We start from the raw sequence: 71,311 nt of genomic DNA, 5'->3' as shown, positions 1-71,311 counted from the left end.
CCTTCCAGTATTTCTCCGATTCCCTTTGGAAAGTCACTATTGAACCTGCTTCCACCGCCCTTTCAGGTAGCGCATTCCAGATCGCAACAACTCGCTGCGTAAAAGTGGTTAGAATGTGGAACTCGGGAGTGTTTGAGGCGACGAGAATAGATGCATTTATGGGGAAGCTGGACAAACACGTGAGGGAGAAAGGAATAGAAGGATAGGTTGATAGCGTGAGATGAAGGAGGGTGGGAGGAGGCTCGTGTGGAGCAGAAACACCGACATGGACCAGTTGAGCCGAATGGCCTGTTCTGTGCTGTAAATACTGATGTAAGAAAACTACTAGGCACTTGGTCTAAGCGTTAAACCAAGCTTTAATCAACTGTTTTACAACATGGAGGTCTAGTTGTGTCCTTCACTAGTTCCTGTTAAGAATGTCCTGTGCAAGCTGGGCCCGTGCCTGACTATTTATACTCTCCCTGGACAGCGCCACCCGCAGGCTGCTCAGTATTATTTCATAAATCTTTCTTTCATGAATGACTGATTCATATCAAATACTATGTAATCTCCCTCTCTACTTCCTTTACCAATTACCTTAAATCTGTGTCCTCTGGTTACCGACCCGGTGGCGTTCATTATGTTGATCTTCTGCCCCCGGTAGCTCCATCAAAGGCGAGGGACGTGGATGCTGAGAATCCAACCTTTGCAACTTCCAGACGTAGTACAGCGTGGATTGAATGCAAGGCAAAGCCTCTCTGCAGTGTCCCATTAAGAGCTGCCTAGATCAGACGGATAGTGTCAGACCGTTTCTCGCAAAGAGGAAGAGAAGGTCAATGCCGGACCGCGAGCGGGCACCTCCTCACAGCAGTTTACAAGGTGATGGTAGCAGAGGGCCGGTACAATAACCGGCCCCTCCTGCCACGCAACCCCCACCCCCTCCCCATAGTGTCAGCCGTGGCTCAGTGGGTAGCACTCTCTTTCTTGCCTCTGAGTCAGAAGCCCCACTCCAGGGACTCGAGCACAACTTTCTAGGCTGACACTCCCACTGCAGTACTGAGGGAGCGCCGCAATGTCAGAGGGGCAATACTGAGGGAGCGCCGCACTGTCGGAGGGGCAATACTGAGGGAGCGCCGCACTGTCGGAGGGGCAGTACTGAGGGAGCGCCGCACTGTCGGAGGGGCAGTACTGAGGGAGCGCCGCACTGTCGGAGGGGCAGTACTGAGGGAGCGCCGCAATGTCAGATAGGCAATACTGAGGGAGCGCCGCACTGTCGGAGGGGCAGTACTGAGGGAGCGCCGCACTGTCGGAGGGGCAGTACTGAGGGAGCGCCGCACTGTCGGAGGGGCAGTACTGAGGGAGCGCCGCACTGTCGGAGGGGCAGTACTGAGGGAGCGCCGCACTGTCGGAGGGGCAGTATTGAGGGAGCATTGCACTGTTGTAGGGGCAGTACTGATGGAGCGCCGCACTGTCGGAGGGGCAGTACAGAGGGAGCGCCGCACTGTCGGAGGGGCAGTATTGAGGGAGCATTGCACTGTTGTAGGGGCAGTACTGAGGGAGCGCCGCACTGTCGGAGGGGCAGTACTGAGGGAGCACCACACTGTCGGAGGGGCAGTACTGATGGAGCGCCGCACTGTCGGAGGGGCAGTACAGAGGGAGCGCTGCGCTGTCGGAGGGGCGGTACTGAGGGAGCGCAGCACTGTCGGAGGGGCAGTACTGAGGGAGAGCCGCAATGTCGGAGGGGCAGTACTGAGGCAGCGCCGCACTGTCGGAGGGGCAGTACTGAGGGAGCGCCGCACTGTCGGAGGGGCAGTACTGAGGGAGCACCGCACTGTCGGAGGGGCAGTACTGAGGGAGCGCCACACTGTCGGAGGGGCAGTACTGATGGAGCGCCGCACTGTTGGAGAGGCAGTACTGAGGGAGCACCGCGCTGTCGGAGGGGCGGTACTGAGGGAGCGCAGCACTGTCGGAGGGGCAGTACTGAGGGAGAGCCGCAATGTCAGAGGGGCAATACTGAGGGAGCACCGCACTGTCGGAGGGGCAGTACTGAGGGAGCGCCGCACTGTCGGAGGGGCAGTACTGAGGGAGCGCCACACTGTCGGAGGGGCAGTACTGAGGGAGCGCTGCACTGTCGGAAAGGCAGTACTGAGGGAGCGCCGCACTGTCGGAGGGGCAGTACTGAGGGACCGCCGCCCTGTCGGAGGGGCAGTACTGAGGGAGCGCCGCAATGTCAGAGTTGCCGTCTTTCGAATGAGATGTCAAACCGAGGCCCCATCTCAGCTCTCAGGTGGATGTAAAAGATCCCGCGACCGCTATTTCGAAGAAGAGCAGGGGCGTTCTCCCCGGTGTCCTGGGCCAATATTTATCCCTCAATCAACATCACTAAAATACAGATTATCTGGTCATTATCACATTACAGTTTGTGGGAGCTTGCTGCGCGCAAATTGGCTGCCGGGTTTCCTACATTACAACAGTGACTACACTTCAAAAAGTACTTAATTGGCTGTAAAGCGCTTTGGGACGTCCTGTGGTTGTGAAAGGTGCTAGAGAAATGCAAGTCTTTCTTTTCTTTCCCATCTGCTGTGCGATGGAGAGAGATAAATAGAGAGGACAAGGGCTCTTAAAGAGCTTAGGAAGATTTTATGAAGCTCAACGTAAGCTCGAGGAACAGCACCTCATCTTTCGATTAGGCACTTTACAGCCTTCCGGACTCAAGATCGAGTTCAACAATTTCAGACAATAACCCCATCCCCCATTTTTCATGCTGTTGTGGCGGAGCCACCAAAGGACTCAGAGCGGTTGTACATAATTCCTTTAACAGCAATGTAGTTACTGTTAAGTCTGTGAGTTGTTCAAGTAATTAATACTCAGACTTAATCAGTAACAATAAAACAGGTCTTTACTGGTTGGAGGTAGGGACTATTCTGAATACAAGATTACTGCACAGTGCTTATATACCGGTGTGTTCACCCCCGGTATTACGTCTACAGCAGCCTGAGAAAGTAGTACATCTCTTAAGGTGGAACAGGCTTAAGCTCTCTTAAGGTGGGACAGGTTACATACACAACACTCCTCCCTTCTTAGCTTTATAGTCATCCCCCCCATTTAACATAACGTAATAACATATATACATATATAACTTCATGTTTAACGTAACATATCACAGATTCAGTCTCTGCGGAAAACAGTTCACATATTCAATCTCTGTGGTGTAGTCGGTTCACGTTACTCATTCAATAGTCCTTTCATGGATTTAACAGCTTGAACTTCCGAACTGATTTGGCTCCGTTCGGAGGGACCACGTGTGTGATCTGGTAGAGGTGATAATGGTTCAGATGGGTCATCTTCTGTTTTTACTTTTCCTTTTCTGCTTCTTGGAGACTCTCTGGGCTCCATTGTCAGCTGCCACAGCTGCCAGCTGCATGCGCAGTTCCTCCTTCTCTTCCTCCTTTTTTTGTAGTAGAGCCACCTTCTCCTGATGTTCCGTAGACTTTCGGTGCTCCTCCATGATTTCTGTATGGTGGGAGTCGAAGTTACAAGTTGGGCAGGACAGGACATAGTAATATTCGGAGTCGTCCGACAGGTCAGCGAGAGGGTCGTCTATTTCCTCCATACCCAGCTGGACGTTAGCCAGCTCTTGTTCCAAATCCAGACATCTTTCCTGAAGAGACTTCTTCATGTGTACCTCTGCCTCCAGCTTTTTCTGGGCTTTCAGCAAGTCGTTTACTAGTGACCTCATTTGTGATTTTAATACTTCAACTTCCTTTGGAGATTGATTGATCGGACTATGCAATCCCTCTACCGGAGCAGCTGTTTCAGCGGTCTGTTGTTCTACATTGACGTGAGTCAGCGTACTTTTGGCATCCAATGGCTGCTCTGTTGCAGTCGTTTCAGTCTGTGTCGTCACATCAGCCATCTCAATGACTTTTGAGAGCTCCGAACCCTTTTCCTTTGAAGATCGCAGCTCGTGTTCAAGTTTTTCCCATTTCAGAGTCTTGTCCCTCAGCATATGAAGGAGTTTGCTGACCGTTAACTCTTCTGACACCAGATTATGGCACGCACCTTCAGAACCTGAATCAGCTTTGATTCGTTCGGCCTCCTCGCGCAGATGGTTGGTGTGCTCCTGCTCCATTTTCTCCATCAGTTGCTTCTGTTGCCTTTCTAGATTCTCCCACTCTGTAACAAAGAACTTTTTTATTTCATTCATCTCTTGCTCAAAACGGCGAATCATTTGTTCTAATTGCTGTTGTAGTTTGAAATGGAGTTGAGTTCGAGCCCAGTGTCCCTCAAAAATGTGCATATCAGTAGACTTGACAGACTCAGAATTCTCTGTTAAACTATGTTGTTGTTGCTCAGTGGAATTCTGTGCTGAAACTTTGTCTTTTGCACATGGGTTGGTCTTACCATCATCAGTTCTAGAGTCTGGGCTGATTATCTGCACTGAGTTCTCACTCTTTATGGCTTTTAGCGAATGCCAGTCCATATTTATGTTTCTAAACCACTCCCGGCCTAGTAGTGGTGGACCTCCCTCCGGTAGCACATATAAGTCCATTATTTGACTTCCTTCGCCCTTGTTGGCCACTGCAACCTTTATTGTCCCGATGGGGTACACTCTCTGCCCCGTGTAGGTTGTCAATATAATCTCCGTATCCTGTAGGGGAATATGTTGGAATAACCTGTAATCTTTCTTATTCATGACCGACAATGCCGATCCAGTGTCCAATTCCATTTTTACTTGGACTCCTTCTATCTGAAGAGTAACCCAAATTGTCTGGAGGTCTGCACCCTTACCATCGTTGAGTACCCTTAAGCTAGCCAGTTCAATACTGCTTAAGCCAGCCAGTTCATTACTGCTAGCGTCTGAATCGGACTCCTGTTCGGCCACCTTGTGTACTTTTGCGTATTTTCCTTGCGGTGACTTCTTGTTGCTGGTCTTCTTCCCTGACCTGCATACTCTAGCTATATGTCCAAGCCTACCACAAGTTCTACATTCTTGGTTTTTAAACCAACACTGGTTCTGATCATGCGTTGTCTTTCCACAACGATAACATTTGCCAGAACTCACACCCAATTTGTGTGCACTGAGCTCCAGTGACCGTAGCTGCATTACTGCCGTGCCTCTCGCTGCGGCTTCGTGTGCTGCTGCCATAGTGACCGCCTTCTCAAGCGTCAGCTCATTCTCCTCGAGCAGTCGCTTTTGTGTATCCTGTTTAAATAAACCACACACAAATTTGTCTCGTAGTGCATCTGTCAGTCCCGTTCCAAACTGGCAATATTTCGCTAATTTACGCAATTCCAGCAAATATTCAGCATTGCTTTCATGCTGTAGCTGCCTTCTGTCATAAAATTTAAATCGTTCCGCTAGCATCAGCGGCGTGGGGTTTAGATGATCTTTCAGGACAGTAACAATCTCATCGAACGTCTTATCCGCCGGTTCATCTGGTGATAACAGGTGTTTCAATTGCCCGTATGTCTTCGCACCCATTAAATTTAATAATGTTAGTGCTTTATCAGCCTCACGAATTTTATTTGCCTTACAATAATTTTTAACTCGTTCAACATATATGGCCCAATCTTCGATGTCACTATCAAAGTTGCTAATATTCCCGTGTTTAGGCATTGTAGTACTTTATCAGATTTGCAATTTCTCAGATTTTTTTTTTTTTACTGCTATCCAAGATGGCGGCTTCCCGCTCTTGCCGTCGTCCTCCGCCCACAAAATGGCGGTTTTCCCGCGCTTGGCGGTCTTCACCCGTCCCCCCCGACGCCGTCTCCCTTCAGCCCCCGAGTGCGGCCCTTATCTTCGCCGCGATCGCCCGAGTGCGGCCCTTATCAGCGGATGCGATCGCTCTCGCGGCTCTCGGCCCTTATCAGGAGATGCGATCGCTCTGTTGAAAAGCCTCCCGCTCGAAGCGGCTCTTGCGCCCTATTCCTCCTGCTCCCCCAGCCCCGTTCGTGCGGCCAACGCGGTCGACTGCCTGTCGCGTCGCTGCCCGGCTCAGACAACGGCTTACCCACCACCAAGCTGGAGAAGAAGCTGACGGTCGCCGATGGAGGCTCCGAGGTCAGGATGTCTTCCAGTGGGGTGGAGAGGGTGGAAACCTCTCTGTAACGTCCTGGCTGTGGACGAAACTGCCGTGGAGTGACTGCCGCAGGGTCCGAATCAGACTCGTCGCCAGTGTTAAGTCTGTGAGTTGTTCAAGTAATTAATACTCAGACTTAATCAGTAACAATAAAACAGGTCTTTACTGGTTGGAGGTAGGGACTATTCTGAATACAAGATTACTGCACAGTGCTTATATACCGGTGTGTTCACCCCCGGTATTACGTCTACAGCAGCCTGAGAAAGTCGTACATCTCTTAAGGTGGAACAGGCTTAAGCTCTCTTAAGGTGGAACAGGTTACATACACAACAGTTACTGTCTGTGCCTGTGCCTTTAATTACACTGTTTGACTGTACAATGTCCAGTTACCTTTACAGCGCGGTTTCAACGTGATGACGTCATGCCGTTAGTCACGTGATGCCCCAATGGCGGGAAGAACGTGATGACATCATGACGTCAGTCTTCTGACCAGGGGATCAGTCCTCGTGGAGCCCTCAAGGAGAGTAGACCTGTAGTTGATGTATTCCAGCAGTTTCTAGTTAAAACCTGTTTTGTTGCATTAAAGTTCATTGTTTTAATTGCCTGAGTTGAACTCAGTGTTTTCGATAGGAACCTCCGTTCCTACACTCTATTATTTTGCCATTCCCATTTGCAACATTTTATCTTCCTGCCTCTTACATAAGCACAGTATGTTCTTTCAATTCCTCCCTCCCCTCCTAACGCCCCCCCCCCCCCCCGTCTCTGCGCCTGCTTAATATCTGTTACATCTCCAGCTTTTTCCAGTTCTGATGAAGGGTCCCAGACCTGAAGCGTTAACTCTGTTTCTCTCTGCACGGATGCTGCCTGGCCTGCTGAGTATTTCCAGCATTTTAGAAACATAGGCCATTCGGCCCCGCGAGCCTGCTCCGCCATTCAATGAGATCATGGCTGATCATCCAAACTCAGTACCCTGTCCCTGCCTTCTCCCCATATCCCTTGATCCCTTTAGCCTTAAGAAATATATCTAACTCCTTCTTGAATATATTTAATGAATTGGCCTCCACTGCCTTCTGTGGTAGAGAATTCCACAGGTTCACCACTCTCTGGGTGAAGAAATTCCTCCTCATCTCAGTCCTAAATGGCTTACCCCTTATCCTTAGACTGTGACCCCTGGTTCTGGACTCCCCAACCATCGGGAACATCCTTCCTGCATCTAGTCTGTCTAGTCCTGTTAGAATTTTATAAGTTTCAATGTGATCCTCTCTCATTCTTCTAAACTCCAGCGAGTATAAACCCAATCGACCCAATCTCTCCTCATACGTCATTCCTGCCATCCCAGGTATCAGTCTGGTGAATCTTCGCTGCACTCCCTCCATGGCAAGAACATCCTGTTTTTCTGCTGTTATTTCTCGTAAAGAGCGTCTGTTGACTCCACTGTGTCAGCCAATGAGTTGAAGGCGGTGCGGGACTTACTGCAGGACCCGCAGCAAACAGTCTATCTTACAGCAAACAAAGTCTTATTTTGGCATAAGATGGAGTGCGTGGAGATATTACAAATTACGTGCATGAAATCAATCCCAGTCACTTACAGCCGTGCGGTCTCCAGGCGTGATTGACGGGGGAATTACCCAGTCATCTCCATCCTGGCCAGGATTTGTTGTATCACTCTATGCAGCTTTAAAGAGGGAGGATTGTTCGCCAAGGGCATTAAGGGCTATGGAGCCAAGGCAGGTAAATGGAGTTAGGATTCGGATCAGCCATGATCCCATTGGATGGTGGAACCGGCTCAAGCGGTTGAATGTCCGACACTTACCTTTCCCTAAAGGGTGTCACGAAGATAACCAGGAGAATTACAGGTGCCATGCATTTGGCGATACCTTAGAGTCCCCTTTTCTGTTGACTCCTCCCCACACCCCCCCCTCCACCCCGAGATCTCTCTGACCAGTTTTGATTTTTTTTTAATTCATTCACGAGATGTGGGCATCGCTGGCAAGGCCGGCATTTATTGCCCGTCCCGAATTGCCCTTGAGAAGGTGGTGGTGAGCCGCCGCCTTGAACCGCTGCAGTTTTTCCCAGCGGTTTGATACAACTGAGTGGCTCACTGGGCCGTTTCAGAGGGGCAGTTAAGTGTCAACCACATTGCTGTGAGCCTGGAGTCACATATAGGCCAGACCGGGTAAGGGCTGCAGATTTCCTTCCTTAAAGGACATTAGTGAACCAGTTGGGCTTTTCCGACAACCCGGTAGTTTCATGGTCACCATGACTGACACTATCCAGATTTATTTAATTAACTGAATTTAAATTCCCCAACTCACGGATCATTAGTCCAGGCCTCTTGGATCACTAGTCCAGTAACGTAACCACTATGCTACCACTCCCAATGTATGAATGATGTTATTAGCCAAGCACATCCGACAGTCTGCAGCATTGGCCTTACTCCGGGTGATGTGTACATTTAGAGGAGCGTTGGGTGGGCTCCCTCAGTGGTTGGAATTACACCACCCATTGTGGTGGTGAGCCACACAGAGTAGGTAGGCCACAAGTTCAATGGAGGGTTGCCAACTCGGCTCGGACATACTCCTGGATGTTTCATCACATGACCTCCCGCCCGTGCTGCCTTGCCATTGGCCGTCCAAATCGCCCCGGCTCGCCACAGCCAATCGGAAAGCGAGCAAACTCTTCATTGGGGGGTGACTAGGTGTGTGGATGAGGGTAGTGTAGTTGATGTAGTCTACGTGGTAGGGTAAGGCTTTTGACAAAGTCCCGCATGGGAGACTGGTCAAGAAGGTAAGAGCCCATGGGATCCAGGGCAATTTGGCACGTTGGATCCAAAATTGGCTTAGTGGCAGGAGGCAGAGGGTGATGGTCGAAGGTTGTTTTTGTGACTGGAAGCCTGTGTCCAGTGGTGTACCGCAGGGATCGGTGCTGGGTCCCTTGCTGTTTGTAGTGTACATTAATGATTTAGATATGAATGTAGGAGGCATGATCAGTAAGTTTGCAGATGACACGAAAATTGGTGGAGTGGTAAATAGCGAGGAGGGAAGCCTCAGGCTACAGGACAATATAGACGGGATGGCTAGATGGGCAGAACAGTAGCAAATGGAATTAAACCCTGAAAAGTGTGAGGTGATTCATTTTGGGAGGACTAACAAGGCAAGGGAATACACGATGAATGGTAGGACCCTAGGAAGGACAGAGGATCAGAGGGACCTTGGTGTGCATGTACATAGATCCCTGAAGGTAGCAGGACAGGTAGATAAGGTGGTTAAAAAGGCATATGGGATACTTGCCTTCATTAGCCGAGGCATAGAATATAAGAGCAGAGAGGTTATGATGGAGCTGTACAAAACGCGAGTTAGGCCACAGCTGGAATACTGTGTGCAGATCTGGTCGCCACACTATAGGAAGGATGTGATTGCATTGGAGAGGGTGCAGAGGAGATTCACCAGGATGTTACCTGGGCTGGAGCACTTCAGCTATGAAGAGAGACTGGACAGGCTGGGGTTGTTTTCCTTGGAGCAGAGAAGGCTGAGGGAGGACCTGATTGAGGTGTACAAAATTATGAGGGGCATAGATAGGGTAGATAGAAAGGAACTTTTCCCCTTAGTAGAGGGGTCAATAACCAGGGGGCATAGTTTCAAGGTAAGGGGCAGGAGGTTCAGAGGGGATTTGAGGAAGAACTTTTTGGTTGGAATCTGGAACTCACTGCCTGAAAGGGTGGTAGAGGCAGGAACCCTCACAACATTCAAGAAGCATTTAGATGAGCACTTGAAACGCCATAGCATACAAGGCTACGGACCAAGTGCTGGAAAATGGGATTAGAATAGACAGGGCTTGATGGCTGGCGCGGACACGATGGGCCGAAGGGCCTCTTTCTGTGCTGTATAACTCTATGACTCTATGACTGTCAGTGAAACAGCCTTTCCCCCTCATCTCCAATATTTTTATAAGTCCTAAACAAAAGTGTTCATAGACTGAGACGTGTAGAGGATCAGAGGGACCTTGGAGTGCATGTCCACAGATCACTGAAGGCAGCAGGACAGGTAGATAAGGTGGTTAAGAAGGCATACGGAATGCTTGCCTTTATTAGCCGAGGCATAGAATACAAGAGCAGGGGGGTTATGCTTGAACTGTATAAAACACTAGTTAGGCCTCAGCTAGAATACTGTGTGAAGTTCTGGTCACCACATTACAGGAAAGATGTGATTGCACTAGGGAGGGTGCAGAGGAGATTTACAAGGATGTTTCCTGGTCTGGGGAATTTTAGCTACGAGGAAAGATTGGATAGGCTGGGGTTGTTTGCTTTGGAACAGAGGAGGCTGAGGGGAGACTTAATGGAGATGTATAAGATTATGAGGGGCCTGGATAGAGTGGATAATCAACAACCAGGGGGGCACAGATTTAAAGTCATTGGTCGGAGGTTTAGAGGGGAGTTGAGGAGAACTTTCTTCACCCAGAGGGTGGTGGGGGTCTGGAACTCACTGCCTGAAAGGGTGGGAGAGGCAGAAACACTCACCACATTTAAAAAGTACTTGGATATGTTCTTGAAGTGCCGAAACCTGCAGGGCTACAGACCAAGAGCTGGAAAGTGGGATTAGGCTGGAGAGCTCTTTGTCGGCCGGCGTGGACACGATGGGCCGAATGGCCTCCTTCTGTGCCGTAAATATCCATGATCCTACGAAAGACCACCCCAATCATTTTTCTCCCGGGTTGTTTTGCTGGCAGCACTGTCCCAGAGATTAATCTTCAATTCCTGGGGATTCCGGGCCAATCCTGGAAGGTTGGCAACCCCTTGTCCAATCCCCGGTCGCGGCTGGGTTTTCCCAACCGCAGCCAAGGCAACAGTAAGGGGGCTTTGCAGTAGGCCTTGGTGTATCTTCGCCCATTACCCCCTGGGCTCGCTGACCTACATTGGCTCCCGGTTAAGCAGCGCCTCGATTTCAAAATTCTCATCCTTGTTTTCAAATCCCTCCATGGCCTCGCCCCTCCCTGTCTCTGTAATCTCCTCCAGCCCCACAACCCCCCGAGATATCTGCGCTGCTCTAATTCTGCCCTCTTGAGCATCCCTGATTATAATCGCTCCACCACTGGCGGCCGTGCCGTCTGTTGCCTGGGCCCTAAGCTCTGGAATTCCCTGCCTAAACCTCTCCGCCTCGCTACCTCTCTCTCCTCCTTTAAGACGCTCCTTAAAACCTACCTCTTTGACCAAGCTTTTGGCCACCTGCCCTAATTTATCCTTATGTGGATCGGTGTCAAATTTTTGTCTTAAAAAATACTCCTGTGCAGCGCCTCGGGACGTTTTACGACTTTAAAGGGCGCTGTATAAATACAAGTTGTTGTTGTTGGTGTATCTGGCGCGGAGAAAGTAAATATCAGCCAGCGTTCCCCGCCCTTGATTGTTATTTCTGCGGTGAGCTCGGGGTGGGGCTCAGCCGTGACGGTCCCTGCAGTCAAATAGCTCGCCAGCACCCACGACGAATGGCCACTTGGATGAGGGAGGTGGGCAACGCCCAGCAGGAAGCAGAGGGAAGAAAACAAAACTGCCAATAACTTGAGACAACCATTAACAGCACAGATCTCTCTTTATATAACATTTAGGATTATAAGGCAATCCACTATAATACACTTGTCCGTCAAACAGATAGTGACAGTCTGATCTCCACATAAGGACCTCAGGGTGGACATTTTAAAAATCAAAACGGGAGAGAGACTCCGCGAGAAAATGGCCAGCCAATCCGGCATTGGATGTGCAACATTTTAGTGGCCCAAGTAATATTTCGGACCAAACTGCCCTTTTTCTATTTCAGTAATAAGAGTGGAATTAATGGCAGTCCATATGCCAGAGGGGGGTTGGGGGGGGACAGCGTGAGTCCACCAACTCAACTTGGCGATAATCGGCAACTAGGAACTAAACATCCGAAAGAAAACATGTCGAATGCAAGACCCAAAAGTCAAACTTTTACTCAGTGAGTCTACAACAATCAAATGGCCAATCATCCAAGGCTGAAAAGTTAATTATGTTAACAGTGTCAGCCATGGCTCATTGGGCAGTGCTCTTGCTCTCGCCTCTGAGTCAGAAAGTCGTGGGTTCGAGCCCCACTCCCGAGACTTAGAGCACAGAAATCTAGGCTGACACTCCCAGTGCAGTGCTGCGGGAGCGCCGCACTGTCGGAGGTGCCATCTTCTGTTAAACCGAGGACCCGTCTGCCCTCTCGGGTGGACGTGAAAGATCCCACGGCCACTACTTTAAGGAGCAGGGGAGTTCTGGGGTCAATATCTATCCCTTAACCAACATCACTAAAAAAAAACCAGATGATCTGATCATTATCGCATTGTGGAATCTTGCTGTGCGCAAATTGGCTGCCGCGTTTTCTACATTACAACAGTGACTACACTTCAAAATAAAGTACTTCATTGGCTGTAAATCGCTTTGGGATGTCCTGAGGTGGTGAAAGGCGCTGGAGAAATGCGGGTTCTGTCTTTTTTTATATCTGGCGACACTGTAGAAAAGTCATTGGTTCGACCACAGTACGATTTGGGGAGCGGAGGTCACGAGCCATTTCTGCAGCTCAGCCCTTGACTTGCAGGGAGCTTCAACACGCCCTCCCACACAAGGCTCCCCCTGTTAGGCTGAGCCACTCTGATGTCCCACGACCCATCCATCAATGTCTCGTTAAGACTGCAGCAGCTACGACATCGGACCAAAATCGGTGGAGGGGTGGGCAATTCCATGAGGTCAATTTTGACACAATATATACACACACACACATATATATAAAAAAAATTTGACAGCATCGTGACGCGGGCAACGTCAGAACAAAAAGTCGACAAAAGGCGTGGTTGAACGCCACTAGTTGCTGCGGGCAGAGCTTAGGGGGGGCGCAAACATCTAGGGACAAGCGCGGCACAGGCGGCCTCTCTCTCTGTGCTTAAGCTCCGCCCACAGAACAACAGCTAGCGACCTCGCCATCTGGGGTCTCATGCTGGCCACGGCGCCAGTCCAGATTCCCTAACCGCTTCGTTGGCAGCGCCGGCGGCTCAGGTCGGCGACGTCAAGTGGTTGAACGGTTTGAAAATGTTCCACGAGGACTTTGAGTCGTCGGCGTTCTTCTTGGGCTTGAGGCAGTTCTGCGGCCACTTGTCCTTAGTGAGGAAGTACAGCAGGGCGTTGAGCCAAGCGTTGAAGCTGGCCAGGGGCCTGGTGACCTTGTAGCAGATGGTCACCACCCTCTTGGTTGCGCAGGCCACGTAGGGCATGGCCTTGTTGACCAAGAAGATGGTTTTGGTCACGTGGAATGGGAAGAAGCACAGGGCAAACAGAAGGGTGATGGTCAGAATGGTCTTGATGGACTTCCGCCGCTTCTCCAAGCCCGGCACGGCGGACTTGAACTCCTGGTTGTTGATGGTCTTGAAGATGGTCTTTATCACGCGGGAGTAGCACCAAGCGATGATGGAGAACGGCAGGAAGAAGCCCACCAAGTGCAGGATGATGCCGTAAGGCACATAGTGGGGGTACTCTATGTCGAGGGCGTCATCCCAGCAGTTGGTGACGTTGTTGGAATCGGCGGTCTTGGCGAAATGGAAAATGGGGCAGGTCAGGGCCAGGACCACCAGCCACACCAGCACGCAGACCACCCTGGCGGTCTTCTTGGTCTCCATGGTGATGGTCCTCATGGGGTGGCAGATGCCCAGGTAGCGGTGGAAGCTGATGCAGGTGAGGAAGAAGATGCTGCAGTAGAGGTTGAAGTAGAAGAGAAAGCGGACCAGGCGGCACGTAAAGTCCCCAAAGACCCAGACGTCGTGCATGATGTAGCTGGCGATGAGAAACGGCAGGGACAGGCCGTACATGAAGTCAGTCAGGGCGAGGTTGAACATGTAAATGAGGGAGCAGTTCCACTCTTTACGCCGCTTGAGAATGCTGCAGAGGATGACGGAGTTGAGTGCCAAACTGAGGATGCAAGTGTAGGTGTAGCACACGGGCAGGAAGACGTATTTGTATGATTCATCATTGTTACATGAGTTCGAGGCATCAGGAGAGATGTCTTGGCTCGAGCCATTGTCAACCATCGGGCTTGTGACATTTTCATTCATCTTCTAGTATCTTCTGCTTGTAGTAAGCATCGCTCTCCAGTAGATGGTAGTTAGGAATTCTCAGACACCTAGAAGTAGAGAAGGAAAGAAAAAGAGGTGAGAGATACGGAGACAATTCAGTGCTGGATCGAAGGGAGGGCGATACCGAGGAAAGGTCTCGGACCTGAACCGCTGGCCAATGCTGCCTTGACCTGCTGCCATATTTATCCCTCAACCAACATCACTAAACCAGTTGATCTCTCCATTTATCTCATTGCTGTTTGTGGGAGCTTGCTGTGCGCAAAAGGGCTGCCGCATTTCCCTGCATTACAGCAAGTGACTTCGCTTCAAAAGTTCTTAAATCTGGCCTCTTGCGCATCCCCGATTTCCATCGCTCCACCATACCCCTGTAGTCGCCTCCAGTCCTACGACCCCCCGAGATATCTGCGCTCCTCTGATTCTGCCCTCTTGAGCATCCCTGATTACAATCACTCCACCATTGGCAGCCGTGCCTTCAGCTGCCGAGCACCTAAGCTCAGGAATTCCCTGCCTAAACATCTCCGCCTCTCTCTCCTTTAAGACGCTCCTTAAAACCTACCTTTTTGACACAGCTTTTGGTCACCTGCCCTAATGTCTCATTAAGTGGCTCGGTGTCGAATTTTGTCTGATAATCGCTCCTGTGCAACGCCTTGGGATGTTTCACTACGTTAAAGGTGCTGTATAAATGCAAGTTGTTGTTGTTGTAAAGCGCTTTGGGACATCCCAAGGTCGTGAAAGGTGCTATCTAGATGCAAGGGGAGGGGGGAAATCGGCATCGCCCATTTTGGGGCGCTAATATCGGCCAGGCGCAAAGTTTAGCGCCTGGCGCTAATTATCGCCACCGACTGCAAAATTGGCCTCTATCGCCCCTGGAGGTGATTTGAGTGTTAAATCAGGCGCTACACACCTCTCTTAAGGCGCTAACATCAGGGAGCAAGGCGCTACCTCAGAACGCTACCGAAGTTCAGGCGATGTCCGTTACCATGGAAGCCAGACAGACTGGCGCCATCCAGTTCTTAAAGGGGAGGGGCCATCTTGCTGGCCAGTCACTCCCTGCTCATTGCAGCCTTGAATCTCGGCCTGGAGAGACCTCAAAAGCAATTGTGTTGGAAGCACTAATGGATAGGCCCAGGGGAACGAGCCCGGCGCTTAGGAACCTCAAAAGTGGTGCTGAGGGCCAAAACTCCTTAGGACAGCGTTAAAACCAAAACTTTTGCCGACAAGAAAAGGCAGGAAGCGGCCGCCTTTAAATAGCGCTCCCCCAGCCCCTTCCCGACATGAAAACGTTCCCCTCTACCTGTCGTTCCTAGCGGCAGGCGCTAAGGCAGGGGGCACGACTCAATATCCGGTCTGGGGCGTTGCACGCTCGACTGACGTCACGATCTGCGGGCGCAGGAGATCGTGGCGGTAGTGTTTAGCGCTGCCGCAAAACGATTGTTCGATTTCGCGAGCGGCGCTAAGTTGCGAGCGCCCCCCGGAGGCACTAACCAACCGAATTTTCCCCCCCCAAGATCTTTTCATTTCCAGCTTTTTCTGGTTTGGTTTCGATCTAACGTCTGCCTCGGACTGGGTGAAGTTGCAACGCAGTCAGTCACCTGTCAACCATGGGTAGTTACGATAGAAGAAGCTGCCTTGTCCCCGCAGGGTTACCCATTGGAGATTCAGGCACACGGGGGGCCCCTGACCTTCCGGCCACTGTGAGACTCTCAGTGAGGGAAGCCCCGGCGGCAGCATGAAACTGGAATTTGATCCCGACATGAGTCAGGTTTAACGCTAGCTGATTGAAATTTCACACTCTGTCCAACCGGAGCTCTGAAACACCCAGATACATGGTGGACGGAGAAGACCCCACGGCACTCTTTTGAAGAAGAGCAGGGGAGTTATAGGATCTTACAGCAGAGAAGGAGGCCATTCGTCCTGTCGTACCTGTGCCGGCTCTTTGAAAGAGCTCTCCAGTTTAGTCCCACACCCCAGCTTTCTCCCCAGAACCCTGCAAATTAGTCCTCTTCAAGAACATATCCAATTGCCTTTTGAAAGTTCCTATGCAATCTGAGTCCCACCACCCTTTCAGGTAGTGCGTTCTAGTGGGGTACCGCAGGGATCGGTGCTAGGACCCCAGCTATTCACAATATATATTAATGATCCAGACGAGGGAACTAGATGTAACATCTCCAAGTTTGCAGACAACACAAAGCTGGGTGGGCGTGTGTGCTGTGAGGAGGATGCAGAGAAACTCCAGTACGATTTGGACAGGTTGGGCGATTGGGCAGATGCATGGCAAATGCAGTATAATGTGGATAAATGCGAGGTTATCCACTTTGGTGGCAAAAACAGGAAGACAGATTATTATCTGAACGGCAATAGTTTGGGAAAAGGGGAAGTGCAATGAGACCTGGGTGTCCTTGTGCACCAGTCGCTGAAGGTAAGCATGCAGGTGCAGCAGGCGGTTAAGAAGGCAAATGGTATGTTGGCCTTCATAGCGAGAGGATTCGAGTACAGGAACAAGGATGTCTTGCTGAAGTTGTACAGGGCCTTGGTGAGACCACACCTTGAGTATTGTGTGCAGTTTTGGTCGCCTTATCTGAGGAAGGATGTTCTTGCCATGGAGAGAGTGCAGTGAAGATTCACCAGGCTGATACCTGGGATGGCAGGAATGACGTATGAAGAGAGATTGGGACGATTGGGCTTATACTCGCTGGAGTTTAGAAGAATGAGAGGGGATCTCATTGAAACTTATAAAATTCTAACAGGACTAGACAGACTAGATGCAGGAAGGATGTTCCCGATGGCGGGGGAGTCCAGAACCAGGGGTCACAGTCTAAGGATAAGGGGTAAGCCATTTAGGACAGTGATGAAGAGGAATTTCTTCACCCAGAGAGTGGAGAACCTGTGGAATTCTCTACCACAGAAGGCAGTGGAGGCCAATTCATTAAATATATTCAAGAAGGAGTTAGATATATTTCTTAAGGCTAAAGGGATCAAGGGATATGGGGAGAAGGCAGGGACAGGGTACTGAATTTGGATGATCAGCCATGATCTCATTGAATGGCGGAGCAGGCTCAAGGGGCCGAATGGCCTACTCCTGCTCCTATCTTCTATGTTCCAGATCACAACAACCCTCTGTGTGAAAAAAGTTCTCCTCATCTCCCCTCTAGTTCTTTTGCCAATTATTTTAAATCTATGACCTCTGCTAATCAATTCACTCCCCAGAGGAAACCGTTTCCCCCTACTTGCTCCATCAAAACCCTTCATCATTTTGAATACCTCCATTAGGTCTCATCAACATCACTAAAACAGATTGTCTGGTCATTTATCACATTGCTGCTTGCTGTGCGCAAATTGGCTGCCGCGTTTCTCACATTACATCGGGGACTACACTTCAAAACTACTTAATTGGCTGTGAAGTGCTTTGGGACATCCTGAGATCATGAAAGGTGCTGTAGCAATGCAAGTCCTTTATTTTGAGTGCTGCTTCTGCCTCGAAAAGGAGCATTCCTCCTCAGTGTGGGGAACGTTACAGCAAACTAAACCATCGCGTGCTTCACTTTCTATCTAGCACGGATTAGATACAGAGTAAAGCTCCCTCTACACTGTCCCATCAAACACTCCCAGGGCAGGTACAGCACGGGTTAGATACAGAGTAAAGCTCCCTCTACACTGTCCCATCAAACACTCCCAGGGCAGGTACAGCATGGGTTAGATACAGAGTAAAGCTCCCTTTACACTGTCCCATCAAACACTCCCAGGGCAGGTACAGCACGGGTTAGATTCAGAGTAAAGCTCCCTCTACACTGTCTCATCAAACACTCCCACGGCAGGTACAGCAGGAGTTAGATACAGAGTAAAGCTCCCTCTATACTGTCCCATCAAACACTCCCAGGGCAGGTACAGCACGGGTTAGATACAGAGTAAAGCTCCCTCTACACTGTCCATCAAACACTCCCAGGGAAGGTAGAGCACAGGTTAGATACAGAGTAAAGCTCCCTCTATACTGTCCCATCAAACACTCCCAGGGCAGGTACAGCACGGGTTAGATACAGAGTAAAGCTCCCTCTACACTGTCCCATCAAACACTCCCAGGGTAGGTACAGCACGGGTTAGATCCAGAGTAAAGCTCCCTCTACACTGTCCCGTCAATCACTCCCAGGGCAGGTATAGCACAGGTTAGATACAGAGTAAAGCTCCCTCTACACTGTCCCATCAATCACTCCCAGGGCAGGTACAACACGGGTTAGATACAGAGTAAAGCTCCCTCTACACTGTCCCATCAAACACTCCCAGGGCAGGTACAGCATGGGTTAGATACAGAGTAAAGCTCCCTCTACACTGTCCCATCAAACACTCCCAGGGCAGGTACAGCACAGGTTAGATACAGAGTAAAGCTCCCTCTACACTGTCCCATCAAACACTCCCAGGGTAAGGTCCAGCACGGGTCAGATACCGAGTAAAGCTCCCTCTACACTGTCCCATCAAACACTCCCGGGGCAGGTACAGCACGGGTTAGATACAGAGTAAAGCTCCCTCTACACTGTCCCCATCAAACACTCCCAGGGCAGGTACAGCACAGGTTAGATACAGGGTAAAGCTCCCTCTACACTGTCCCATCAAACACTCCCAGGCAGAGGCTGAATAATTCGGGTTGTATGGTACCAGCAACAACATCTTTGACTCCTTGGTATGAAATTCCCACTGACTGCTATCGTAATGAAGTTTATCAACACACTGAAAATGAATGGGTCCCCTCTGTCAGCAAGGTAATGAATCAAATGCATTCATTACTCGTCTCCCACAGCACACTTTCAGTTCCAGTGTACTTCAATCTCCAAGCTTGGCACTCGCCCCCATCCAGTATCAATATGACATTTCCATTTACCACACCAAACATCCTCATCGCTGTTTGTGGGAGCTTGCCGTGCACAAATTGACTGCCGCATTTCGTACATTACAACAGTGACTGCACTTCAGACAGTAATTCATTGGCTGTGAATGGCTTTGGGACGTGCTGAGGTGGTGTAAGGCACTGGAGAAATGCACATTCTTTCATTTACGGCTCTGTAAAAGCAGTTGCAGGTTTGTGCTCCCAAAACTACTCCAAACACATTTCACATCGACCTCTCACAGCCAGCAAGGCAGAGGAGATATATTTTGCATTTTATCAGACCCTCTTGGGCTCTGCTAATATTGAAACAGCGTTAAATTGGATTCAAATGAGATCTGAATTATCCATTTATAAGAAAGACAGACTTCCATTTCTCCAGCCCCTTTCACGACCTCAGGACGTCCCAAAGCGCTTTACAGCCAATGAAATACTTTTTGAAGTGTAGTCACCGTTGTAATGTAGGAAACGCAGCAGCCAATTTGCACACAGCAAGCTTCCACGAACAGCAATGTGATAATGACCTGATAATCTGTTTTTTAGTGATGTTGGTTGAGGGATAAATATTGGGCCCCGGACGCCGGGGGAGAACTCCCCCCTGCTCTTCTTCCAAATAGTGGCCGTGGGATCTTTATCGTCCACCTGAGAGAGCAGACGGGGGCCTCGGTTTAATGTCTCATCCGAAAGGCACGATAATTCAGCAACTTCTCCCTTCTCAGATCTCTGAGAAAACACCCCCAAAAATACTTAATTTGAAGCTCAGTGACTGAAGTTATGTGGGCAGTCATTTACGTGCACAGCAAGATCCCACGGGCAGCCATGAGGTGAACGAAGAGTTAAACTGATTTTTTTTTCTTCGGTGATGTTGATCAGCGATGAATGTTGACCAGGACACTGGGAGAACCTTCCTCTCTTCTTCCAACAGGGGCCGCTGGGATTGTTAACCTCCTCCTGAACAGGCAGACGGGACCTCAGTTTTACATCCCCTCCCCCGAAGTACGGCACCTCTGACAATGCAGCACTCTCTCGGTGTCGCATCGAGCCGAGATCAGCAGCACGAACAGAAAATGCTGCCACAACACTCAGCCAGGTTCTGACGAAAGGACATCTCCCCGAAAGCTTAACCCTACCTTCCTCGCTCCACACACGCTACCTGACCTACGGAATGTTTCCAGCATATTCTCGCTTTATTTCAGATATCCAGTATCTGCAGTATTCTGATTTTCCGTATCTGGTGTCGGCTGTGGTTCAGTGGGTAATGTGCTCCCCTCTGAGTCAGAAGGTTGTGGGTTCCATTCCCCACTCCAGAGACTTGAGCACAAAAATCCAGCCTGACACTCCCAGTGCAGTACTGAGGAAGCGCCGCACTGTCGGAGGGGCAGTACTGAGGGAGCGCCGCACTGTCGGAGGGGCGGTACTGAGGGAGCGCCGCACTGTCGGAGGGGCAGTACTGAGGGAGCGCTGCACTGTCGGACGGGCAGTACTGAGGGAGCGCCGCACTGTCGGAGGGGCAGTACTGAGGGAGTGCTCCACTGTCGGAGGGACAGTACTGAGGGAGCGCCGCACTGTCGGAGGGGCAGTACTGAGGGAGTGCTCCACTGTCGGAGAGGCAGTACTGAGGGAGCCTCCGCTGTACTGTAGGAGGGGCAGTACTGAGGGAGCGCTGCACTGTCGGAGGGGCAGTACTGAGAGAGCGCCGCACTGTTGGAGGATCAGTACTGAGGGAGCGCCGCACTGTCGGAGGGGCAGTACTGAGGGAGTGCCGCACTGTCGGAGGGGCAGTACTGAGGGAGCGCCGCAGTGTCGGAGGGGCAGTGCTGAGGGAGCGCCGCACTGTTGGAGGGGCAGTACCGAGGGAGTGCTGTACTGTCGGAGCTGCTGTCGGATGAGGTGTTAAACCGAGGCCCCCGTCTGCCATCTTAGGTGACGTAAAAGATCCTGTGGCACTATTCAAAGAAGAGCAGGGGAGTTCTCCCCGGTGTCATGACACCAATATTTATCACTCGATCAACATCACCAAAACAGATGATCTGGTCATTATCAGATTACTGTTTGTGGGAGCTTGCTATGCGCAAATTGGCTGCCGCGTTTCCTACATTGCAACAGTGACTACAAAAAGCAAAGAAGGTATGCTCAACTTTTATAAAACACTAATTGGGCCTCGGCTGGAGTATTGTGTCCAATTCTGGGCTCCGCACTTTAGGAAGGATGTCAAGGCCTTGGAGAGGGTGCGGAGGAGATTGACCAGAATGGTACCGGGGATGAGGGACTTCAGTTACGTGGAGAGACTAGAGAAGCTGGGGTTGTTCTCCTTAGAGCAGAGAAGGTTAAGGGGAGATTTAATAGAGGCGTTCAAAATTATAAGGGGTTTTGATAGAGTAAATAAGGAGAAACTGTTTGCAGTGGCAGGAGGGTCGGTAACCAGAGGACACAGATTGAAGATAATTGGCAAAAGAACCAGAGGGGAGATGAGGAGAATGTTTTTACACAGCGAGTTGTTGTGATCTGGAACGCGCTGCCTGAAAGGGCGGTGGAAGCAGATTCAATAGTAACTTTCAAAAAGGGAATTGGAGAAATACTTGAAAAGGAAAAACTTGCAGATCTGTGGGGAAAGAGCAGGGGGGAGTGGGACTAAACGGAGAGCTCTTTCAAAGAGCTGGCACAGGCACGATGGGCCGAATGGCCTCCTTCTGTGCAGTATGATTCACTGATTCCGTGATATGAATCTGCTAGAAATATAGAAAATATTGGCAAATGAACCGATGGACTGTCACAACCCAAAGGATTCTTATCTCCAGAGATTTCCTGGTAAGAGCATTGGCTAAGAACTGCGTATCTCTCCATCTCTCTCTCTCCTTCTCTCTCGCTCTCCTTCTCTCGCTCCCTCTCTCTCTCTCTCGTCCATTCCACCCCTTAGCTGTTGAAGAGACAGTATTTTGGAAATTCTCTGCATTACTGTTGCACAATGTTTGGTGATGAGTAACAGCTCAGGTTTGTAGCAGTGATTCCGACCTGTACTGATCCTTGCAAACTGTTAAAACATAACTTAGTAACTGAGTGGTAAGTAACCAACAAACCTGACCCCCCTCGCTTCTGAATCCGCTTTTTTTTTTACAAAAAAATCGATTTTGTTTTTTAACCTAAGGCCACATCCAACATTTAACAAGCAACCAAGGTTGCGAGGGGGGGTGGCGGGGGGGGGGGGGTCGAAGTTTGAAGGGTTAAGGTGTGCAAGAGAGAGGGGGAGGCAGGTAGGCAAGTTCTGTTTACAACCACTTTGCTCCAGTTCACAGGATGAGAATATGGTGTGATATTAATTGGAGGACATTATCAGTATCATGAGACACAATGGGCCATTGCTTTAGAAGTACAGACAGCCTCCTCATTAGGGGAGTACCGTGTCAGGAAGCACCTGTTGTTGAATATCTAGTTTTTTCTTTACCAAATTGGTCTCGAACTCCAGGGACTTGAGCACATACTTCAGGTTGACGCTCCCAGTGCAGTACTGAGGGAGCGCCGCACTGTCAGAGGGGCAGTACTGAGGGAGTGCCGCACTGTCAGAGGGGCAGTACTGAGGGAGCGCCGCACTGTCGGAGGGGCAGTACTGAGGGAGCGCCGCACTGTCGGAGGGGCAGTACTGAGGGAGCGCCGCACTGTCGGAGGGGCAGTACTGAGGGAGTGCCGCACTGTCGGAGGGGCAGTACTGAGGGAGCGCCGCACTGTCGGAGGGGCAGTACTGAGGGAGTGCCGCACTGTCAGAGGGGCAGTACTGAGGGAGTGCCGCACTGTCGGAGGGGCAGTACTGAGGGTGTGCTGCACTTTCGGAGTGGCGGTACTGAGGGAATGCCGCACTGTCGGAGGGGCGGTACTGAGGGAGTGCCACACTGTCGGAGGGGCAGCACTGAGGGAGCGCCGCAGTGTCGGAGGTGCAGTACTGAGGGAGCGCCGCACTGGTGTAGGGGCAGTACTGAGGGAGCGCCGCACTGTCGGAGTGGCGGTACTGAGGGAGTGCCACACTGTCGGAGGGGCAGCACTGAGGGAGCGCCGCAGTGTCGGAGGTGCAGTACTGAGGGAGCGCCGCACTGTCGGAGGGGCAGTACTGAGGGAGCGCCGCAGTGTCGGAGGTGCAGTACTGAGGGAGCGCCGCACTGTCGGAGGGGCAGTACTGAGGGAGTGCCACACTGTCGGAGGGGCAGTACTGAGGGAGCGCCGCAGTGTCGGAGGGGCAGTACTGAGGGAGTGCCACACTGTCGGAGGGGCAGCACTGAGGGAGCGCCACAGTGTCGGAGGGGCAGTACTGAGGGAGTGCTGCAGTGTCGGAGGGGCGGTACTGAGGGAGCGCCGCAGTGTCGGAGGGGCAGTACTGAGGGAGCGCCGCACTGCCGGAGGGGCAGTACTGAGGGAGCGCCGCACTGCCGGAGGGGCAGTACTGAGGGCGTGCCGCACTGCCGGAGGTGCCGTCTTTCAGATGAGACGTTAAACCGAGGCCCTGTCTGCCCCCTAAGGGTGAAAAAAATCCCATGGCACTATTTCGGAGAAGAGCAGGGGAGTTATCCTTCGGGTCAATATTTATCCCTCAATCAACATTACTAAAACAGATTATCCAGCCATTATCGCATTGCTGTTTGTGGGAGCTTGCTGTGCGCAATTGGCTTTTGCCTTCCCTACATTCTTCTTCGGCAGTCCCTCGGAACCGAGGATGACTTGCTTCCACATTAAATATGAGTTCTCAGGTGACGGATGAGTCCAATGCGGGACCTACAGTCTCTGTCACAGGTGGGGCACACGGTGGTTGAAGGGGTGGGTGGGTGGGGTGCTTGGGTTGACGTGCGCTCCTTGCGCTGCCTGCACTTGGCTTCCGCTTGCTCCCGGCGAAGAGACTCAAGGTGTTCGGCGCCTTCCCAGATGCTTCTCCTCCACTTTGTGCGGTCTTGAGCCAGGGATTCCCAGGTGTCGGTGGTGGGGGGTGTTACATTTTTTCAAGGGGCTTTGAGGGTGTCCTTGAAGCGTTTCCTCTGCCCACCTGGGGCTCTCTTGCCGTGCCGGAGCTCCGAGTAGAGCGCATGTTTTGGGAGTCCGCATGCGGACAATGTGACCCGTGGTTGATTGAGCGTGGTCAAAGCGTCGATGCTGGGGATGTTGGCCTGAGCAAGAACACTGACGTTGGTGCACCTATCCTGCCAATGGATTTGCAGGATCTTGCGGAGGCAGTGTTGGTGGTACCTCTCCAGTGCTTTGAGGTGCCTGTTGTACAAGGTCCATGTCTCTGAGGTATACAGCAGGGCGGGTATCACTGCTGCTCTGTAGACCATGAGCTTAGTGCCGGGTTTGCGGTCCTGGTTTTCAAACATTCTCTTCCTCAGGCGACCGAAGGCTGCACTGGCACACTGAAGGTGTTATTGGACTTCGTCGTCGACGTCTGCCCTTGTTGACAGTAGGCTCCCTACATTACAACAGTGACTACACTTCAAAAGTACTTCATTGGCTGTAAATCGCTTTGGGACATCCAGAGGTCATGAAAGGCGCTGGAGAAATGCAAATTTTTCTTTCTTATTTAACGTTTAGAGGATGTGGATACTCTTGCCCACACTCACACCCAGAGTTCTTTTCTGGATTAGAGAGCCAGGTCAGTAGCAGACAGTCTGAACAAGGTACTGCTGGCCGCAAATTAGACAGTGTATCTATCGGTCTGACATTGGTATGTCTGCATCCTTTCATCTCTTCAGTCCCGCCAACAAACCCTTTCCAGTCCCCCCTCTCGTCCCCCCCAGTCGTCCCTCGAGCACTCCAGCCTCCCCCCCCCCTCAGCACCTCTAACTCCAGTCCCTCTCATTAAAACCAGCCTTGCTCCCGGGGTTGCCAGCTCTGGTTGGACGTATTCCTGGAGCTTTTATCATACGACCTCCTGCCCCCCCCCCCCCCCCAACGATCGGTCGCACAACTTACCCATCCTCACCGTCCCCCGCCAATCGGAAGGTGAACAGACTCATCATTATCCAATGGGATCATTCTTGACTGTCAAAACAGCCCTCTTTCCCCATCTCTAATATTTTCAGAAATGTCCGAGCAACATGGAAACCCCCCCCCGCCCCTCCCACAATGTGATAGAGCACAGAAGGAGACCATTCGGCCCATCGTGCCTGTGCCAGCTCTTTGAACGAGCTCTCCGATTAGTCCCACTCCCCCCTGCTCTTTCCCCACAGCCCTGCAGATTATTTCTTTTCAAGTATTTATCCAATTCCCTTTTGAAAGTCACTATTGAATCTGCTTCCACCGCCCTTTCAGGCAGCGCGTTCCAGATCACAACAACTCGCTGCGTAAAAACATTCTCCTCATCTCCCCTCTGGTTCTTTTGACAATTACCTTCAATCTGTGTCCTCTGGTTACCGACCCTCCTGCCACTGGAAACAGTTTCTTATTTACTCCATCAAAACCCCTCATAATTTTGAACACCTCAATTAAGTCTCCTCTTAACCTTCTCTGCTCCAAGGAGAACAACCCCAGCTTCTCTAGTCTCTCCACGTAACTGAAGTCCCTCGTCCCTGGTACCTTCTCGTTAGAGCTCCCCATAACCTTCCCTGCTCTAATGAAGGTTAATGAATGAATGAATGAATTGATTGATTAATTCATTCATTCATTGATTGATGAAGGCGATGACTGTTACAGGTCTCCCAGGCATCAAGTGCTCTCCAGTAACTTACCTCAATGGTCATTCGCTAGGCGGTCTGGGGACAACTGTAGCATTCTACCACCGACCCAGATAACTCAGTCCCATCTGGGGATTAAACTGGGACCCCCGCCTGCCCTGTGTGACTCAACCCACATTGGCTGCTTCATCCATTCATTGAGTGTTGATTAGAGATGAATGTTGACCAGGACACGAAAATTGAGTTGTACAGCACAGAAAGAGGCCCTTCCGCCCATCGTGTCCGTGCCGGCCATCAAGCCGTGTCTATTCTAATCCCATTTTCCAGCACTTGGTCCGTAGCCTTGTATGCTATGGCGTTTCAAGTGCTCATCTAAATGCTTCTTGAATGTTGTGAGTGTTCCTGCCTCTACCACCCTTTCAGGCAGTGAGTTCCAGATTCCAACCACCCTCTGGGTGAAAAAGTTTTTCCTCAAATCCCCTCTAAACCTCCTGCCCCTTACCTTGAAACTATGCCCCCTGGTTACTGACCCCTCTACTAAGGGGAAAAGTTCCTTTCTATCTACCCTATCTATGCCCCTCATAATTTTGTACACCTCAATCAGGTCCCCCCTCAGCCTTCTCTGCTCCAAGGAAAACAACCCCAGCCTGTCCAGTCTCTCTTCATAGCTGAAGCACTCCAGCCCAGGTAACATCCTGGTGAATCTCCTCTGCACCCTCTCCAATGCAATCACATCCTTCCTATAGTGTGACGACCAGAACTGCACACAGTATTCCAGCTGTGGCCTAGCTAGCGTTTTGTACAGCTCCATCATAACCTCCCTGCTCTTATATTCTCTGCCTCGGCTAATGAAGACAAGTATCCCAGATGCCTTTTTAACCACCTTATCTACCTTTCCGGTTTGTGATTGGCCGTGGGAAGGTGGGATTGACGCGTTGGGCGGCCAATGGCGAGAGTGCGGGTTTTGGGGGGGGGGGGGGGGAGCGGGGCTGTTGGAGGCGGGAGATCATGTGATGAATCTTCCAGCAATACGTCGAACCGTCCAACGCACTGCGAGTCTCTAAACCGCCTTCTCGCCCTCACAAACACTACCTGGTGTTAAGTATGTGTATTGTATTGAACAATTAACACAAAGACTTAAACGTATAACTCAAACAGGTCTTTACTGGTTGGAGGTAGGGACTATACATAGGTCTTTACTTCATGCCCACAGGCGGGAACTGAGGGGAGATCAGTACCCACAGTACTATTTATACCCCTATGGCCAGGAGTGGTACTGCGTATCACTACGCCCAACAAGTAGTGCAGTCCTGTCCATAGGTTCAAAGTAGCACACATATTACATACACAACATTCCTCCCTTCCTAGCTTTACAGTCATCTCCCCATTTAACATAACGTAATAACATATATACATATATAACTTCAGGGTTACATAACAGAATAACATAGATACATAGATAACTTCATGTCAAAACAGATCACAGATTCAGTCTCTGCGGAAAACAGTTCACAGATTCAATCTCTGTGGTGGAGTCGGTTCACGTTGCTGGAGTGACTCATTCAATAGTCCTTCCATGGATTTAACAGTTTGAACTTCCGAACTGAATTGGCTCCGTTCGGAGGGACCACGTGTGTGATCTGGTAGAGGTAATAATGGTTCAGATGGGTCATCTTCTGTTTCGACTTTTCCTTTTCTGCTTCTTGGAGACTCTCTGGGCTCCACTGTCAGCTGCCAGCTGCATGCGCAGTTCCTCCTTCTCTTCCTCCTTTTTCCGTAGTAGAGCCACCTTCTCCCGATGTTCCGTAGACTTTCGGTGCTCCTCCATGATTTCTGTATGGTGGGAGTCGAAGTTACAAGTTGGGCAGGACAGGACATAGTAATATTCGGTGTCGTCCTGATCTAGGCCAGTGAGAGGGTCTTCTATTTCCTCCATACCCAGCTGGGCGTTAGCCAGCTTTTGTTCCAAGTCCAGACATCTTTCCTGAAGAGACTTCTTCATGCATACCTCTTCATCCAGCTTTTTCTGGGCTTTCAGCAAGTCGTTTACTAATGACCTCATTTGAGATTTTACTACTTCAACTTCTTTTGGAGATTGATTGATCGGACTATTCAATCCCTCTACCGGAGCAGCTGTTTCAGCGGTCTGTTGTTCTACGTTGACGTGAGTCAGCGTACTTTTGGCATCCAAGGGCTGCTCTGTTGCAGTCATCTCAGTCTGTGTTGCCACCTCAGCTCTTCCAATAACCTTTGAGAGCTCCGAACCCCTTTCGTTTGAATATTGAAGTTCGTGTTCAAGTTTTTCCCATTTCAGAGTCCTGTCCTTCAGCATATGCAGGAGTTGGCTGACCGTTAACTCCTCTGACATCAGACGTTTTGTGTGCTCCTGCTCCATTTTCTCCATCAGCTGCTTCTGTTGTCTTTCCAGATTCTCCAACTCTATATCAAAGAACTCTTTCGTTGCATTCAACTCTTGCTCACAACGGCGAAGCATTTGTTCTAATTGCTGTTGTAGTTTGAAATGGAGTTGAGTTCGAGCCCGGTGTCCCTCAGAAATGGGCACATCAGTAGACTTGCCAGACTCAGAATCCACAGTTAAACTATGTTGTTGTTGCTCAGTGGAATTCTGTGCTGAAACTTTGTCTTTTGCACCTGAGTTGGGCTTACCATCATCCGTTCCAGAGTCTGGGCCGACTATCTTCACCGAGTTCTCACTCGTTATTGTTTGTAGGAAATGCCAGTCCATATTCATTTTCCTAATCCACTCCCGTCCTAGTAGTGGAGAACCTCCTTCAGATATCACATATAAGTCCATTATTTGACTGTCTTCGCCCTTGTGGACCACTGCAACCTCTATTTTCCCGATGGGGTACACTCTTTGCCCCGTGTATGTTTTCAATATAATCCCCGTATCCTGTAGGGGAATATGTTGGAATAACTTTCCGTAATCTTTCTTATTTATGACCGTCAATGCCGATCCAGTGTCCAATTCCAGTTTTACTTGGACTCCTTCTATCTGAAGAGTGACCCAAATTGTCTGGAGGTCTGCACCCTTACCAGCGTTGAGTACTCTTAAGCTAGCCAGTTCATTACAGCTTAAGCTAGCCAGTTCATTACTGCTAGCGTCTGAATCGGACTCCTGTTCGGTCACCTTGTGTACCTTTGCGTATTTTCCTTGCGGTGACTTCTTGTTGCTGGTCTTCTTCCCTGACCTGCATACTCTAGCTATATGTCCAAGCCTACCACAAGTTCTACATTCTTGGTTTTTAAACCAACACTGGTTCTGATCATGCGTTGTCTTTCCACAACGATAACATTTGCCAGAACTCACACCCAATTTGTGTGCACTGAGCTCCGGTGACCGTAGCTGCATTACTGCCGTGCCTCTCGCTGCGGCTTCGTGTGCTGCTGCCATAGTGACCGCCTTCTCAAGCGTCAGCTCATTCTCCTCTAGCAGTCGCTTTTGTGTATCCTGTTTAAATAAACCACACACAAATTTGTCTCGAAGTGCCTCTGTCAGTCCCGTTCCAAACTGGCAATATTTCGCTAATTTACGCAATTCCAGCAAATAATCAGCATTGCTTTCATGCTGTAGCTGCCTTCTGTCATAAAATTTAAATCGTTCCGCTAGCATCAGCGGCGTGGGGTTTAGATGATCTTTCAGGACAGTAACAATCTCATCGAACGTCTTATCCGCCGGTTCATCTGGTGATAACAGGTGTTTCAATTGCCCGTATGTCTTCGCACCCATTAAATTTAATAATGTTAGAGCTTTATCTTGGTCATGAATTTTATTGGCCTTACAATAATTTTTTACTCTTTCAACATATATGGCCCAATCTTCGAGGTCACTATCAAAGGTGCTAATATTCCCGTGTTTAGGCATTGTAGATTTGCAATTTCTCAGATTTTATTTTGTTTACTTGTTATCAAAGATGGCGGCTTCCCGCTCTTGCCGTCATCCTCCGCCCACAAAATGGCGGTTTTCCCGCGCTTGGCGGTCTTCACCCGTCCCCCGACGCCGTCTCCCTTCAGCCCCCGAGTGCGGCCCTTATCTTTGGTTCCGATCGCTGGCCCGCGCTGCGCCTCGCACTTGAAGCGGCTCCCAGCCTCTGGCTCACCCGCTCGCGCGGCTCTTGCTCGCTCCCTCCCGGGCTCTGGCTTACCCGCTCGCGCGTTTCACCGCGGCTCTTATCAGGGATTGCGATCGCCCTTATCTTCTCCAACTTCCCCAGCCCTGTCTTTGCAGCCAACACTGCACGGCTTACCCCACCACCTAGGTTGAACAAGGAAACTGCAGAAAGACTTCTGTCAGTCGCTGGAAGCTGTCAGGATGTTTGCTGCACTCCAGTGCTCAGTCGCTGATGGAGGCTTCAGAGTCCTAAAGCCTGTCGCTTCTAGTGGGGTGGTGATGTTTGAAACCTCTCTTCAACTGCCGCAGGGTAAGAACCTGACTCGTCGCCAGTGTTAAGTATGTGTATTGTATTGAACAATTAACACAAAGACTTAAACGTATAACTCAAACAGGTCTTTACTGGTTGGAGGTAGGGACTATACATAGGTCTTTACTTCATGCCCACAGGCGGGAACTGAGGGGAGATCAGTACCCACAGTACTATTTATAGCCCTATGGCCAGGAGTGGTACTGCGTATCACTACGCCCAACAAGTAGTGCAGTCCTGTCCATAGGTTCAAAGTAGCACACATATTACATACACAACACCTGGCACCAAGACACAATGCACCGATCTAAACATTTGAAAGAAAGAAAGACTTGCACTTCTATAGCGCCTTTCCCCAGGACATCAGAACGTCCCAAAGCGCTTTACAGCCAATGAAGTACTTTTTGAAGTGTAGTTACTGTTGTAATGTAGGAAAACGCGGCAGCCAATTTACACACAGCAAGATCCCACAAACAGCAACGTGATAATGACCAGATCATCTGGGTTTTTTTTTTAGTGATGTTGGTTGAGGGATAAATATTGGCCCTAGGACACTGGGGGAGAACTCCCCTGCGCTTCTTCGAAATAGTGCCGCGGGATCTTTTACGTCCACCTAAGAGGGTCGACAATCTGCTGGGCGATGTTGATGCAACGAGGGAACAGAATTTGTCTCTTTCCTGTCAACACCATTAGCGCAGCATTCAATGCGGGATCAACAGCACGAACGGACGTTCGCGAGCGAACAGAAAATTCCAACCTTCATTCTGAGCAAAACAATTCAGCCAGAAATATATCCTGCCCTATTTGTTCGGTGGCTGCGGACTATTTTCCTCTGATTTACCCTCTTGCAGTCTTGTCAAAGTTACCAGGCCTGTTACCAAGGTTACCATAGTTACCCGCTAAGCAGCCATTTGAGATTTGATACATATTCTTTCAAGGTGCGACGACCTCTGTGTAAATTGCTCCTTTATCAACCTCTCCTTTCCCCTCTCCTATTTACCCAACAAACATTGTAATCATATGTTTGGACCGATAAATGCTACGAATAAATCGTTGTAAAATAAACAATCCTATGTGTTGTAGGAACAGGCGGAGGCCATTCAGCCCCTCGAGCCTGCTCCCACCATTCAATTAGATCAGGGCTGATCTGTATCTTAACTCCATCTACCCGCCCTGGTTCCGTAACCCTTAATACTCGTACCCAACAAAAACCTATCAATCTCAGTTTTTAGAATTTTCAATTGACCTCCAGCCTCGACAGCTTTTTGGGGGAGAGAGTTCCAGATTTCCACCACCCTTTGTGTGAAGAAGTGCTTCCTGACATCACCCCTGAACGGCCTGGCTCCAATCTTAAGGTTACGTCCTCTTGTTCTCCTGTGCACAGTTTTGGTCTCCTTATCTAAGGAAGGATATTCTTGCCTTGGAGACGGTGCAACGAAGGTTCACCAGATTGATTCCTGAGATGAGAGGGCTGTCCTATGAGGAGAGATTGTGTAGAATGGGCCGATACTCTCTGGAGTTTAGAAGAATGAGAGGTGATCTCACTGAAACATACAAGATTCTGAAGGGGATTGACAGGGTAGATGCTGAGAGGCTGTTTCCCCCTGGCTGGAGAGTCTAGAACCAGGGGTCACAGTCTCAGGATAAGGGGTCGGCCATTTAGGACTGAGATGAGGAGGAATTTCTTCACTCAGAGGGTGGTGAATCTTTGGAATTCTCTGCCCCAGAGGGCTGTGGAGGCTCAGTCGTTGAGTATATTCAAGACTGAGATCGATAGATTTTTGGACTCTCGGGGAATCGAGGGATATGGAGATCGGGCGGGAAAGTGGAGTTGAGGTCAATGATCAGCCATGATCTCATTGAATGGCGGAGCCGGCTCAAGGGGCCGAATGGCCGACTCCTGCTCCTAATTCTTATGTTCTTATGTCCTGGACTCCCCCCACCAGAGGAAATAGTTTCTCTCTATCCACCCTATCAACTCCTTTAATCATCTTAAACACCTCGATTAGATCACCCCTTAACCTTCGATACTCGAGGGAACTCAAGCCTCTGTATTCCTCTACCTCTGATGCTGCGTTCCCTCTGTATTAGAAGCCCAGTCAGGCATTGGGGAGGAGAGACCCGGCCTAGCAACGTAGGCTCAACCCATCTCTTTTTGACCTGAACGTGACCCCACCGCCACCTGATTAAAATGCTTCCCCCCCCCGCCACCCCTTCCCTCGACCCATCGGACTAGGCCCTCCATCAGCAAAGCCCATCGTAGCTCAGTCAGTAATAAGGCTTATCTCTGTAGGCCCGTTAGTGCACCTTGACAAGCCGGAATAGCCCCCGCCCTCTATAATAAACCCGACCAGGGCCCGCCTTCTCCCTGTGGGCAAATATGTGTGTCGCTCTCTCGTTCTCTCTCACACTCATTCTATCTATCATCTATATCTATAAAACTATCTATCTCGTTCTATCTATCAACAATCTATCTCTCACACTTGTTCTATCTATCATCTATCTCTCGCTCTCTATCTTTCGCTCACATTCATGTATCTATCTATTTCTCTCTCTATCACACTCATGATCTATCTATCTCTGTCTATCTATCAGTCTCTCTAGCTCTCTATCTGTCTATCTGTCTATCTCCCTATCTATTTGTCTGCCTCTCAGTCTCTCTATATCTCTATCTATCTCTCTATCTATCTACAGTATCTGCCTCTCGGTCTCTCTGTCTATCTATCTCTCTGTCTATCTCTGCCCAACTCTATCTGTCTCTCTCTCTATCTGTCTATGTCTCGCTATCGATCTCTGTTTCTCTCTCTCTCTGTCTCTCTGTCTCTCTCTCTCTGTCTCTCTCTCTCTGTCTCTATCTATCTATCTATCTATCTGTCTGTCTATCTGTCTGTCTATCTGTCTCACTTACTCTAAAGCTGGAACAGCCCCAACTCTTTGATGAAGCTGTGACTTTGGCCCACTATAAGTCGACTAACCCGAGTCCACACAGAAGCCTGTCTCTGCAGGCCTCATTAACATAGACTAAGCTGAGTCTGCAGTGAGGCCCATCTCTCTGGCCCCCCACTCTCTCTCTAATAAACGGGACCAGTACCACACTATAGTTGGGCCCATCGATGCAGGGCTTCTTTATTCTCTGTCTCTAATGAGCTGAAATTAGTGCCAATCTCACAGTGTGGCCTCTCTCCGTGGCTCCCACAGTTCGAACCCATCAACCAGAGGAAAATCTTTATGAAGGTAAATAGGCCTAAACTAAGTGACCAAGTTTCCCGGGAATTCTGGATTTGCTTTAGTTCTCAGAAGCTCTGGGTTGCCGCAAACTCTTCATTTATTCTCTTTGATCCACAATATATTGAGTAATGAGCGGAGTGACTGAATATTAAAAAAGGTGGGCAATCTTTCCTAGATACCTGTGAAATAAAGTGCGTTCGAAGGGTTACTGAGTGTCAGCCAATGGCTCAGTGAGTAGCACTCTCTCTCGCTCTCAGTCAGAAGGTTGTGGGTTCAAGTCCCAACCCAGGGACTCAAGCACAAAAATCTAGGCTGACACTCCAGTGCAGTACTGAGGGAGTGCCGCACTGTCGGAGGGGCAGTACTGAGGGAGTGCCGCACTGTCGGAGGGGCAGTACTGAGGGAGTGCCGCACTGTCGGAGGGGCAGTACTGAGGGAGCGCCGCACTGTCGGCGGGGCAGTACTGAGGGAGCGCCGCACTGTCGGAGGGGCAGTACTGAGGGAGTGCCGCACTGTCGGAGGGGCAATACTGAGGGAGCGCCGCACTGTCGGAGGGGCAGTACTGAGGGAGCATCGCACTGTCGGAGGGGCAGTACTGAGGGAGTGCCGCACTGTCGGAGGGGCAGTACTGAGGGAGCGCGCCGCACTGTCGGAGGGGCAGTACTGAGGGAGCATCGCACTGTCGGAGGGGCAGTACTGAGGGAGTGCCGCACTGTCGGAGGGGCAGTACTGAGGGAGCGCCGCACTGTCGGAGGGGCAGTACTGAGGGAGCGTCGCACTGTCGGAGGGGCAGTACTGAGGGAGCGCCGCACTGTCGGAGGGGCGGTACTGAGGGAGTGCCGCACTGTTGGAGGGGCAGTACTGAGGGAGTGCCGCACTGTCGGAGGGGCAGTACTGAGGGAGTGCCGCACTGTTAGAGGGGCAGCACTGAAGGAGTGCCGCACTGTCGGAGGGGCAGTACTGAGGGAGCGCCGCACTGTCGGAGGGGCAGTACTGAGGGAGTGCCGCACTGTCGGAGGGGCAGTACTGAGGGAGCGCCGCACTGTCGGAGGGGCAGTACTGATGGAGCGCTGCACTGTCGGAGGGGCAGTACTGAGGGATCGCCGCACTGTCGGAGGGGCAGTACTGAGGGAGCGCTGCACTGTCGGAGGGGCTGTACTGAGGGATCGCCGCACTGTCAGAGGGGCAGTACTGAGGGAGCGCCGCACTGTCGGAGGGGCGGTACTGAGGGAGCGCCGCACTGTCGGAAGTGCCGTCTTTCGAATGAGACGTTAAACCGAGGCCCCGTCTGCTCTCTCAGGTCGACGTAAAAGATCCTACGGCACTATTTCAAAGAAGAGCAGGAGAGTTCTCCCCGGTGTCCTGGGGCCAATATTTGTCCCTCAACCAACATCACTAAAACAGACTAACAACAGAAAATGCTGGAAAAACTCAGCAGGCCAGGCAACATCAGTGGAGAGAGAAATAGAGTCAATGTTTTGGGTTGAAACCCTTCTACAGAACTAAAACAGATTATCTGGTCATTATCTCATTGCTGTTTGTGGGAACTTGCTGTGCACAAATTGGCTGCTGCGTTCTTTCTTTCTAGGATTGCCAACTCTCCAGGAATTGAAGATTAATCTCCTGGTCACTGCTGCGAGCGAAAAATTATAGGGCGCATTAGAAAAATGTTTTTTGCATTTTCTTTGTACACTTGTAAAAATGTTGGAGATGGGGAAAGAAGGCTGTGTGGCTGAGAGTCAAGATGAATCCAATTGGGGAACAAAGGGCATAAGTTTAACTTGGAGGCTGGTAGGGAGTGAGGGGAAGGCCGGATTGCGGTCGGGAAACCCAGGAGAACGGGTTTCCCTCAGGCCCTGCTGAATTTAACGCCTGATTAACATTCTTTCTCTTTGTTTCCCCCCCTGGGAGAGATCGGAGGATGGAACCAGGGACGGGGGAGTCGGAGATTGGGCAGAGGTGGCGGGGGGTGGGGTGGTTTCTGGGATCAGTGGGCCGGAGGATGGATCGAGGGCCTAGGATTGGAGGCCATAGTGCGGTTTGGAGATCGGACTCCTCGCAGGGGGTGATCGGAAGGGTCGGGGGAGATCGGTAGGGTCGGAGGGAGATCGGAAGGGTCGGGGGAGATCGGTAGGGTCGGAGGGAGATCGGAAGGGTCGGGGGTGATCGGAAGGGTCGGGGGGAGATCGGAAGGGTCAGAGGGGAGATCGGAAGGGTCGGGGGTGATCGGAAGGGTCAGGGGGGAGATCGGAAGGGTCAGGGGGGAGATCGGAAGGGTCGGGGGGTGATCGGAAGGGTCAGGGGGAGATCGGAAGGGTCAGGGGGGAGATCGGAAGGGTCAGGGGGAGATCGGAAGGGTCAGGGGGAGATCAGAAGGGTCAGGGGGGAGATCGGAAGGGTCAGGGGGGTGATCGGAAGGGTCAGGGGGAGATCAGAAGGGTCGGGGGAGATCGGAAGGGTTAGGGGGGAGATCGGAAGGGTCAGGGGGGTGATCGGAAGGGTCAGGGGAGATCAGAAGGGTCGGGGGAGATCGGAAGGGTCAGGGGGAGATCGGAAGGGTCAGGGAGGAGATCGGAAGGGTCGGGGGGAGATCGGAAGGGTCGGGGGGAGATCGGAAGGGTCGGGGGGGAGATTGGACGCCTCGCGGGGGAGATCGGAAGGGTCAGGGGGAGATCGGAAGGTTCGGGGGGAGATCGGAAGGGTCGGGGGAAGATCGGAAGGTTCGGGGGAAGATCGGAAGGGTCAGGGGGAGATCGGAAGGGTCAGGGGGGAGATTGGACGCCTCGCGGGGGAGATCGGAAGGGTCGGGGGGAGATCGGAATGGTCAGGGGGCAGATTGGAAGGGTCGGGGGGAGATCGGAAGGGTCAGGGGGGGAGATTGGAAGGTTCGGGGGGAGATCGGAAGGGTCGGGGGGAGATCGGAAGGGTCAGGGGGGAGATTGGACGCCTCGCGGGGGAGATCGGTAGGGTCAGAGGGAGATCGGAACGGTCAGGGGGCAGATTGGAAGGGTCGGGGGGAGATCGGAAGGGTCCGGGGGAGATCAGAAGGGTCGGGGGGAGATCGGAAGGGTCGGGGGGAGATCAGAAGGGTCCGGGGGAGATCAGAAGGGTCAGGGGGCAGATTGGAAGGGTCGGGGGGAGATCAGAAGGGTCGGGGGGAGATCAGAAGGGTCAGGGGGGGAGATCGGAAGGGTCGGGGGGAGATCGGAAGGGTCGGGGGGAGATCGGAAGGGTCGGGGGGAGATCGGAAGGGTCAGGGGGGGAGATCGGAAGGGTCGGGGGGAGATCGGAAGGGTCAGGGGGGGAGATCGGAAGGGTCGGGGGGAGATCGGAAGGGTCGGGGGGAGATCGGAAGGGTCGGGGGGAAATCGGAAGGGTCGGGGGGAGATTGGAAGGGTCGGGGGGAGATCAGAAGGTTCGGGGGGAGATCGGAAGGGTCGGGGGTAGATCGGAAGGGTCAGGGGGAGATCGGAAGGGTCAGGGGGGGAGATTGGAAGGTTCGGGGGGAGATCGGAAGGGTCGGGGGAAGATCGGAAGGTTCGGGGGAAGATCGGAAGGGTCAGGGGGAGATCGGAAGGGTCAGGGGGGAGATTGGACGCCTCGCGGGGGAGATCGGAAGGGTCGGGGGGAGATCGGAACGGTCAGGGGGCAGATTGGAAGGGTCGGGGGGAGATCGGAAGGGTCAGGGGGGGAGATTGGAAGGTTCGGGGGGAGATCGGAAGGGTCGGGGGGAGATCGGAAGGGTCAGGGGGGGAGATCGGAAGGGTCAGGGGGGAGATTGGAAGGTTCGGGGGGAGATCGGAAGGGTCGGGGGGAGATCGGAAGGGTCAGGGGGGAGATTGGACGCCTCGCGGGGGAGATCGGTAGGGTCAGAGGGAGATCGGAACGGTCAGGGGGCAGATTGGAAGGGTCGGGGGGAGATCGGAAGGGTCAGGGGGGGAGATTGGAAGGGTCGGGGGGAGATCGGAAGGGTCGGGAAGATCGGAAGGGTGGGGGAGAGATCGGAAGGGTCGGGGGGTTTCCGATCGCGGCGGGGGAGATTTGAAGAGGCAGTGATGCTGGATCCAGCAGGTGAATGGAAAGGCTCTCATCTCCTGGATCCAGCAGGTGACTGGAAAGGCTCTCACCTCCTGGATCCAGCAGGTGAATGGAAAGGCTCTCACCTCCTGGATCCAGCAGGTGACTGGAAAGGCTCTCACCTCCTGGATCCAGTGGTCCTTGCCTTCCTTTAGCTGCCTGGGATCCCGACCAGATCAGAGTTAAATTCGTAATGGTGTTTCCAAATTAAAGTGCCAACCCGCCTCCTGGGAGCAGGTTGGCCGCCTGCCCCCCGTCTCCGCCCGCCCCCAACCATCCCACCTCTGTTCAAACCAGAAGTGGGCGGGTTAGAGAAGGGTTGGGGTAGGGATTCAGATTTCTAAACACTTTAACCTCCCACCCAACCCAAACCCGCTGCTTTTTTGGGGGGGGATTTCAAATTCGCCCCCCCCCCCCCCCCACTCCATAAGAGTCTGTTCATTTTCCGATTGGCCGTGGGAAGATTGTGCGCTGTGAGGATGGACCAATGGCGGCAGGGTGGGGGCGGGGCGGTCGGAGGCAGGAGGTCATGTGATGAAATCTCCAGGAATACGTCCAACCTGAGTTGGCAACCCTGTCCCCGCCTCCTTTTTAAACATGGCGGGAGCTTTTGCCGATCTGCTGCTATTTAGAACATAAGAACATCAGAAATAGGAGCAGGAGTCGGCCATTCGGCCCCTCGAGGCTGAGGCTGCTCCGCCATTCAATAAGATCACGGCTGATCTTCTACCTCATCTCCACTTTCCTGCACTATCCCCATATCCCTTGATTCCCTTAATATTCAAAAATCTATCGATCTCTGTTGAATATACTCAATGACTGAGCCTCCACAGCCGTCTGCGGTAGAGAATTCCAAAGATTCACCACCCTCCCAGTGAAGAAATTTCTCCTCATCTCAGTCCTAAATGGCCAACCCCTTATTCTGAGACTGTGACCCCTGGTTCTAGACTCCCCAGCCAGGGGAAACATCCTCCCTGCATCTACCCTGTCAAGCCCTGTAAGAATTTTGTATGTTTCAATGAGATCACCTCTCATTCTTCTAAACTCTAGAGAATATGGGCTAAAAGTTCAGTTGGGCGCCGTTTGGGGCGCCAAGCTCGCCTGGGCGCCGGAATTACCGCTGCGAGCGGAGCCACTTGCGCCATCCCGATATTCAGTTTCTGCGCCCCAAACGGAAGCGGGCCGCTACTCGAGGCTCCCCGCGCCCCGCTTGGGGCGCTCACCCTGAATATCGGCGCGCTAAGGGCCGCAGCGCCACCCGCTGCGGCACGGCACGCTGCGGTACTGCAGGCCTTCCTCCCACTGTTAAGGGGGAGGTGCCTGCAACAGCGCGATCCCCGCTCGCGAGTGCCGGCAAATGAGCCCGGCACCAAGGAGAAGTGCCGGGCCCTCAGGAAACAGCCGGCAATGCCGCGGGGGGGGGGGGTTAGGAGGCCGGGGACGGAGGTGCTGGCAGGCGGCCGCCGAAAAAGCGGCCGCCCCGCACCTCCACCTTAACTAGCGCCACTACCGCCACTGGTAGGCCCTGTGAACCGGTCGCGATTTGCGACCGGTGTTAAAGAGGCGGGCGCGACCAAATATGGTCATCGGGGCGGGAGCGGGGCGCTGCGCACATCGATGACGTCATCGGTGGCGGTGCAGCGCTACAGGCTAACACCGCCATTAGCGCCCCGCTAAATATCGCGGGAGGTGTGGCCGGTGGCGCTAAAGCCGCTGAGTGCCTTCTTTGGGCGCTAACTGGTGGCGCAGCCCACTGAATTTCTAGGCCTATAGGCCTAGTCTACTCAATCTCTCCTCATAGGACAATCCCCCCATCCCAGGAACCAGTCTGGTGAACCTTCAGTGCACTCCCTCTATGGCAAGTATATCCTTCCTTAGGTAAGGAGACCAAAACTGTCCACAATACTCCAGGTGTGGTCTCACCAGGGCCCTATATAATTGCAGTAAGACGTCTTTACTCTTATACTCAAATCCTCTTGTAATAAAAGCCAACATACCATTTGCTTTCCTAATTGCTTGCTGTACCTGCAGGTTAACTTTCAGTGATTGGTGTACAAGGACACCCAGGTCCCTCTGAACACCAACATTTCCCAATCTCTCACCGTTTAAAAAATACTCTGCTTTTCTATTTTTCCTACCAAAGTGGATAACTTCACATTTCTCCACATTATATTCCATTTGCCATGTTCTTGCCCTCTCACTTAGCCTGTCTATATCCCCTTGAAGCCTCTTTGTATCCTCCTCACAACTTACATTCCCGCCCAGCTTTGTATCATCAGCAAACTTGGATATATTACATTTGGTCCCCTCATCCAAATCATTGATGTAGATTGTGAATAGCTGAGGCCCGAGCACTGATCCTTGCGGTACCCCACTAGTTACAGCCCGCCAACCCAAAAATGATCCGTTTATTCCTACTCTCTGTTTTCTGTCCGTTAACCAATCTTCAATCCATGCTAGTATATTACCCCCAATCCCATGAGCCCTAATTTTGTTTAATAATCACTTGTGTGGCACCTTATCAAATGCCTTCTGAAAATCCAAATACACCACATCCACTGGTCCCCCCTTATCTATCCTGCTAGTTACAACCTCAAAAAACTGAGATTAGTCAACCATGATTTCCCTTTCATAAATCCGTGCTGACTCTGCCCAATCCTATTATTATTTTCTAAGTGCCCTGTTACCACGTCCTTAATAATAGATTCTAGCAATTCCCCATCTACTGATGTCAGGCTAACTGGTCTGTAGTTCCCCGTTTTCTCTCTCCCTCCTTTCTTAAATAGTGGGGTTACATTTTCTACCTTCCAATCCGCGGGAACCATTCCAGAATCTATGGAATTCTGGAAGATGACAACCAATGCATCCACTATCTCTATAGCCACCTCTTTCAAAACCCTAGGGTGTAGGCCATCAGGTCCAGGGGATTTATCGGTTTCAGTCCCATTAATTTCTCCAGCACTTTTTTTTACTAATACTAATTTCTTCCAGTTCCACATTCTCTCTAGACCCTTGATTCTCCACTATTTCCAGGAAGTTGTTTGCGTCTTCTTCCATGAAGACAGACATAAAATATTTGTTTAATTTCTCAGCCATTTCCTTATTCCCCATTATAATTTCTCCTGTCTCAGCCTGTAAGGGACCCACATTTACTTTAGCGAATCTTTTCCTTGTAACATACCTATAGAAGCTTTTACAGTCTGTTTTTATGTCTCTCGCTAGTTTACTCTCATATTCTATTTTCCCTTTCTTTATCAATTTCTTGGTCCTCCTTTGCTGAATTCTAAAATCCTCCCAATCCTCAGGGTTACTGCTCTTTTTGGCAACATTATAGAAACATAGAAGATAGGAGCAGGAGTAGGCCATTCGGCCCCTCGAGCCTGCTCCGCCATTCAATGAGATCATGGCTGATCATCCAAATTCAGTACCCTGTCCCTGCCTTCTCCCCATATCCCTTGATCCCTTTAGCCTTAAGAAATATATCCAACTCCTTCTTGAATATATTTCTTCTTCTTAAGCAGTCCCTCAGAACCGAGGATTACTTGCTTCCACATTAAAAATGAGTTCTGAGGTGACTGATGAGTCCAATGCGGGACCTACAGTCTCTGTCACAGGTGGGGCAGACGGTGGTTGAAGGGGCGGGTGGGTGGGGTGCTTGGGTTGACGTGCGCTCCTTGTGCTGCCTGCGCTTGGCTTCTGCTTGCTCCCGGCGAAGAGACTCGCGGTGTTCGGCGCCTTCCCGGATGCTTCTCCTCCACTTTGTGTGGTCTTGGGCCAGGGATTCCCAGGTGTCGGTGGGGATGTTACACTTTTTCAAGGAGGCTTTGAGGGTGTCCTTGAAGCGTTTCCTCTGCCCACCTGGGGCTCTCTTGCCGTGCCGGAGCTCCGAATAGAGCGCTTGTTTTGGGAGTCTCGTATCGGGCATGCATATATTTAATGAATTGGCCTCTACTGCCTTCTGTGGTAGAGAATTCCACAGGTTCACCACTCTCTGGGTGAAGAAATTCCTCCTCATCTCTGTCCTAAATGGCTTACCCCTTATCCTTTGACTTTGACCCCTGGTTCTGGACTCCCCAACCATTAGGAACATCCTTCCTGCATCTAGTCTGTCTAGTCCTGTTAGAATTTTATAAGTTTCAATGAGATCCCCTCTCATTCTTCTAAACTCCAGCGAGCCTCTTCCTTTGATCTAATACTATCTTTAATTTCTCTTGTTAGCCATGGTTGGACCACTTTTCCTGTGGGGTTTTTGTGCCTTAAAGGAATGTATATTTGATGTAAATTATGTATTAAATCTTTAAATGCTAGCCATTGCTTGTCTACCATCATACCTTTTAATGTAGTTTCCCAATCTACCTTAGCCAACTCGCCCCTCATACCTACGTAGTTTGCTTTGTTTAGATTTAAGACCCTAGTTTCGGATTTAACTAAATCACTTTCAAACTCAATATAAAATTCTATCATATTATGGTCACTCTTCCCTAAATGCCGTTTTACCACAAGGTTATTAATGAACCCTTTCTCGTTGCACAATACTAGATCTAAAATAGCCTGTTCCCTAGTTGGTTCCCCAACATACTAATCTAGAAAACTATCTTGTATACATTCCATGAATTCGTCCTCCGCACTATTACTGCAAATTTGGTTTGCCCAGTCTAGATTAAAGTCCCCCATGTTCACTGTATTACCCTTGTTACATGTGTCTCTAAATTCCTGATTTATACTCTGCCCTACATTACAACTACTGTTTGGGGGCCTATAAACAACTCCCACCAATGTTTTCTGCCCCTTGCTGTTTCTTAGCTCCACCCAAACTGATTCTACTTCTTGATTTTCGGAGCTAAGATCCTTTCTCTCTACAGTCTTTATCCCATCCTTTATTATCAGGGCTACCCCTCCTCCTTTTCCATGTTGCCTATCTCGTCTAAAATTTAAATATCCTGGAATATTTAGTTCCCAACCTTGGTCACTTTGCAACCACGTCTCTGTAATGGCTATTAGATCAAACCTGTTTAATTTCTATCTGCGCTATTAATTCATCTATTTTGTTGTGCATGTTTCGCGCATTCAGATGTAGTGCCTTTAGCTTTGACTTATTTCTATTTTTCCCTGATATCACCTTAGTCACTGGTGCCTTATTTCCTTTGTTACTCTCTCTGTCCCTTCCTGACCCACTCTGCTTATTTTAACTAAAACTCTGCTCTGCTCTAGAGCCTCGACATTTCTAATGTTGCTTTTAAATTTACTCTTTCCTGAATCCTCCCACCGACCCCCTTCATTAGTTTAAAGCCCTGTCTACTGCCCTAGTTATTCGGTTCGCCAGGACACTGGTCCCAGCCCGGTTTAAGTGGAGCCCGTCCCAACGGAACAGCTCCCTCTTTCCCCAGTACTGGTGCCAGTGCCCCATGAACTGAAACCCCTTCCTCCCACACCACTCTTTGAGCCATGCATATAAACCTCTAATCTGTTTGTCCCTATGCCAATTTGTGCATGGCTCAGGTAACAATCCAGAGATTATTATCTTTGAGGTTCTGCTTTTTAATTTGGATCCTAGCTCCTCAAACTCCATCAGCAGAACCTCATTCCTAGTTCTACCTATGTCGTTGGTTCCTACCTGGACCACTACAATTGGATCCTACCCCTCCCACTTCTTCTCCAGCCATGAGGAGATGTCTTAAACCCTGGCACCGGGCAGGCAACACAACCTTCGGAACTCTCGGTCGCGGCTGCAGAGAACAGTATCTATCCCTCTGACTATACTGTCCCCTACCACAACTACATTCCCTTTCACTCCCCCCACTTGAATGGCCTCCTGCACCATGGTGCTGTGGTCAGCTTGCTCATCCATCCTGTAGGCTTTTCCCTCATCCACACAGGCAACAAGAACCTCATACCTGTTGGACAAGGGCAAAGGTGTACAAAATTATGAGGGGCATAGATAGGGTAGATAAAAAGGAACTTTTCCACTTAGTAGAGGGGTCAATAACCAGGGGGCATAATTTCAAGGTAAGGGGCAGGAGGTTTAGAGGGGATTTGAGGAAAAACTTTTTCACCCAGAGGGTGGTTGGAATCTGGAACTCACTGCCTGAAAGGGTGGTAGAGGCAGGAACCCTCACAACATTCAAGAAGCATTTAGATGAGCACTTGAAACGCCATAGCATACAAGGCTACGGACCAAGTGCTGGAAAATGGGATTAGAATAGACAGGGCTTGATGGCCGGCGTGGACACGATGGGCCGAAGGGCCTCTTCCTGTGCTGTATAACTCTATGGCTCTATGAAAGCCGAGGCTCCTCCAGCACTGCACCTGGGGTTCCCTTACCTGCCTGAGTTGCAGTCACACCCTCCTGTCCCTGACCACTAACCAGACCTGTACCACTACCTAACCTAAGGGGTGTGACTGTGTCCTGGATCAAAGTGTCCAGGTAACTCTCCTCCTCCGTGATGCCCCGCAATGTCTGCACCTCAGACTCCAGCTCAACAACTCTGAGCTGAAGTTCCTCAAGATGCAGGCACTTACTGCAAACGCGGTTGTCCGGGATCACAATGCTGTCCACAAACTCCCACATGCTGCAGTTGGGGCTCACCAGCTGCACTGCCATCCCTTTATGACCTTGTGTTATTTAATTAAATGTAATTAAATTTGTATTTAGGCAACTTAGTGTAGTTTCTTGACTACTTCCTTGCTCTAAATTAAGTTATGGGTAATGAAATTAAATATCTACCTGTAACACAAAGTAGTGTAGGCAAGAAGCAGCAACTCCTTCCCCTCTTCTCTGAATTCCCACTCTTCCCAAATTCCCAAATGAAACACTCGGTTCAAGTCCGCTCCGTTTTATCCCGTTCTGTGCAGATATTTTTTTTTGTTTTGCAAACAACACAGGGCAGAGCTTTGAAAGGCAATTCTGGGCATTCAAGACGAGCGCAGCCCTTCCGAGCTCACTAGTTAAATGGCTAATGGGACACCTTGGCCTTTTGCGGGTTAACCAGTAACCAAATAAACATCCACAGGGAACAAGGGTCTATGTCACAGCAACCATTTTACTGCCTGGCTTCCCGCCATTGCAATATGTGCGTGTTCCCGTCTTGACACAACACACTCCGTTTCTTTGCCGAGCGCTAGTTCACAGCCAAGTGGTGGAAGAGATCAGGAGGTGGTCCTTCTCTCATTCTACCTTCCAACCTCTCCATCGTGACCTTTCTTCTCTTCCTCTCTCTCTCTCTCTTTTTATCTCCGCTTTTCTCTCTCCACCATCCATTGCTGCTTCCCTCTCTCTCTCTGTGCCTCTGTCTCTTCCCCACCACTGTCCATGTCTCCTTCGAACATCTTGTGGAACTTTCCAAATTGCACCTCAATCATCCATGGGGCTGTGGTGGGAAGGGTGGACAGCTTTAAGTTCCTCGGAGTCCACATCACGGAAGACCTCTCCTGGTCCCTCAATACCTCCTCTCTGGTGAAGAAGGCCCAGCAGCGCCTATATTTCCTAAGGAGGCTGAAGGGATGTAACCTGTCACCCCTGATCCTCTCTAACTTTTACCGCTGCACAATAGAGAGCATCCTGACGAACTGTATCACAGTGTGGTATGGCAGCTGTAGCTACTATGACCGGAAAGCCCTGCAGCGGGTAGTCAAAACTGCCCAACACATTACCGGCACCCGGCTACCGACCATAGAGCACATATACCAGAAACGCTGTTTACGGAGGTCACGGTCCATCATCAAAGACCCTACCCACCCCAGCCACAGTCTGTTCGCCCTCCTGCCATCTGGGAGACGCTACAGATGCATTCGCACCCGTACGACCAGATTTAGGAACAGCTTCTTTCCCAGGGCTGTCATCCTACTGAACTCCACAAATAAACTCTAAAGCCTGCACATCTGCCAATGCACTTTATTATGGTTATGTTTATGTTAATGTATTACAAGCCAAATGAATGTTGAATGTTTAAATGTCTTAATCTAAATGTACACTCTCGGGAGTCGCAAGCCTACATTTCGTTGTACTGCACTTGTGCACTAACAATGACAATAAAAGTTGATTTGATTTGATTTGATTTACTTTGTCAAGCTCAGAGACATTACTGTCCATGATCACAACAGAAAACGCTGGAAAAACGCAGCAGGCCAGGCAACATCCATAGGGCAAAACAGAGTCAACGTCTTTACCTGTCCTATTACCATCTCGTCTCCCCTTGAATATCTCTTAATGTCTCTACTTTCATCCCCTCCCCCATTTCCCAGCCCCCTAACTGCCTTTTAATCTGTTTCATTTCCTGCCATTTTTTCTCAGTTCTGAAGAAGGGTTTCGACCTGAAATGTTAACTCTGTTTCTCTCTCTACAGATGTTGCCTGGCCTGCTGAGTTTTTCCAGCGTTTTCTGTTGTTATTTCGGATTTCCAGCATCCGCAGTATTTTGCTATCATACTGTCCATGATGTTGGGCGAATAGCCCAGTGTACTGTACACCATTAGCAACAACGTCCTGTATTTAAATAGCACCTTTAATGTAGTAAAACGTCCCAAGGCGCTGACCTACATTGGCTCCCGGTCCGGCAACGCCTCGATTTTAAAATTCTCATCCTTGATATCAAATCCCTCCATGGCCCTCGCCCCCCTCCCAATCTCTGTAACCTCCTCCAGCCCCACAACCCCCTCCGAGATCTCTGTGCTCCTCTAATTCTGGCCTCTTGCGCATCCCCCGATTTTAATCGCTCCACCATTGGCGGCCGCGCCTTCAGCTGCCTGGGGCCCTGAGCTCTGGAATTCTCCCCCGCCTCTCTTTCACCAAGCTTTTGGTCATCTGTCCTAATATCTTCTTGACGTAAGAAAACTACTAGGCACTTAGTCTAAGTGTTAAAAAAAAGCTTTAATCAACTGTTTTACAACATGGAGGTCTAGTTGTGTCCTTCACTAGTTCCTGTTAAGAATGACCTGCGCAAGCTGGGCCCGTGCCCGAGTATTTATACTCTCCCTGGACAGCGCCACCCGTAGGCCACTCAGTATTATTTCATAAGTCTTTCTTTCATGAATGACTGATTCATGTCACTCCTTATGTGGCCCGGCGTCAAATTTTGTTTGATAATTGCTCCTGTGACCCGCCTCAGGGACATTTTACTACGTTAAAGGCACTGTATAAATGCAGGTTGTGGTTGTTGATAGCATAGGGCACCAGGTTAGCAGCACAACATGATGGACAGTGATGTCTCGGAGCTTGACTATATGTTGTGGACAATTTTCCGAACAGATGGAGGTGCCTCCACTTTGTACAATGGACACAAGTTCCCGTTTACTTCGTGGTCACAAATTATTATTTTTTTTTTTTTGAAGTTGAGGAACCCGACGCGCGAGGTTGAAACGAGTCGAGGAGATGAGATAAATGGCTCAGCGGCACCGACAGTGAGGCCTAAAAGTCTGTAGATTTCAGGAATCCAAAAGACCGGGAGGAGCGCCTGGGAAAGAACGGGCAGGATTTTCATTGGGCCGTGGAGGCGGGATTGGAGGCGTGTGGGGGGTTAAAATCCCGAAATGGGGGGGGGCACGAACCCATCCCGCTCCCAACCCGCCTCCATGCCAGTTTCAAAGGAGGCGGGTACCCGCCCCGCACTGGGACCCACCTCCCCGAGGCGGGAAGGGGATTAGTGCCAATTAACTGCCTGTTAACAGCTAGTTAACAGGCAGTTTTTAGCCTAATCCCTATTTTTATCCCTGAAGTGCGGGATTCCCGACAGCGCCAAACCACGCCAAGTTAGCGAGGCGGACCGTCGGGCTGAAGGGCTCGGAGGGTTCGAGATGTCCGGTGTTCAGGTGAGTGATGGGTGCATGAGTGCAAAGGTAAGTGTGTTTGGTTTGTGTAAAGTGTTTAAAGAAGTTCTACTAACCTTTACTTACCTTTACAGTCTTCCTTCCCTCAGGTCTCGGGAGTCCCTCATCTCACCGGCACAGAAAGCAGAATGGCCGCGAGCTGTCAAAAGTTGCAGCATTCAGCTTTCTGTTCCGGAGAGATCTCTAAATCAGCCTGAGAGGAAGGAATTAACTTAGTGTACAGATTGTCAGTGTTTGATAGCTTCAAAGAGCTGTGAAACGCTGATATTTCACCTGTCAAAGGCTCTTGACAGATGAAATGTCAATCTGTGACGTCACCTGTTGCCGGGTGGCCCTTAATTGGCCTGCTGAACCCGCTGGGCGGTCTCAACAAGGTCAATCAAGTGAAAATCACGTGGGTTGGCCACAACTCGATGGAGGCGGGACTACAACCCCGAAAGTTGTAGTCCCGCCTCCTACATGCCTCCAGTATCAAAATCCAGCCCAGTGAGTTAGAGCGGGAGAGAGAGGCGGGGGGCGGCGAATCCTGACTTCAACACGGAGAGGGTGGAGGGAGGAGGGAGAGTCTGTAGAAATCATCAGAGAATGTGGCCGCATCATTTGCTGCCCCTTCAAACACGAATTCGTTCAATTATTTAAACCTGGGGTTCTCAACCTTTTTGCCTCTGAGTCCATGTTATAAAAATTCACCCGGACCCCGCCTGTGACACAACGCAGCAAATTTTTTTTTAAGGGCGGTGCCCTGTCACGTGGTTAAAAATCAGCAGCACAATCACGCACAGCAAGATCCCACAACAGAAAATCAGACAGATCACTGCGTGCGATGTGCGCCTAAGTCCCAGGCTCACCTCCCAGTGCAAAATGGTGTATGTTATACATAAAAATAGTCAACTTCCATGGCCGTCCGCACCTGGCGTGAGTGATCCCCCCACCCTCCAGGACTCGGACCCGGGACCGCGAGCTCTCGGTGGCGGCCGCAGGCAGCGCAAAGGGCGATGTCAGCCGGACAGTCACCCAGACTCTGGCCAATTCTTGGCCCATTGCATCCCCCCCCCGCCGCTAAAATGGACATCAAACCCTGTCGACCTGTTGCCCCCCTCCCCCCTTACACAGAAACATAGGAGCAGGAGTAGGCCATTCGGCCCCTCGAGCCTGTTCCGCCATTCAATGAGATCATGGCTGATCATCCAAATTCAGTACCCTGTCCCTGCCTTCTCCCCATATCCCTTGATCCCTTTAGCCTTAAGAAATATATCTAACTCCTTCTTGAATATATTTAATGAATTGGCCTCAACTGCCTTCTGTGGTAGAGAATTCCACAGGTTCACCACTCTCTGGGTGAAGAAATTCCTCCTCATCTCTGTCCTAAATGGCTTACCCCTTATCCTTAGACTGTGACCCCTGGTTCTGGACTCCCCGACCATCGGGAACATCCTTCCTGCATCTAGTCTGTCTAGTCCTGTTAGAATTTTATAAGTTTCAATGAGATCCGCTCTCATTCTTCTAAACTCCAGCGAGTATAAGCCCAATCGACCCAATCTCTCCTCATACGTCATTCCTGCCATCCCAGGTATCAGTCTGGTGAATCTTCGCTGCACTCCCTCCATGGCAAGAACATCCTTCCTCAGATAAGGCGACCAAAACTGCACACAATACTCAAGGTGTGGTCTCACCAAGGCCCTGTACAACTTCAGCAAGACATCCTTGCTCCTGTACTCGAATCCTCTCGCTACGAAGGCCAACATACCATTTGCCTTCTTAACCGCCTGCTGCACCTGCATGCTTACCTTCAGCGACTGGTGCACAAGGACACCCAGGTCTCGTTGCACTTCCCCTTCTCCCAATCTATTGCTGTTCAGATAATAATCTGCCTTCCTGTTCTTGCCACCAAAGTGGATAACCTCGCATTTATCCACATTATACGACGGGCGGGCAGGAGAGCGCGTGCCGCACGGGTTGCCGGGGGAAGAAGCGGCTGCCAACGGTCCCTGACGGATCTGGGGGAGGAGCGGGAGCGGGAATGGGGTGTTCTCCTCTCCGCCAACAGCAGGGGGACGGCGGCACACCAGCCCAACCTCCTGAATTAAACACTCTTTTCTGCAGGTGGGTTAACAAAAAAATTATCGCCTATTCCGAGGTCTCATTCTGAGTAATAGGGTGACCATATTCTCTAAAAGTGAATCTGGGGACACACAGGGTGGGAGCACAGCAAAGTAGCCCGGCCGGGAAACTGTAGGACGCCCAAGTTGGCTGCAAATTGAGTTCACAGTGAACGTGTACTGCGGCCTCAGAGCGCGACCTCTGCACAAATTAAATTCCCCCTCCTACTGGTTGAAAGCAGGAGATTGACGTCCCATACACCAATTGGAACCCTCAGGGCAGCTCGTGGAGGGGGGGGTCACGTGGCTCCCAATTCAAACCCGGGGCATATTCAGGGGAATGGCTTACCTAAACCGGGGAACTCTGCCGGGGACATCATTTGCCCGGGGAAATTATTGGAAAAATTCTGAGGGACAGAATTAGTCTCCACTTGGAGAGGCAAGGATTAATCCGGGATAGTCAGCATGGCTTTGTCAAGGGAAGATCATGTCTGACTAATTTGATTGAATTTTTCGAGGGGGTGACTAGGTGTGTGGATGAGGGTAGTGCAGTGGATGTGGTATACATGGATTTCAGTAAGGCTTTCGATAAAGTCCCGCATAGGAGACTGGTCAAGAAGGTAAGAGCCCATGGGATCCAGGGTGACTTGACACATTGGATCCAAAACTGGCTTAGTGGCAGAAGGCAGAGGGTGATGGTCGAAGGTTGTTTTTGTGACTGGAAGCCTGTGTCCAGTGGGGTACTGCAGGGATCGGTGCTGGGTCCCTTGCTGTTTGTGGTCTACATTAATGATTTGGATGTGAATGTAAAAGGTATGATCAGTAAGTTCGCAGATGACACGAAAATTGGTGGGGTGGTAAATAGCGAGGAGGGTAGCCTCAGTCTGCAGGACAATATAGATGGGTTGGTCAGATGGGCGGAACAGTGGCAAATGGAATTTATCCCTGAAAAGTGTGAGGTGATGCATTTTGGAGGGACTAACAAGGCAAGGGAATACACAATGAATGGTAGGACCCTAGGAAAGACAGAGGATCAGAGGGACCTTGGTGTGCATGTACATAAATCCCTGAAGGCAGCAGAACAGGTGGATATGGTGGTTAAAAAGGCATATGGGATACTTGCCTTCATTAGCCGAGGCATAGAATATAAGAGCAGGGAGGTTATGATGGAGCTGTACAAAACGCCGGTTAGGCCACAGCTGGAATACTGTGTGCAGTTCTGGTCGCCACACTATAGGAAGGATGTGATTGCATTGGAGAGGGTGCAGAGGAGATTCACCAGGATGTTACCTGGGCTGGAGTGCTTCAGCTATGAAGAGAGACTGGACAGGCTGGGGTTGTTTTCCTTAGAGCAGAGAAGGCTGAGGGGGGACCTGATTGAGGTGTACAAAATTATGAGGGGCATAGATAGGGTAGATAGAAAGGAACTTTTCCCCTTAGTAGGGGGGTCAGTAACCAGGGGGCATAGTTTCAAGGTAAGGGGCAGGAGGTTTAGAGGGGATTTGAGGAAGAACTTTTTCACCCAGAGGGTGGTTGGAATCTGGAACTCACTGCCTGAAAGGGCGGTAGAGGCAGGAACCCTCACAACATTCAAGAAGCATTTAGATGAGCACTTGAAACGCCATAACATACAAGTCTACGGACCAAATGCTGGAAAATGGGATTAGAATACAGGGCTTGATTGCCGGCGCGGACACGATGGGCCGAAGGGCCTCTTTCTGTGCTGTATAACTCTATGACTCTATGACGCGGTTCTCCGCAACACGGAGGCAGTTCAGAGAAGGTTCACGAGGTTGATTCCGGAGATGAAGGGGTTGTCTTAATGAAGAAAGGTTGAGCAGGTTAGGCCTATACTCATTGGAGTTTAGAAGAATGAGAGGGGATCTTATTAAAACCTATAGGGACTTGACAGGGTAGATGCAGAGAGGATGTTTCCCCTTGTGGGGGAATCTAGAACCAGGGGGCACAGTTTCAGAATAAGGGGGCACCCATTTAAATGGAGATGAGAAATTTCTTCTCTCGGAGGGTCGTGAATCTTTGGAATTCTCTTCCCCGGAGAGCTGTGGAGGCGGAGTCATTGAATATATTTAGGTGGAGATAGACAGATATTTGAGCTCCGGGGGAGTCAAGGGTTATGGGAGTGACATGAATCAGTCATTCATGAAAGAAAGACTTATGAAATAATACTGAGCGGCCTGCGGGTGGCGCTGTCCAGGGAGAGTATAAATACTCGGGCACGGGCCCAGCTTGCGCAGGACATTCTTAACAGGAACTAGTGAAGGACACAACTAGACCTCCATGTTGTAAAACAGTTGATTAAAGCTTTGTTTAACGCTTAGACCAAGTGCCTCGTAGTTTTCTTACGTCAGAGAGCGGGCAGGGAAGTGGAGTTGAGGCCAAGATCGGATCAGCCATGATCTTATTGAAAGGCGGAGCAGGCGCGAGGGGTGAAATGACCGACTCCTGGCTCCTATGTCTTATGTATGTCCGGTCACCCTGTAATAAGCGGGGCAGCACTGACGCCGGTGGTGATCGGTCTTCGCTCTTTTGTTTCGTGGGCCCGGCTCGCAGAGTGGGGTTTATTCTCGGAAGATGCTGAATTGGCGGACTCCTTACAACCTCCTCGCGGGCCCCCCGGATAAAAACCCCTGATTTGAACCATATTTTAAGGCCGTTCTGTCTTTGGGCGAGTCAATGTGAATGAATCAAGTATAGACCCGTGCTACGCCATCCCAGAAAGAGGAGCAGGAGTAGGCCACACGGCCCCCTGCGAGCCCCATTGCTTGGCTTTTATACTCTATGCCCCTGTTTATAAACCCAAGGATGCTTTTTTTTGAACCACCTGATCAACCTGCCCCCGCCACCTTTAAGGATTCGAGCCCGCAAAGTCCCTAAACTCTCACGGGCAGCCTGGGCGGGGTTTTCCGGCCCACCGGGATTATCCTGCAGTCGCCAGGACTTGAAGATGAGTTATAAGAAACATAAGAACATAAGAAATCGGAGCAGGAGTCGGCCATTCGGCCCCTTCGAGCCTGCCCCGCCATTCAATGAGATCATGGCTGATCTGACCTTCGACCTCACCGGCCCTATCTCATGAGCAAAAAGCCCAGGAGGAAAATTCGAAGGGCCATTCAAAAAAAAAGTTGTCCTTTAATTTCATTTTCTTTCCACACTTTCATTTATTAGTTAGAAAAATATTGGAGATCGGGGGCGGGGGAGGGACGGTAAGGCTGTTCGGTTGGACGGGGTGATTGGGGGCAAGAGTTGGCAAGCCGACGGGTGTGTTAGATGCCAGGCAGCGCCAGGATGATTTCTCAAGGGCAAGCAGGGAGGGGGTGAATCGCCCAGCACCTCTCGGTGCATTTACATTACCGCAGTGGTGTTGGTGTGCAGCAGTCTCGCTTTGTACTAACATTGCAGTTATAGAGTAAGCACAGCCCGGGCCTGATCCGACAGCAGATTAAGAAAGAAACAATTTGCGTTATATAGCGCTTTTCACGACCTCAGGACACTTCACAGCCAATGAAGTGCTTTTTTTGAAGTGTAGTCACTGTTGTAATGTAGGAAACACGGCAGTCAACTTGCGCACAGCAAGCTCCCACACACAGCAACGAGATAATGACCAGTTAATTTTTTGTGATGTTGACTGAGAGATAAATATTGGCCCAGGACATCGGGGAGAACTCCCCTGCTCCTCTTCGAAATAGTGGCCATGGGATCTTTTACTGAGAGGGCAGTCGGGGCCTCGGTTTAATGTCTCATCTGAAAGACGGCACCTCCGACAGTGCGGCGCTTCCTCAATACTGCCCCTCCGACAGTGTGGCGCTCCCTCAGTACTGCCCCTCCAACAGTGCAGCACTCCCTCAGTACTGCCCCTCCGACAGTGCGGCGCTCCCTCAGTACTGCCCCTCCAACAGTGCAGCACACCCTCAGTACTGCCCCTCCAACAGTGCAGCACTCCCTCAGTACTGCCCCTCCGACAGTGCGGCGCTCCCTCAGTACTGCCCCTCCGACAATGCGGCGCTCCCTCAGTACTGCCCCTCCAACAGTGCAGCACTCCCTCAGTACTGCCCCTCCGACAGTGCGGCGCTCCCTCATTACTGTCATTCCGACAGTGCGGCGCTCCCTCAGTGCTGCCCCTCCCACAGTGCGGCGCTCCCTCAGTACTGCCCCTCCGACAGTGCGGCGCTCCCTCAGTGCTGCCCCTCCCACAGTGCGGCGCTCCCTCAGTACTGCACTGGACTATTAGGCTGGATTTTGTGCTCAAGTCTCTGGAGTAGTATTTGAACACAACCTTCTGACTCAGATCGGAGGGAGAGAGAGAGGTACCCATTGAGCCTTGGCACCTAAAGCAGCAGTCCTGGAGGAGAGAGTCTCACTTGGCCTTGCACTCAGTCTGGGCCTTCACTCCAATTAACAAGCTTGGCATTGGTGCAAAACAGAAACTGCTTCAAGCCAGCGCTGGACTTGGAGAATGAACTCACAAAGTAGCCGGTGAAAAACCAGGAGCCCCTTTCACAGAGTGAGGCCCACCAGGATTTACAAGGATGATACCAGAACTGAGAGGTTATACCCATCAGGAAAGACTGAACAGGCTGGGGCTCTTAGGCAAAGGGGCGACCTGATAGAGGTCCTTAAGAACATGAAAGGATTTGCCAGGTAGACGTAGAGAAGATGTTTCCACGTGTGGGGGGAGACCAGCACTAGTGGTCATCAATATAAGACAGTCACTAATGAATCCAATCGGGAATTCAGGAGAAACTTCTTTACCCAGAGAGTGGTGAGAATGTGGAACTCGCTCCCACAGGGAGTGGTTGAGGTGAATAGCACAGATGCATTTAAGGGGAAGCGAGATAAACACATGAGGGAGAAAGGAATAGAAGGACATGCTGACAGGACGTGAGATGAAGAGGGGTGGGAGGAAGCTCGTGTGGAGCAGAAACACCGGCACAGAGCGGTGGGTCCGAATGGCCTGCTTCAATGCTGTAAATTCCGTGTAATTCTAAGTAACAGGACCCAATCCAATAGATCATTTCAAACTGCAGCATCGCATCACTCACACGTACTGTTGTGGCGACAACTCCCTCCGTAACCGCACCATGGGAGCACCTTCACCACACGGACTGCAGCGGTTCAAGGCGGCGGCTCACCACCACCTTCTCAAGGGCGATTAGGGGATGGGCAATAAATGCCACCCTTGCCAACGACGCCCACATCCCCCGTGAATGATTGAAAACAAAAATTCTGTCAAATTAAAGTATATAAAAATAATAAGGACAGCATGTGTGACTGTAAAATGGGGACTGAATTACATACTGATACCTGGGATGGCAGGAATGACGTATGAAGAGAGATTGGGTCGATTGGGCTTGTACTCGCTGGAGTTTAGAAGAATGAGAGGGGATCTCATTGAAACTTATAAAATTCTAACAGGACTAGACAGACTAGATGCAGGAAGGATGTTCCCGATGGTGGGAGACTCCAGAACCAGGGGTCACAGTCTAAGGATAAGGGGTAAGCCATTTAGGACAGAAATGAGGAGGAATTTCTTCACCTAGAGAGTGGTGAACCTGTGGAATTCTCTACCACAGAAGGCAGTGGAGGCCAATTCATTAAATATATTCAAGAAGGAGTTGGATATATTTCTTAAGGCTAAAGGGATCAAGGGATATGGGGAGAAGGCAGGGAGAGGGTACTGAGTTTGGATGATCAGCCATGATCTTATTAAATGGCGGAGCAGGCTCGATGGGCCGAATGGCCTACTCCTGCTCCTATCTTCTATGTTTCTATATTTCTATATGAAGCATCCCGTCCTTGGACCCTGCTGCATATGAGGACTACCCCTTGCTCCTGACTTCCTGCGTGCAATGTCACGTGAGATCATAGGAGCAGGAGGAGGCCATTCAGCCCCTCGAGCCTGTTCCGCCATTCAATGAGATCATGGCTGATCTGTATCTTAACTCCATTTGCCTGCCTTGGTTCCGTAACCCTTAATACCCTTACCCAACAAAAATCTATCAAACTCAGTTTTGAAATTTCCAATTGACCCCCTCGCCCCCAGCCTCGACAGCTTTTGGGGGGGCGGGGGGGATATCCAGATCGCCACTCCCCTTTGTGTGAAGAAGTGTCTTCCTGACATCACCCCTGAACGGCCTGGCTCTAATTTTAAGGTTCTGCCCCCTTGTTCTGGACTCCAGAGGAAATAGTTTCTCGCTCTCTACCCTTGAAAGCTTTGAACACCTCGACTAGATCACCTCTTAATCTTCTATACTCGAGGGAGTGCAAGCCCAGTCTGTGCAACGTGCAACATCTGGATAGACTAGTAAAGTCCATAAACTAACGATGCGGCACTCCCTCAGTACTGCCCCTCCGACAGTGCGGTACTCTCTCTGTACTGCTCCTCCGACAGTGCGGCGCTCCCTCAGTACTGCCCCTCCGACAGTGCGGCGCTCCCTCAGTACTGCCCCATCAACAGTGCAGCGCTCCCTCAGTACTGCCTCTCCGACAGTGCAGCGCTTCCTCAGTACTGCCCCTCCGACAGTGCAGCGCTCCCTCATTACTGTCCCTCCGACAGTGCGGCGCTCCCTCAGTACTGCCCCTCCGACAGTGCAGCGCTCCCTCAGTACTGCCCCTCCGACAGTGCGGCGCTCCCTCAGTACTGCCCCTCCGACAGTGCGGTGCTCCCTCGTTACTGTCCCTCCGACAGTGCGGCGCTCCCTCAGTACTGTCCCTCCGACAGTGCGGCGCTCCCTCAGTACTGCCCCTCCGACAGTGCGGTGCTCCTTCAGTACTGCCCCTCCGACAGTGTGGTGCTCCCTCAGTACTGTCCCTCCGACAGTGCAGCGCTCCCTCAGTACTGCCCCTCCGACAGTGCGGCACTCCCTCAGTACTGCCCCTCCGACAGTGCGGCGCTCCCACAGTACTGCCCCTCCGACAGTGCGGTGCTCCCTCAGTACTGTCCCTCCGACAGTGCTGCGCTCCCTCAGTACTGCCCCTCCGACAGTGCGGCGCTCCCTCAGTACTGCCCCTCTGACAGTGCAGCGCTCCCACAGTACTGGCCCTCCAACAATGCGGCGCTCCCTCAGTACTGCCCCTCCGACAGTGCAGCGCTCCCTCATTACTGCCCCTCCGACAGTGCGGCGCTCCCACAGTACTGCCCCTCCGACAGTGCGGCGCTCCCTCAGTACTGCCCCTCCGACAGTGCAGCACTCCCTCAATACTGCCCCTCCAACAGTGCGGCGCTCCCTCAGTACTGCCTCTCCGACAGTGCAGCGCTCCCTCAGTACTACCCCATCAACAGTGCGGCGCTCCCTCAGTACTGCCTCTCCGACAGTGCAGCGCTCCCTCAGTACTGCCCCTCCGACAGTGCGGCGCTCCCTCAGTACTGCCCCTCCGACAGTGCGGTGCTCCCTCATTACTGTCCCTCCGACAGTGCGGCGCTCCCTCAGTACTGCCCCTCCGACAGTGCGGTGCTCCCTCATTACTGTCCCTCCGACAGTGCGGCGCTCCCTCAGTACTGCACTGGGAGTATCAGCCTGGATTATGTGCTCAAGTCTCTGGGGTGGGACTTGAACCCACGACCTTCTGTCTCTGAGTCAGAAGGTTGTGGGTTCAAGTCCCACTCCAGAGACTTGAGCACATAATCCAGGCTGACACTCCCAGTGCAGTACTGAGGGAGCGCCGCACTGTCGGAGGCGCCGTCTTTTGGATGAGACGTTAAACCGAGGCCCCGTCTGCTCTCTCAGGTGGATGTAAAAGATCCCATGGCACTATCCCGAAGAAGAGCAGAGGAGTTCTCATGGTGTCCTGGACAATATTTATCTCTCAATCAACATCACTAAAAAACAGATTATCCCGTCATTATCACATTGCTGTTTGTGGGAGCTTGCTGTGTGCAAATTGGCTGCCGCATTTCCCACATTACAACGGTGACTATAAAAGTACTTCATTGGGTGTAAAGCGCTTTGGGACGTCCTGAGGTGGTTAAAAGCGCTGTAGAAATGCAAGTCTTTCTTTTTTTATCGTTAAATATCTGGCCAACATTTTCTCTTTTTCCCTGTGGGCTGACCGGAGGTCGGTCGCATCCCCGGGACCTGAGCTTCTGGACTAGCCAGTGCCTTAGGGACAAGCGGGCAAAAGATTCCTGGTGCTCAAGCGACAGAATCCAGGGGGCTTCATTGGGATAAACGGAGGCCCCTCAGTTCTTAAAGATCCCAGGGGCAGGTTGCTGTGACTCTCTTTAGTCCGTTGCCTGTGAAGCACTTTCCCGTGGTGTTTGCGTTTGTGTTCGTGTGGGGAGTGCTGCCTTTGTGAGTAAATGGTATGTCGGCCTTCGTAGCGAGAGGATTCGAGTACAGGAGGAAGGATGTCTTGCTGCAGTTGTACAGGGCCTTGGTGAGACCACACCTTGAGTATTGTGTGCAGTTTTGGTCGTCTTATCTGAGGAAGGATGTTCTTGCCATGGAGGGAGTGCAGCGAAGATTCACCAGACTGATACCTGGGATGGCAGGAATGGCGTAGGAGGAGAGATTGGGTCGATTGGGCTTATATTCGCTGGAGTTTAGAAGAATGAGAGGGGATCTCATTGAAACTTATAAAATTCTAACAAGACGAGACAGACTAGATGCAGGAAGGATGTTCCCGATGGCGGGGGAGTCCAGAGCTAGGGGTCACAGTCTAAAGATAAGGGGTAAGCCATTTAGGACTGAGATGAAGAGGAATTTCTTCACCCAGAGAGTGGTGAACCTGTGGAATTCTCTACCACAAAAGGCAGTTGAGGCCAATTCATTAAATATATTCAAGAAGGAGTTAGATATATTTCTTAAGGCTAAAGGGATCAAGGGATATGGGGAGAAGGCAGGGACAGGGTACTGAGTTTGGATGATCAGCCATGATCTCATTAAATGGCGGAACAGGCTCGAGGGGCCGAATGGCCTACTCCTGCTCCTATCTTCTATGTTTCTATGAATTCAGCGCTGGCCCTGGGCCAGGGACAAGAACCCAATCTTCCTGAATTTCCCCTGGTTCAGCCTCAGTTGGAGTAGCAGTTTCCCCGCGTTGGTTCCAGATTAATTACATAACCCTCGGCCTTTGAAAGTTCTCCCCTCCGTGAAGTCCTGGGCTCACCCTCCCTCCCTCGACCAACAGCACCAAAAACAGGCCAGTCATCTCGCGCGGCGACTTGTGGGATCTTGCTGTGCACACTACGGATGCCAGGTCTGTCTCTGCATCAACAGTTGCTGCGCTGGAATTGTACCCAGAGTGTTTCAGCCCAGCAAGGTGCCAAATCAAATGCAGGCTCTTGAACGCCGCCTGCTCCCTTTCAAAGGCCGAGGGTTATGTAATTAATCTGGAACCCCCGCGGGGAAACTGCTAATCCAACGCACTGAAGCTGAACCAGGGGAAATTCAGGAGGATTGGGTTCTTGTCCCTGGCCCAGGGCCAGCGCTGAATACTCACATAGGCAGCACTCCCCACACGAACACAAACGCAAACACCACGGGAAAGTGCTTCACAGGCCAGCGGACTAAAGAGAGTCACAGCAACTGAACAGAAGGCAGGGGAATAACCCGCAACAACTTGTATTGATACAGCGCCTTTAACATAGTAAAACATCCCAAGGTGCTTCACAGGAGCGATTATCAAACAAAATTTGACACCGAGCCATATGAGGAGATATTAGGGCAGGTGACCAAAAGCTTGTTCAAAGCGGTAGGTTTTAAGGAGTGTCTTAAAGGAGGAGAGAGAGGCGGAGAGGTTTAGGGAGGGAATTCCAGAGCTTGGGGCCCAGGCAGCTGAAGGCACGGCCACCAAAGGTTGAGTGATTATAATCAGGGATGCTCAAGAGGGTGGAATTGGAGGAGCGCAGATATCTCGGGGGGTTGTGGGGCTGGAGGAGGTTACAGAGACAGGGAGGGGCGAGGCCATGGAGGGATTTGTAAACAAGGATGAGAATTTTAAAATTGAGGTGTTGCCAGACCGGGAGCCAATGTAGGTCAGCGAGCACAGGAGGGGTGAACGGGACTCGGTGCGAGTTAGGACACGGGGCAGCAGAGGTTTGGATGAGCCCAAGTCTATGGAGGGTGTGAGGTGGGAGGCCAGTTCTTACCGGAATCTGAATTCAGTTCTCCTGGAGGGTTGGAAAGGGGCTGTTAATAACGCTGGTGTCTCTGTGACAGGTCAAACCTAAACCAGAACCCCGAGATCCATCAATACTGAGCTGAGATACCTGTGAGTTAGTCAAACCATGGACAGCCTTCACCAGTGGACCTCCTAAGTGTGTACACAAACACCCCGTGAAGACAACAAGCTTGGCCACTGCTACCTCAGGGTGTCTGCCTTTTGGGCTGAGATGTTAAACCGAGGCCCCGTCTGCTCTCTCAGGTGGACGTAAAAGATCCCATGGCCACTATTTCGAAGAAGAGCAGGGGAGTTCTACCCGGTGTCCTGGGGCCAATATTTATCCCTCAATCAACATCACAAAAACAGATGATCTGGTCATTATCATATTGCTGTTTGCGGGAGCTTGCTGTGCGCAAATTGGCTGTCGTGTTTCCCACATTACAACAGTGGCTGCACTTCAAAAAGTACTTCATTGGCTGTAGAGCGCGTTGGGACGTCCTGAGCTGGTGAAAGGCGCTGGAGAAATGCAAGATCTTTCTTTCTTGATCTGAAATTGGGTTTTGTTACTCTTGTGTCTGTCCTGTTAGTAACAGCCGGAGAGCATGGCGTATGGGATTGCGCTATGTAGCGGATAGGCGGAGGGGGCAGGGGCTGAGATCGCCGGGCCCCAGGTTCTCCTCCCGCCCTTATTATTTTGTTTTTGGGGACTCTTGTCAGAAGTGCCTGCGGTCGTCCCACCCACCCACCACACAGTCCCCCGGAGCGGCGCGGCCGAGATAGGGAACTCGCCGGCAGCGAGGAGACCGCGTGCTTGTGCCGTACGATGTTGGCCGTGGCTCGCCAGCCTTGCCCTTTTCAGTGTGCGTGCGCGAGCATGCGGGGGGGTGCGGGCGGGGAGCGGATAGCCCATTGCGACACCATTCAGTCGACCATTAACCCGCTCCTCTAAAGGACAACCCACTGTTAGCAACAAGTCGTAAAAGGACACGGTTTCCCGCCCCCCCCTCCCCCGAACGATTACAGAGCGTCGTACTCACGGGTTAGCGACACGGGACGCCCGCGCTCGAAGTTCCTGCGCTTTCCCTTCGCGCTCGGTGTCTCGTGTTTTTATCCGGGTGCTAAGTTGCCCGCTCTCGCGCGCCCGTTACTTTCTCCGCTCGGGCCGGGGCTCAGTCACAGCACCTTGCGTTCGCTGCTGCAGCAAGCACGGCTCTGTCAGCTGATGCACCTCGTTACCCCCGGTTAATAAGTGACCCGCATGTGTCTCCAGGCAACGACTGGCTGTAGGCTCCAGCTCCCGGCCTGGCAAGTGACCATGTCCCATCATTAATCCCTCCCGCGGTCAGCCCCTCTCTGACCAACCTCAGCTGCCATTTGTAAACCCCCCCAATACCCCTCCCTCCCCCCTAAACCCCCTCCATCATAACAACATACGAACTAGGAGCAGGAGGAGGCCATTCGGCCCCTCGAGCCTGCTCCGCCATTCAATGAGATCATGGCTGATCATCGGCCTCAACTCCACTTTCCCGCCCGATCTCCACATCCCTCGATTCCCCCAGAGTCCAAAAATCTATCGATCTCAGCCTTGAATATACTCAGCGACTGAGCCTCCACAGCCCTCTGGGGCAGAGAATTCCAAAGATTCACAACCCTCAGGTGTCAGCTGTGGCTTAGTGGAGAGCACTCTTTCGCCTCTCAGTCAGAAGGTTGTGGGTTCATGTCCCACTCCAGATACGCAAAAATCTAGTACTGAGGGAGCACCGCACTGTCGGAGGGGCAGTACTGAGGGAATGCTGCACTGTCGGAGGGGCAGTACTGAGGGAGCGCCGCACTGTCGGAGGGACAGTACTGAGGGAGCGCCGCACTGTCGGAGGGGCAGTACTGAGGGAGTGCCGCACTGTCGGAGGGGCAGTACTGAGGGAGCGCCGCACTGTCGGAGGGGCAGTACTGAGGGAGTGCCGCACTGTCGGAGGGGCAGTACTGAGGGAGCGCCGCACTGTCGGAGGGACAGTACTGAGGGAGCGCCGCACTGTCGGAGGGGCAGTACTGAGGGAGTGCCGCACTGTCGGAGGGGCAGTACTGAGGGAGCGCTGCACTATCGGAGGGGCAGTACTGAGGGAGCGCCGCACTGTCGGAGGGACAGTACTGAGGGAGCGCCGTACTGTCAGAGGGGCAGTACTGAGGGAGCGCTGCACTATCGGAGGGGCAGTACTGAGGGAGCGCCGCACTGTCGGAGGGACAGTACTGAGGGAGCGCCGCACTGTCGGAGGGGCAGTACTGAGGGAGCGCTGCACTGTCGGAGGGGCAGTACTGAGGGAGCGCCGCACTGTTGAAGGGGCAGTACTGAGGGAGTGCCGCACTGTCAGAGGGGTAGTACTGAGGGAGCGCCACACTGTCGGAGGGACAGTACTGAGGGAGCGCCGCACTGTCGGAGGGGCAGTACTGAGGGAGCGCCGCACTGTCGGAGGGGCAGTACTGAGGGAGCGCCGCACTGTCGGAGGGGCAGTACTGAGGGAGCGCCGCACTGTCGGAGGGGCAGTACTGAGGGAGCGCCACACTGTCGGAGGGACAGTACTGAGGGAGCGCTGCACTGTCGGAGGGGCAGTACTGAGGGAGCGCCGCACTGTCGGAGGGACAGTACTGAGGGAGCGCCGCACTGTCGGAGGGACAGTACTGAGGGAGCGCTGCACTGTCGGAGGGGCAGTACTGAGGGAGCGCCGCACTGTCGGAGGGGCAGTACTGAGGGAGCGCCGCACTGTCGGAGGGGCAGTACTGAGGGAGCGCCGCACTGTCGGAGGGGCAGTACTGAGGGAGCGCCGCACTGTCGGAGGGACAGTACTGAGGGAGCACTGCACTGTCAGAGTGGCCGTCTTTCAGATGAGACGTTAAACTGAAGGCCCAATGTGCTCTCTCAGATGGGTGTAAAAGATCGCAGGGCACTATTTCAAAGAAGAGCAGGGGGAGTTCTCACCGGTGTCCTGAGCAATATTTATCCCTCAACGAACATCACTAAAAACAGATGATCTGGTCATTATCACATCGCTGTTTGTGGGAGCTTGCTGTGCGCAAATTGTCTGCCGCGCTTCCTACATTACAACAGTGACCACACTCCACAAAGTACTTCATTGGCTGTAAAGCGCTTTGGGATGTCCTGAGGTGGTGAAAGGCGCTGAAGAAATGCAAGTCTTTCTTTCTTTTTCGAGTGAAGAAATTTCTCCTCATCTCAGTCCTAAATGGCCGACCCCTTATCCTAAGACTGCGACCGCTATTGATTTGCCCCTGGCTGGTGTACAGACCCATGGGCAGTGCCCTCTACCAGCAGCTCCCCCAAGCCTGCCTCGACATCGACATCCCCCCGGCTATTTGACCCTGGAAGCATCTAGTCCGAGCCCAATCCTGCCCATACCCAGAATCCGCGCACACACCGACTCACGGTCTTACCAGCCAATGATCAGAAGGGGGAGCCCTCGCTTGATTCCCTTCCCCCACCTCGAGGAGCCAACCAATTAGAGCTCCAAATCAAAGAGAGATCTTCCATTTCTCCAGCGTCTTTCACAGCCTCAGGACGTCCCAAAGCGCTTTACAGCCAATGAAGGACTTTTTGAAGTGGAGTCACTGTTGTAATGTAGGAAACACGGCAGACAATTTGTGCACAACAAGATCTCGCAAACAGCAATGTGATAAATGACCAGATCATCTGTTTCAGTGATGTTGATTGAGGGATAAATATTGGCCCCAGGACACTGGGGAGAACTCCCCTGCTCTCATTCGAAAAATGCACTGGGATCTTTTATGTCCACCTGAGAGAGCAGACGGGGCCTCAGTTTAACGTCTCATCTGAAAGACGGCACCGCCGACAGAGCGGCGCTCTCTCAGTACTGCCCCTCCGACAGTGTGGCGCTCCCTCAGTACTGCCCCTCCGACAGTGCGGCGCTCCCTCAGTACTGCCCCTCCGACAGTGCGGCGCTCCCTCAGTACTGCCCCTCCGACAGTGCGGCGCTCCCCCAGTACTGCCCCTCCGACAGAGCGGCGCTCCCTCAGTACTGCCCCTCCGACAGTGCGGAGCTCCCTCAGTACTGCCCCTCCGACAGTGCGGCACTCCCTCAGTACTGCCCCTCCGACAGTGCGGCGCTCCCTCAGTACTGCCCCTCCGACAGTGCGGCGCTCCCTCAGTACTGCCCCTCCGACAGAGCGGCGCTCTCTCAGTACTGCCCCTCCGACAGTGCGGCGCTCCCTCAGTACTGCCCCTCCGACAGTGCGGCGCTCCCTCAGTACTGCCCCTCCGACAGTGCGGCGCTCCCTCAGTACTGCCCCTCCGACAGTGCGGCGCTCCCTCAGTACTGCCCCTCCGACAGTGCGGCACTCCCTCAGTACTGCCCCTCCGACAGTGCGGCGCTCCCTCAGTACTGCCCCTCCGACAGTGCGGCGCTCCCTCAGTACTGCCCCTCCGACAGTGTGGCGCTCCCTCAGTACTGCCCCTCCGACAGTGTGGCGCTCCCTCAGTACTGCCCCTCCGACAGTGCGGCGCTCCCTCAGCACTGCCTCTCCGACAGTGCGGTGCTCCCTCAGTACTGCCCCTCCGACAGTATGGCGCTCCCTCAGTACTGCCCCTCCGACAGCGTGGCGCTCCCTCAGTACTGCCCCTCTGACAGTATGGCGCTCCCTCAGTACTGCCCCTCCGACAGTGCGGCGCTCCCTCAGCACTGCCTCTCCGACAGTGCGGTGCTCCCTCAGTACTGCCCCTCCGACAGTGCGGCACTCCCTCAATACTGCCCCTCCGACAGTGCGGCGCTCCCTCAGTACTGCCCCTCCGACAGTGCGGCGCTCCCTCAGTACTGCACCGGGAGTGTCAGCCTAGATTTCTTGTTCTCAAGTCTCTGGCGTGGGACGGGAACCCACGACCTTCCGGACCGGCACTTGTTCAATACTGTAGGGACCTCTAGCTGATAAAGAAACTGTTAAGGCAGGAGATGTTGCGGGGGATGAGGGTTTTCAGTGAGCGATCCTGAACACAGGAGGAAAGTGATGGTGAATAATCATCCTGATCCCTACCCAGAAATTGGGAATTTGTGAGCTTGGGATCACAGGGATCTCTCCGCTCACCGTGTGTGCCCCGCTTGTGTGTCTTAATATGATCCAATAAGGCAAGGTGTGGACGGGTTAAATCTCATCCTGCCGCTGGGATATCCTGCCCCCTGCAGGCACCCTGCAGAATTTCAGAGAAATTATGGGATATTCCTGCTCCGAATCACTCTGCGCCAGTTAAATCCTCCTTTTATTCTCCCGGATTAAGCGAAAATGAACGAGTGCGGTGAGTTCAATGTGTGCATTCTGAAAGCGTGGTCAAAATGTCACCTTGCAGGCAACAAAGTATTTTTTTTTTGAAGCACAGTCGCCGCTGCCACGTAGGAAACGCGGCCGCCAATTTGCGCACAGTGGGCTCCCCGCAAACGTGCGTCGCGATAATGACCAGTTTATCTGATTGGCTGAGGGATCAATATTCTCACCTCCTCGCCTTTAATCCACCCCCAATCCACCCCCCCTGGAAATACGGTGGCCGAGAGTTCCATTCTCCCGCCACGCCCAAGGAGGTGCCGCAGGAGACCCTCGCCATGATTCGCTGGCTCCCATCCCCCGCGGCAGTGTTTAGACAGCAAGCGGCACTTAAAGGGTCCCCTTCAGAAGTGTTTAAACCGGCACTTAAAGGGTCCCCTGCAGACGTGTTTAAACCAACATTTAAAGGGTCCCCTTCAGAAGTGTTTAAACCAACACTTAAAGGGTCCCCTTCAGAAGTGTTTAAACCAACACTTAAAGGGTCCCCTTCAGAAGTGTTTAAACCGGCACTTAAAGGGTCCCCTTCAGAAGTGTTTAAACCGGCACTTAAAGGGTCCCCTTCAGAAGGGTTTAAACCGACACTTAAAGGGACCCTCTCAGAAGTGTTTAAACCGGCACTTAAAGGGTCCCCTTCAGAAGTGTTTAAACCGACACTTAAAGGGTCCCCTTCAGAAGTGTTTAAACCGACACTTAAAGGGACCCTCTCAGAAGTGTTTAAACCGGCACTTAAAGGGTCCCCTTCAGAAGTGTTTAAACCGACACTTAAAGGGTCCCCTTCAGAAGTGTTTAAACCGGCACTTAAAGGGTTCCCTTCAGAAGTGTTTAAAACAACACTTAAAGGGTCCCCTTCGGATATGTTTAAACTGGCACTTAAAGGGTCCCCTTCGGATATGTTTAAACTGGCACTTAAAGGGGCCCCTCAGAACTGCTTGAACCGACACTTAAAAGGGAAACCATCCCTGTTTTTTTGCCGGCAGCGGGAGAGGGGAGGACAGGATTGCGATCGCGACACAAGACAACCCGTCGCGCGACGTTTCCCCGAGTGACCCAGCAGCATTACATTAACGAGAAAGGCAGACGGGCTGGATCTTTAAACCGGCGGTGCCATTCCCCTTTAACACATTTGGCCGCTGACTAAATCGTTGCAGATATTTAAGCTGCGCTCAGGTGCTGGGCCCTATGGGGGGCGAATACACACACACACAACTCCTGTGACGATAACAGGATGGACAGTAGCTGTAAAAACAATTGAATTCAGAACAGCCCTGTCACCTACCTCCCAGTCCGCCCTCATTCATCACTTTTGAGGCAAGTTTCAAGCAGGAAACTGGGACGGGTGAGAGTCCTTCCGAGCTTCCCGCTTCCCGTCTCAACCTCCTCAGAGGGCTGTGGTCTCCAGTCCGTGCCATCTGTCTCTCATCCTGTAGTGCTCAGATCTAATGAAGTTAATCAGCCATCAGCAATGCTCAGTGACTCTTTCCCTCTGATGCAGCTCTCAGTCCCCCTCCCTCACACCGATGCCTGTTGGTCAGTGTTGAATGTCATGCATGACTGCACACTTTAGATCCTTTGAATGGTCGAGTATTTCGATGTCTTTTTTGATATTAAAAAGAATGGGGGAGAAATTCGGTGTTGCCTCGTTTGGGGCGCCATTATCGGCCGGGCGCAAAGTTTAGCGCCTGGCGCTAATTATCACCTCTGACTGCAAACTTGGCTTCCATCGCCCCTGGAGGTGATTGGAGCGCTAAATCAGGCGCTGCACACCTCTCTTAAGGCGCTAACGCCGAGGATCGAGGCGCTACCTCAGAGCGCTGGCGGAGCTCATGTGATGTCAGTCAGCAATGGAACACAGACACACTGGCGCCGGCCAGTTCTTAAAGGAGAGGGTCGATCTTGCTCTCCATCCACACCCTGCTCATTGCAGCCTTGAATCTCGGCCTGGAGAGACCTGTACATCAAATCTGCTGGAAAGAACAATGGAGAGGCCCAGGGAAAGAGCTCAGAGGGCAGCCCCCATAGTCTCTTCTAAATCGATACAAGGAAGGTCAAATCAAAACCAACCTGCAAAGTGCTGCTCAGTCCCCAAAACTCCTTCACACAGCGTCGAATCTCTCGGTTCCGAGGGACTGCCTAAGAGGGATCTCATTGCTCAGGATGGAGTAATGAAATGTGCATTTCTTGGTAATCCACTTCCATTAATGCAATCTTGCAGAGTTACGCATTTGTTCACTAATGTGGCCGACAGTAAGAACATCAGAAATAGGAGCAGGAGTCGGCCGTACGGCCCCTCGAGCCATTCAATAATGGGGGCATAGTTTCAAGGTAAGGGGCAGGAGGTTTAGAGGGGATTTGAGGAAAAACTTTTTCACCCAGAGGGTGGTTGGAATCTGGAACTCACTGCCTGAAAGGGTGGTAGAGGCAGGAACCCTCACAACATTCAAGAAGCATTTAGATGAGCACTTGAAATGCCATAGCATACAAGGCTAAGGACCAAGTGCTGGAAAATGGGATTAGATTAGACAGGGCTTGATGGCCGGCGCGGACACGATGGGCCGAAGGGCCTCTTTCTGTGCTGTATGAGTCTATGACTCTGACTCTAATAAGATCATGGCTGATTTTTGACCTCATCTCCACTTTCCCGCCCGATCTCCATATCCCTTGATTCCCCTAAGAGTCCAAAACTCTATCGATCTCGCTAGCTTTGCATATACTCAGCATCCACTGCCCTTTGGGGTAGAGAATGGCAAAGATTCACAAGTGAAGAAATTCCTCCTCATCTCGGTCCTAAATGGCCGAGCCCTTATCCTAAGACTGTGGCCCCTGGTTCTAGACACTCCAGCCAGGGGAAACAATCTCTCAGCTTCTAACAACCTCTCAGTTTTGAGGTTGTAATCGTTGTACTGGGAATATAAAAAATGTTATACTGGGAATGAATAAACTGCTGGAGTTCTTTTCTTTCATTTTAGATACCATTAGAAACTCTGAGAGAGGTAATAACCTTCTCATTCAATCCATCTGTCGCCACTCCTAAGCTTTTTTGGATTAGCATCCATTATTATCTTATTACACTTCTGTGAAGCGCCTTGGATTTTTGGGGGGAATTGGGAGAGAGCACCAGTAAATGGGGGAATTGGGAGAGAGCCCCAGTAAATGGGGAAATTGGGAGAGAGCACCAGTAAATGGGGGAATTGGGAGAGAGCCCCAGTAAATGGGGGAATTGGGAGAGAGCCCCAGTAAATGGGGGAATTGGGAGAGAGCCCCAGTAAATGGGGAAATTGGGAGAGAGCACCAGTAAATGGGGGAATTGGGAGAGAGCCCCAGTAAATGGGGGAATTGGGAGAGAGCCCCAGTAAATGGGGGAATTGGGAGAGAGCCCCAGTAAATGGGGGAATTGGGGGAGAGCACCAGTAAATGGGGGAATTGGGAGAGAGCACCAGTAAATGGGGGAATTGGGAGAGAGCGCCAGTAAATGGGGGAATTGGGAGAGAGCACCAGTAAATGGGGGAATTGGGAGAGAGCACCAGTAAACGGGGGAATTGGGAGAGAGCACCAGTAAATGGGGGAATTGGGAGAGAGCCCCAGTAAATGGGGGAATTGGGAGAGAGCCCCAGTAAATGGGGGAATTGGGAGAGAGCACCAGTAAATGGGGGAATTGGGAGAGAGCCCCAGTAAATGGGGGAATTGGGGGAGAGCCCCAGTAAATGGGGAAATTGGGAGAGAGCCCCAGTAAATGGGGGAATTGGGAGAGAGCACCAGTAAATGGGGGAATTGGGAGAGAGCCCCAGTAAATGGGGGAATTGGGAGAGAGCGCCAGTAAATGGGGGAATTGGGAGAGAGCCCCAGTAAATGGGGGAATTGGGAGAGAGCCCCAGTAAATGGGGGAATTGGGAGAGAGCCCCAGTAAATGGGGGAATTGGGAGAGAGCCCCAGTAAATGTGGGAATTGGGAGAGAGCCCCAGTAAATGGGGGAATTGGGGGAGAGTCCCAGTAAATGGGGGAATTGGGAGAGAGCCCCAGTAAATGGGGGAATTGGGAGAGAGCCCCAGTAAATGGGGGAATTGGGAGAGAGCCCCAGTAAATGGGGGAATTGGGAGAGAGCCCCAGTAAATGGGGGAATTGGGAGAGAGCCCCAGTAAATGGGGGAATTGGGAGAGAGCCCCAGTAAATGGGGGAATTGGGAGAGAGCATCAGTAAATGGGGGAATTGGGGGAGAGCAACAGTAAATGGGGGAATTGGGAGAGAGCCCCAGTAAATGGGGGAATTGGGAGAGAGCACCAGTAAATGGGGGAATTGGGAGAGAGCACCAGTAAATGGGGGAATTGGGAGAGAGCCCCAGTAAATGGGGGAATTGGGAGAGAGCCCCAGTAAATGGGGGAATTGGGAGAGAGCCCCAGTAAATGGGGGAATTGGGAGAGAGCACAATTAAATGGGGGAATTGGGAGAGAGCACAAGTAAATGGGGGAATTGGGAGAGAGCACCAGTAAATGGGGGAATTGGGGGAGAGCCCCAGTAAATGGGGGAATTGGGAGAGAGCGCCAGTAAATGGGGGAATTGGGAGAGAGTGCCAGTAAATGGGGGAATTGGGAGAGAGCCCCAGTAAATGGGGGAATTGGGAGAGAGCGCCAGTAAATGGGGAATTGGGAGAGAGCCCAGTAAATGGGGGAATTGGGGGAGAGCCCCAGTAAATGGGGGAATTGGGAGAGAGCACAAGTAAATGGGGGAATTGGGAGAGAGCACCAGTAAATGGGGGAATTGGGGGAGAGCCCCAGTAAATGGGGGAATTGGGAGAGAACACAAGTAAATGGGGGAATTGGGAGAGAGCACCAGTAAATGGGGGAATTGGGAGAGAGCACCAGTAAATGGGGGAATTGGGAGAGAGCGCCAGTAAATGGGGAATTGGGAGAGAGCGCCAGTAAATGGGGGAATTGGGAGAGAGCGCCAGTAAATGGGGGAATTGGGAGAGAGCCCCAGTAAATGGGGGAATTGGGAGAGAGCGCCAGTAAATGGGGGAATTGGGAGAGAGCGCCAGTAAATGGGGGAATTGGGAGAGAGCCCCAGTAAATGGCGGAATTGGGAGCGAGCACAAGTAAATGGAAGAATTGGGGGAGAGCATCAGTAAATGGGGGAATTGGGAGCGAGCACAAGTAAATGGGGGAATTGGGGGAGAGTGCCAGTAAATGGGGGAATTGGGAGAGAGCGCCAGTAAATGTGGGAATTGGGAGAGAGCGTCAGTAAATGGGGGAATTGGGAGAGAGCGCCAGTAAATGGGGGAATTGGGAGAGAGCGCCAGTAAATGGGGAATTGGGTGAGAGCCCCAGTAAATAGGGGAATTGGGAGAGAGCACCAGTAAATGGGGGAATTGGGAGAGAGCACCAGTAAATGGGGGAATTGGGAGAGAGCGCCAGTAAATGTGGGAATTGGGAGAGAGCGTCAGTAAATGGGGGAATTGGGAGAGAGCGCCAGTAAATGTGGGAATTGGGAGAGAGCGTCAGTAAATGGGGGAATTGGGAGAGAGCGCCAGTAAATGGGGGAATTGGGAGAGAGCGCCAGTAAATGTGGGAATTGGGAGAGAGCGCCAGTAAATGGGGAATTGGGATAGAGCACCAGTAAATGTGGGAATTGGGAGAGAGCGCCAGTAAATGGGGGAATTGGGAGAGAGCGCCAGTAAATGGGGGAATTGGGAGAGCTCCAGTAAATGGGGAATTGGGAGAGAGCACCAGTAATTGTGGGAATTGGGAGAGAGCATCAGTAAATGGGGGAATTGGGAGAGAGCATCAGTAAATGAGGGAATTGGGAGAGAGCGCCAGTAAATGGGGGAATTGGGTGAGAGCGCCAGTAAATGGGGGAATTGGGAGAGAGCACCAGTAAATGTGGGAATTGGGAGAGAGCGCCAGTAAATGTGGGAATTGGGAGAGAGCGCCAGTAAATGGGGGAATTGGGAGAGCTCCAGTAAATGGGGAATTGGGAGAGAGCACCAGTAATTGTGGGAATTGGGAGAGAGCATCAGTAAATGGGGGAATTGGGAGAGAGCATCAGTAAATGAGGGAATTGGGAGAGAGCGCCAGTAAATGGGGGAATTGGGTGAGAGCGCCAGTAAATGGGGGAATTGGGAGAGAGCACCAGTAAATGTGGGAATTGGGAGAGAGCGCCAGTAAATGTGGGAATTGGGAGAGAGCCCCAGTAAATGGGGAATTGGGTGAGAGCGCCAGTAAATGGGGGAATTGGGAGAGAGCACCAGTAAATGTGGGAATTGGGAGAGAGCGCCAGTAAATGTGGGAATTGGGAGAGAGCGCCAGTAAATGGGGGAATTGGGAGAGAGCGCCAGTAAATGGGGGAATTGGGAGAGAGCGCCAGTAAATGGGGGAATTGGGAGAGAGCACCAGTAAATGGGGGAATTGGGAGAGAGTCCCAGTAAATGGGGGAATTGGGAGAGAGCCCCAGTAAATGGGGGAATTGGGAGAGAGCCCCAGTAAATGGGGGAATTGGGAGAGAGC

At 51.6% G+C, this 71,311-nt stretch overlaps 1 protein-coding gene across 1 annotated transcript; it reads right to left on the bottom strand.

Moving 5' to 3' along the window:
• Nucleotides 1-11,630: 11,630 nt before the first annotated feature.
• On the bottom strand, nt 11,631-60,687 carry LOC147091060 (P2Y purinoceptor 3). The gene is made up of 2 exons (XM_085977144.1): nt 60,521-60,687; nt 11,631-14,221 (listed from the first exon to the last, which is right to left on the bottom strand). The coding sequence occupies exon 2, from the start codon at nt 14,151-14,153 to the stop codon at nt 13,101-13,103; it is 1,053 nt and encodes a 350-aa protein (XP_085833270.1). The 5' UTR covers nt 14,154-14,221; nt 60,521-60,687; the 3' UTR covers nt 11,631-13,100.
• Between the last annotated feature and the right edge of the window lie 10,624 nt (nt 60,688-71,311).

Source organism: Somniosus microcephalus, unplaced genomic scaffold, assembly GCF_052327205.1.
Source record: "Somniosus microcephalus isolate GS21.2 unplaced genomic scaffold, FLI_Smic_1.0 unresolved_chr4, whole genome shotgun sequence".
NCBI classification, from domain to species: Eukaryota; Metazoa; Chordata; class Chondrichthyes; order Squaliformes; family Somniosidae; genus Somniosus; species Somniosus microcephalus.
Note: the sequence above shows the minus strand (reverse complement) of the source record. Positions and strands in the feature narration are given on the sequence as shown.

What these genes read in the sequence shown, in the direction of transcription:
- LOC147091060 (XM_085977144.1), bottom strand. Translation starts at nt 14,153, where the DNA reads ATGAATGAAAATGTCACAAGCCCGATGGTTGACAATGGCTCGAGCCAA.